The sequence below is a fragment of the Ambystoma mexicanum genome, chromosome 2p (genome assembly GCF_040938575.1).
Source record: "Ambystoma mexicanum isolate Mex_15411 chromosome 2p, UKY_AmexF1_1, whole genome shotgun sequence".
Classification (NCBI taxonomy): Eukaryota; Metazoa; Chordata; class Amphibia; order Caudata; family Ambystomatidae; genus Ambystoma; species Ambystoma mexicanum.
Window position 1 is genome coordinate 541762496 of NC_090923.1, and position 72089 is coordinate 541834584.

The following is a 72089-nucleotide window of genomic DNA, read 5'->3' on the forward strand; positions in this document are numbered from 1 at the left end:
ACTTCTGTCTCGTGGGTCTGGCACCTTGTCAGATCGGCTTGGTCACGTAAGGAGAGACCGTAGTTGGAGCGTAATTCTGCATATTTAGAGTTGTATTTCGTTTCTGTGTGCTTGGCTTTTCTTACAGGTGTGACCTTGGCATCGGCTGGTAGCATACGAGTTGCAACATCGTGGCCTTGGCTATGAGCTCTTGCTTGGACTCGTTCTGCGTGGTCAGCACTTGTATTCTTGCTCATACAGTTTTCATGATGAGGCTCTTGCTTGCGGCCTACTCGGGCCTAGTTCATGGGTGGTGATGCATAATCCATGGTACGGAGGTCGCGGTTTGACATGGCGTCACAAGCAATGTTAGGTCTACATGATGGTGTCATCACAGGGCGAGAGGTGGGAGAAGCGTCAGCAAGCGTATACGCGCGTTCTTCAAGCGTCTTGCGAGTCTGCATTACCATAAAAGGGCCTATGTGAAAAATAACAACGATGCACGTCAGTGGGTGTGTCAGTCACCTACGTCATAGCACTGAATATGTTCTTCGTGTAGGCTGGTGCGTGAGTGACCAGTGTGCATGGTGGCACGTGTGTTCTTGGCAGTTGGCTAGGTCGTTGTGGCATCTCTAACAATGTGGGTGCTTGTGGCTGTTTTCTTAGGCGAGTTCATCCATGCCGCAGGTGTCGGCTTGAGTTGGACAGGCTGGTGGGCATAACCTTATGTTCCTGAACCAGGGTATTTTGTCATCTGGTAGGTAGACAAACTCGTCCCGTGGTGGTGCCTGGGCCACGATCCTCTAGGCCATGGTCGTGATGAGATTGGGGGGAGCTTGTTCTCCCATTCTCCCACTTCAGAGGGAAGTTTGAAAAAGAGTTGGGTGCCATCGGCATAACACTGGAAGTGCAGGGAGAAAGTGGAGATAAGCTGAGCAAGCAAGCAAGATAGATGTTAAAGATCCAGGATGAAAGGGTAGAGCCCTGGGGAGTTGGTGAGTCTTTGTGAGTTGGAGATTTGATCTTGGATATGAATCAGGTTGAAAGATGTAACTATAGGTGGGTGAGACAAGTTCTCATACCTAGATATAACAAGTGAACTTCTACATATCTAAACCCCTTAATGGAACATGAGACAAAAGATAGATCTGAAAGTCCCATATCTATGTACCCTGTAGAGTCTGGTACCAGTGAGTGTTACAGAAAGTCTGTTGTCTTGGACTCAGTTGAGCCGCCTTGCAAAAAGGTTAAGGCTCTTAAACTTGAAGCAAGAGAGGTCCCCTTAGGAGACCCCCCTCAGAGATAAAAGGCATTAATTGCCACTCTGTGGGGCATTTTGGGTGTAAAACCCATAACTTCAAATAGGGACCAAGCCCCTAGGCCCACAGAGCTAGAGGTCACTTCTGTGACCCCACTTATTTTTAACACTGAGGTGAAAGAACCCCTTGAAAACCTACCTACAGTAGAAGTGGGGATCAATCTGTAGAGATAAACTTAATTGTTGCTATCCCATCCCTTATGTGATGTAATGTCATTAAAGATGTCACTGAGGTGAACCCACCTTTCGTTAACCCTAAAGTAATTGGATTATCTGAAAATCCACATACAGCATGCTAACATATGGTTAGCATAGTTAATAAAAATATAAGTGTTTCTATTAAAATGGTACTCTGGTGTAGGACCACATTTCAGGTCCCTGATGTGACTCCACCTTCAGCTGAGGCTAAGGTGACTATATCCCCTGAAACCCGACAGACTGTAGAGGTAGTCCTTGAATCTCAAAACCTGAACTATCACCCCCAACCTGTCGAGGCAATTCAGAGGGCTGGCAAGAACTTAGTTGCTCCTGTCAGAAACCAAGGGTATTACCCAAATTGACCTTTTACAATTGACCTTTTGTCCTAATTGGCCTAATAATAGTGGTCCTAATTGACCTTCTGCACAATTGACCTTTACCTTTATTTTACTTTTTATATATATGTGTGGGGCGGGTTTTGGGTGTTAAATAATATAATGGGATTGGGGGTCGCAGGGGTTTTTGGATTGAGTAGGGGTTTCCAGGGGGTTTCCCCCTGCATATATGTCCTAATTGACCTTCATTTCACCATCAATTGTGAAAAGGTAAATGTTCCCGCAATCAATTGTGAAAAGGTCAATTCAAATACATCCAAACCAAAAGTGGTGTCATACAAGTGACACACAAGCATTTGCAGTTAGCTCTGAAGTGTCTGAACCACTTGAAAACCCACCTACAGTGAAAGTCGTTCATAAAACTCTAAAGCGGGATTCTCCTGAAAATCCACTTACCATGGAGGTGATCCAGAAGATTGACCATGGGTGTTATTGGCCAAACTGAAAGGCAGTGTTTGACCTTGACCTCGAGGTAGAATTACGTTTTCTCCTTTAGTTCAGAGTGCCCATAAGAAAAGCTTCAGGCCTGAAAAACTGAAAAACAAAAAGAGTTATAAGAAACCTACACATAGTTTTCTAACCAGGCATTTGTTACGCTCACCTGGTCTCTGCGGAGGCGTTGGGGCACGGTTGCAGCCTTCCCACGGGTGAGGTTGCTTGAGTCGGACTTCACCCTCTGCACTTATGTGGTGACTGGTGGTAATAGGTGATGCTGTTCGGGACTTCTCCTGCGTGGAGAATATGGGGTGTGAGTATGCCAGCTTGTGCGCCTGATCCCCTTCCAGACTCCTTCTCCCAAACCGTGAACCCGTGGGATGCGCTGTCCCTGGAAAGCTCACCTGTTGATTCGTTTTGGCGAGCACTCCATCCTGCTGCTTCTGGCAGGGGTGCTTGTATGATCTAGATCGAGTTCCTTCACTGGTCACTTGAACGTGGTAGTCCAGTCCTGCTGTGACTAAGCCACTATACTTCAGGTAAGTGTTCCTGTTTGCCTTTTTCTTTCCTCGTCTATTTTTGTTGTAGTGTAAAGTTTGTTGTCTTGTATTGCTGTCCGTTCCACTTTTGATGTTTGCTATGTTGCCGGCCCGGCAGAAGCTGCGGAGCTCGAGGCGACAGCTGGAGGGAAGGAGGAACGAAGCTGCAGCGGTACAGTAGCTGGTAAGTTGTTAACTAGGGGGGGCACAGGGTTCAAATGCGGCACGGCCCTAGGACAGATGTTCTAAGCTTGTCTTTCTTCTTCTTCACACGGTCCGAGTTCGTAGATGCGGAGTGCGGTGCTGCGGCGACGGGATCAAGATCACTGGATGTCAGGAGATGAGTCTGCAGATGAAGTGATGAAGCACCGGTTTCCTGGAGGTGATTATGCAGGAGAATGCCTGGTTTCAAAGGTAGGTAAACTGGTCCAAGCGGCGGTGAGTGCACCGGCCTTAAGGATGGATCAGCTTATATAGCTGAGCTTCTGAAGCCACGCCTACCAGGTGCAGCCTGACTGCCACACCCTGTCACACCCGATGAGTCAGCATATGAAGACCAGGCCTAGGGAGCCACACCCAATGAGTCAGCACATGAAGATGTTCTCTGGAATAAAGGCTTTCAGCTCCTGGAAAGTTCTTTAAAATAAAAGCCGTCCTGCACTGAAATAAAGTAAAAGCACTCCTGCACTCAAATAAAGTGTTCCTGCTCACATCTTTATATGAGCCTGGCACCAAAGGCGCCAGGACTAAGTCCAGCCAGGACCCCTGTGTTTATAGGTCCCAAAGGGACATAAGTGAGTCAAATGCCCCATTGCTCCCATCACTATATGGTGTGGTTTTTGTGTTCTGGTGCCTGTGGCCATGACAGCGTTCTATTAAAAAGCCTGTGACTTCAACTACTCCTACAGGAGAGATGGATATGTGTTCTGAGGGTGCTACAATCTCTGTTTCAGGAGATAACTCTAAACCTGTGGGATCCTCTACAGATAACCCTAGTGTAAGTCCTAATGCTAGCAGGGCAAACTCTTGAGACTTGAATCCTTTACTAGAGACCCAATATTAAATCCTAGTGTTAGGAGGGAGATCCCGAACCAAGGTAAACTAAGGTCTCAGGGGAAGTGGAAGCATGTACCATGCTTTGCCACTCCTACTCCAACTAACATACCTGAGACCCAACCTGCTCCAGAGGGAGAGGTGGTGAGGAATAAAGGAAACCCCTCTAGGCCCATAGGATTTCTTTATAAGAACCCATTTAAAAGTCTATTGCAGGTTTAGGAGCTGAAACCTCTCCTGCAGGACTGTCACCTTAGACCCCTTCTTTTAAAAGAGCAAATTGCCTAGCAATGATTGCAGGTCCTGTACTTTATTAAGGATGAAAAACTTTCTAATGAATCTCAAAAAGATTTACAAAAACATTTCTGACGGACTCTATAGTAGGTTTAACCGACTGTGACATGAGATCCATCCAGGAAAGAATTAGATCCACTTGTCCCTTAGTCTGGGAGGGATGAGTGTTAGATAAGATGTTCATAGTTGTGATAAATCTTCCAGACCTGTGTCAAGCCCAGAACTTTTTCCTTGGACTTGGTTATTATCTTCCTTTGTCCCTCAGTGAAGGGGAATCTTTTTTCCCTCTCACCCAGTCTTCTATTCTTTTCATGGGTGACCTTTTTATGTCTCTCCATAGTGTCTCTCCATAGCGGCATGGCTACCGCCAATGTTGTAATGAGGCCCATAGTGTTTCAGTGTTTCTTTGGACCATATGCTTGCTACATTTCTTTGATGGGCTCACATTGACATGCAGAGACCCTCATTCGCCTGTAGGCCCAATTTTGCCCTCCTGTTCCAATATTGCACTGCTTGCCCCAAATTGACCTGTAGGGCTCCTCACTGGCCTCCGGTGCCCCTCCTGGGCCTGTTGGGCACCTCATTGCCCTGCACCCAACTCTCATATCTCAGCAAACCTCCATATTAGCTGGCAGAACCGCCTTAGTGCTCCTCACACACTCTTATCTACTCCTCTGCCCTTGAGATAACTCCCTGTCCCCCCTTACTGCCATTCTGTCACCCTGAGTATTCCATGTCCGCCCTTACTGTCATGCTGTTGCCCTAACTGCTTGTCATCTCCCCTTACTGACATTCGGCACTCTCTGGCAGTTTCTTGTCCCCTTTACTGGTGCTCCACCCTTCAGTGCATCTGCTACCCCAATCCCTCAACAGTTCTAATCCCATCAATACACCACCATATCACCTGCTACTGGTACCCCAATCCGACAACTGCTGCTGCTAACCTCTCCCTCAGTTGCGTGAGTCACCGTAACCCCATCATCCATTGTAAGGCTTATTCTTAGAGTTTCCACTGCCACCAGACTGATAGGGCCACAATTACGATATTTTGAGTCACAGGTGCAGAATTTAAATAAAGTCTCTGTCTAAAGTGACTTTGGTTCAGAGCAGCTGTCAGGATTGACCAGGTGACCTTTGAACCAGCCATGTAGCAATGAAAAGCTGGTTCTGCAGCTGTCAGGAAGCTGATGCAGCAGGGCGTTTGGCATGGAGCGTTAGGAAAGGGGGTCTGATTAGCCGACCACCCTTTCTGAGAAAGAATTAGCCCATTATTTTATTATTCAATAAAAATAAAAAAGTTTCGATTTTCGCACCATTGCCGGGTGTCAATTTGACACAGAAATGGAATGTGGTTACTCTTTATGTAGTAAATGAATAGGTCTTATTTGTGCTTTGAGTTTTTTAAAATTCTGCTTTTGGTGTTTAATTATATTTATTATTTCATCTACTACTGTTTAGCCGGCAAGTTGTTTTGGTTGTGGTGCTTTCCTGTCCCCACTCCCAATGGGGACTCACATTTTACAGGGGCCTGACTTTCCGGACCGCTGGAGTTGTATTCTCCCGGTGGCACCGGGAAGTCAGGTGCCGGTAAATATTTACAGGGCTGGCGGCAACCCACCGGTAGCACCAGTAGGGTTACCGCCGGACTCGCAATGAGGCCAATATGTATCCAATTGTCAAATGCATTAGGACATCCGAGCATGCATTTTACTACATTTGTTGCTGATTCTGTTATTTTCTCGGTTGTATTTTTAGGCTGTTATGAATTTATATGAATTTTATGCACATTTTATTATGGTTGATATGTTGTTATTTCTCTTTCTTATACTGCACTTTTACTGTATGTTTTCTGAATAAAGGGCCTCACTACGAGTTTGGAGGTAAATCTTCCTCTTTGCTGCCAAAATCGATTACCGTTACTGTCACTCAGTCCACTGCTGTAATTACAATGAGGTTTGGAAATGAGCTGGAGGATTTCCCTCCCGCTTTTTGTCGGTACATTCATCCTCCACCTTACTGACGTAAATCGCAGTCCAGCAATGCGTTAATTTGGCGGATGCCAGATGTTCTCGCTGTGAGAAGTACTGACACCCAGCTGAGCCTCTCATTGGCTGAATAGATGCATGTGACCTACTGTTACAGAAGCTTGCGGTAGTGAATGCATAGGAACATGTTCTATGAATGCATTGAAGCATAAGAACTTGGGAGGAAGTGACTGTTTTCTCTATGGAGATGTAATTTCTTCTGTGTGGGGGGCACGTTTATTGAGCTCAGCCTATCACTTTAGCAGCTCAGGAATCCTTTCACAGCGGGTTACGAACAGAAATGATTAACAGATGTTTAGCTTCCAGTTTTGCAAACGTGGGAGTCATAAGCACCACGTAATTATTAATGGGTCTCATGTCACACAGCACATTCTGAAAGTAAATATGAAAGGTAGGGACTGTGCCAGGCAGGTGTCATGAGAGGCTACGTTTTACAGTCGGAGTGAACGTGAGACAATTTACTATATCACGAAATCCTTAGCTTAACGTGTCAATCACTGCACTTGCACATAGGTCAAGATAACAGAGTGCATAGTTGTAAAACAGTAGAAAATGATGCACAAAGATTTCTCTACGAAAACAAGTCGTGAAAGAGTAAAAGCTGTGATACCTCCTCCCTGGCATCCGGATGTTAGCAGGGAGGTCATGGGTGTGATGTACACGTTGCGCGGGGGGGGGGGGGCTGGGAGGGGGATGAGGAGAGCTAACAAATCATGACTAAACACATTCAGATTGTACTCAACTCTGCCCGTTTCCGGCCATCACCACATTTTATTATCTCCCTATCTTTCCCTCATCATGTGAGGTGGGATCCCTGCTCCCCCGCACTCACGTGACTTAGGCACGTGTGAACACCACATTAGCCAGAAATACCTTTTTTGGCACAGCCCCACTTGACCCAGCACTACTACTTCTCCCGAATAACGCAATGTGGGCTTACAGCGTTTTTTCTGGATATTTTTGGGCTTACTCCACCAAAACCATCTCCGGTTCCGGAAGCACCTCTAAACCTTCCTCTTTGCTTCTGCCTTCTCCTCCCCTCTCCCCTGTTGATTCTACTCTCCCTCTGACCATGCACCTGGCCACCCTCTGTCCTCCGGGCCCAGGTACCTGCTCATCTTGCCACCCTCACACACTGCCTCCAGGCCACCCCCTGCACTGGAGTCTGTATGTGTACCCATACAGCCCTCCCCTTTTCTTCCTGCACTTTCAGATTTACATGGCCTGCTGCCATAAACCCAGCACTTGCCACTTGCTGGCTGCACTCCCATTGTTTGTTGCCTTTTTATTTATTATTTTATTATTATTTTTGTTTTTCCTTCTCGCTCCGCACTCTCCTTTTGCTCCCCCTTCTCCCTCTAACCTGCACTTGCATGTTCTCAATGTCACTGGGCCTAGTAAGATCGTTGTTTTTGTTCTCCACTGTTCCCCTTCCCTTGCCTTGTCGCGCTCTGAAACACTGTGTATGAGCGCAATAGAAATAAAATATCATTATCAATATCAATTACCCAGACTTGCTTTTAAGTGGAAAAGGTCGCTTTAATGTGACGGGCCACAGCTCACAAAACACAAACTTGGCTCCCTGGCCTTACAGACTAACATATACATTTGAACAATTGCCAAACAAATTAATAAATAATTTCAATTCCCAACAAATAAATAAACAATTTTAATTCCTCCGTTCCTGTCCCTTGCTCCCTCCCCTCCCCTTAAATTCCTCTGAACCTTCATTCCCACTTTCTCTCATCTTCTCCCCGAGGCCAAGCCCCTCCTTCAATACCTCTTCCCCCTCTTTGTACCCCTGGGGTAGCCCATTTCTGCAAACAGCACAACGTCCCTCCTTTACTGCGCAAGTACCCCATTGTGCATCCCCCACCCCTCCTCCTAAGGGCCATGTCCCAGCCACCAGAAAAACCTTCCCCTGAGGTGTTATTTCTGTCCCACCCCTTCCCTACCCAACTTCTCCTCTACCTCCAACACTTTACAATATTCTCCACAGCCAACCTTACATCCCTGAGGTAATACATGTTCCCCAATTCCTTGTCCTTTCTACTGCACCTTCCTTCAAAGCCCCCCTCTATACTCTCCTTGGCAATAACTTCGTCCAAACCAACCGCACCTTGGGCCACATCTCCTTTAACCAACTCAGGTCCCTTTTCCATCTTTTTTTAGCAGTGACAGCCACATATCCTTAACTAGATCGTTCTCCCCTGCATGCAAAATGATTGCTGCCGGAACCCCATGACGCTCCCTTAAACCTGCTAGCATAGGCAGCAGTTGGTCCCACCTAAGCCCCACTAACCCTGACCATCTCACTGAAACAATGTTATAGCTACATCCCAATTGGGTCCTGAAAATTCTTTTTGCTGCATCTTTCCCTGCCCATTTAACCATGGGGTGTCCACATATCCGGATCTGCGGCAACTCACGACTCCTCCGTGCCACATCAGAAAAAGAAAAAATGTTTTGAGTCTTCTCTCCACCTACTGCCTTACCCCCTGACCCCTGCACCCTAATCTTTTTCCTTTATTAACTGGCCCTATTACCCATCGCCTCAGATAGACCCATCCTACTACCTTCCGATGCTGTCCCAATCATGTGTTTCAACATCTTCAACTCTCCCCCCCAAAGCCAACAGAGCCCTTCTCATGACCCCCAGAACTTGAACTGCTGTCACCTCAAAACCCATTTTCATGCTGGAAAACCAAACCCTCACTTCTCTTACATGTTTCCCGCCACGATACTCCCGCCCTCACTGGACACAACTCTTTACTACCTCTATCCAGAAGCACGCACAAGCACTTTCCTTTCTGATCCGTCTTTGATTTGCGGAACTTTATGACTACGACTATTTCTGATAAGTGTACATCTTCCCACCATAGACCTCCTTCACCTCTTCTCCCCCCTATCAGTTCCAACACGCTAAATGCCCCCGAAGAACAAAAAAATAAAACAGTTCAAAACCATGTCCGTCTCGCATGATGACCAGCACACGCCCCTGCCCAAAACCTTGGACAACCTCAACAATAGGACCTGAAACTGGTCTCCTGCTATCCTTACCCTTTACTTATTTCTTTATTATTCTTTTTCTTTTGAAACACACCCTCTTGCCCTTATACCCCATGTCCATCCACTCACTTCACCCGACACCACCTGACCACCAGCCCACTGCTGCCACCAACAATTTTGTTCGGAATTCCTGAAACTCCTCTGATGCTCCCCTTGTTATTATTTCTCTTTATTTATTTACTTTCCCTATCCACTAAGAGCCCTAACCTATGTGGTGTGAATGCATTACGTATTCTTGTGGACAATGCCCCATTCTCCTCTATCTATCATATGCTCTCCAATCAAGCACCCCCAACTAATGCCGTAACTAACCTTTTTCTTTCCCATAATCATGAATTCAACCGCAAAGTTTCTCCTCTCCTCTGCCAATCTACGTGATAACTTGTAACCCTAAGCCAAACCCAACCTCATTTTATTTGGCGCCAGCATCTTGAACAGCATCTCATGGCTATCTACTCCCCTGTACCCATCACAACCATACCCAATTGCTCTCCGCTCCTTACCCTCCACCCTTCCTTATTGCTCCCCCACTGCACCGGGGGCCATACCTTCTCCCTCAATGTACCCCTGTGTTCACCCTTGTCAATACACGCTGCCTGCTCTCTGCTACACACCTCACATACTGTCTTCCCCTTTCCCGGTTGCCATATACGCATCTTCTGTCCGTGCCATTTAATTCCCACTGCGCACTGCCCTCTGAGACACCACATCCCTTCCTCTAGGCCATGGTGTCCCCATGTTCACCCTTGCAAATGTTCCATATCATCAATGTTTCAAACCCTGCACCAGGGGCGGTCCGTGCACATCTCTCCATGCAGTTCCATCTCAATGCTGTTCCGCCCACTGCACCAGAGGCCAACCATGCACCCGCGTCCATGCCGTTCAAACCACACACCATGCTACTTCACTTCATCACTGCCCAGTTTATCCCCTTTGCCCTTGTGTGCCGCTCTTCCTCTGCTCCTTCACCTGAGCGCAAATCCTCTGATATAGCCCTTTTGCACCCCACGATTTGTATTCCTTTATTTTTGTAAATTCTTTGCCTTCTTTTCCCACCTCTTATTATTTATTTATTTTTAAAACATCCTCTCCCTGCCTGTGTCGAAAAGTATAACTCCACACTGCTGCAATCTTCGTCTCCTCCCATTCCTCTATCCTTCTCCTTCTCCAAACTTTACCCTTTAAAATGACTTTCTCTCCAACCTTGATCATCCGAGTTCCCCCATTGATCTACACTGACATAGGACACCACGCTTTCTTCCGGTGCACTGAAGCCATTCCCTGACATCCTCTCCGGCCATGATAAATGGTGCATTCTCTTGCTGCCTTCTTAGGCACGACCCTCAAAGGGAGCACCACAAAGTCACCCGGCAAATCCGCAAATGGCCCTACCACTCCCTCCACTGCCACCTCCTTGTGCAGCTTCACTCGCACCACTTCCAAATTCTCCCGAGCAGACTTCAAATTTTCTGCCTACATCTGCATACTCGGACCCTGATAACCCAACTTAAAACCCTTGTGAAAACCTTACCCCAGCATCTTGGCCCCTTCACTATCCGGGTAAAAATGGAGCCACTCTTCCAGAACCACAACTGTAACTGGAGTATAGGCCTATCCCCACAACTCCTCACCCTGCCCCATGCCCCCTCCCTCTGTCACCTGTTTGAATACATTGTGAAACGGGATGCCGTCCCGCACACCGGCTACACTCGTGGCTAAATGTGCACAGCATTCTCGTGCAGCCTTCGTTATTGAATGCCGAGCATGCTGCTGATGGCTGAACCCCTGCCTCCTCCTCCCACCCCCTCCCAGGTGGGGCAACCATGAAAGGGCTGGTAAGGCACGGGTAAACAACGTGCTGTATGTAGTATTGGTGCTGGACCCATAGGCGTCATCCACTGTAGCCATAGGTCCATGTCGATCTCTCCCCATACCACTTGGCTGTCCTCACCCATCCTTGCCCTAAGTTCTAAATTGTATCTCACCCATGCAAATACCCCAAAACTCGTTAATGCTTTTCTTATTACGTCCATGTATTTTAACAACGCAACACACCTCTCGGGGAAAATTTTGCAATAAACACTCGCATATATAATAAATGCTGATGTCCATTTTCAATTGTCACCGGTGACCTTGGTCTTGTGGCCAACAGCCGCTCTTCTTCCTTGGACCCTTCTTTCACTCTCACCTCCCTGTGCAAGAGTTTAAAAACATCTACAAACTCCCCTGCCCATATTTTCTCTTTTGTCGCTACCATCAGATGTGCCCAGTGGCTTTGTAATGCCCATATAAGGCATCTTCTTGGCCTTCTCCGTACTCTCAACTGTCCTCTCCATAGGAACCGCTACCACCCCTTGGGCCACGGGCTCTGCAACCTTGTAGGTTTGCATTTCCACTGAGGAGACACTTCTTCTGCCTGCCCTAACCAATGCTCTTGTGGGCAGCCTCCCCATCTCCCCATCTAACGCGCGGCCCCCAGGCCCCTCACTGTGTGTCCCCCACCGAGTACCGAGCCTGACCCATGCTGCCGACCACTCCTTTTCTTGCTCACCTCTTTCTGCCCGACACTCCTCCTCTCTTTTCTCACTGGGCTCCTGCAGCGGGGACAAAAAACATCAGCAGAGTCTCCAGGCCAATTTTCCTGCCATCCTTTGCACTCCCACTAACCCCAGTCCCAACTTCCGCTTCAAACCTTAGACCGCTCCACACATTTTCCCTCCCCACAACTCTCCTTGCTCCTTATCCCCCAACGCACACCATTCTCCACCTCCAGTTGATCGTCTGCTGTTAAAGAACATTCATGTTGCGAGCATACGTTCGGGACGGGCAGATCATCTTCGGGCGAGCACGGGGTATCCACCCAGCTGATCCTGTGACATCTTCTGGGTGGGGTCACTCCAACCCCTTCCTGCTCCTCTCTTCTCGGGTGAGGGGTTCCCTCCTCCACCCTGCGCTCCGCCGTGCTAGGGACCATACTGCGCCTTCTAGACTGTCCTCTTCCAGCTGCTCTAGGGGCTGCTTTCAAACCCTCTCCTTCCACCTCCTCTGGGACCACGGTGGCCGTGCCATTCCCTCCGCCTACAGCCCTATTTTGCGGGGAGGTCATTCCATACCTTCCCCTTCCTTCCCTATCTAACAGGGATATAGTCCTCCTTCTCCCACCTGCACTCTTCTGCAGGCATTTCCCCCCTCGGCCCCTCTGCACTGTCGCCCCTCTTGGGTCCAAGCCGACGGTAACATCCTCACTTACCCATCCTGTGCCCACCTCTGCTACCGTTCTTCCCCACTAGCAACCTTGCCCGGCTCCTCAACTCCTGGACTGCTACCTGTCCTCCTGACATCTGCTCCCCCACTCCTAGTTGCCCTCCAGGGTATATCCCTCCTGCTCTTTCTGGCCCTTTTGTCCCATACCTCCCCCCTCCCTGCTGACAGGAGGAGAGCCACCACCACGACCAGACAAACGCTACGTCCTACCTGTCGCTTGCTCCCGAACCTTCCCTGCCCCTTATATATCCCCCCAGATAAGCGCTCTATGGGCAGGCCAACTCGCTGGCTTGTGCAGAGCACAAAAACACCCTGGGAGAAACGCTTTCACGTCCCTCCCGGGACCCCCTTTACAACAGATTTAACAACCAAGGGAACATTCTTTTTTGTTGGCTGTCAAGGCTAAAATCATAATACATACTGACACGTCCCAGTGCCTTAATGGTTAAAGGGAAGGTGGGCTTTTGCAGTATTATTACTTCAACAGGAAATTACTCAATGTTTGCATCAACCCATCATGCCTGTAAGGCATCATAGACAAGCACAATATGCAGCCTGTGTTAATGGGATGCAGGGGTATTGTGAAGAGCTGCTGCTGTGAATTTGGCACAATGCTCCCCCATATTGTGCAGACCGCCGTACTCTGGGTCTAATCTAGCTAAAACAAAACTTTTATAAAGAATTGAAAAATAGAGTAAGCCATTTGAGCCAAGTCAAACATGTCACAACCCACCCAGTAGCCATCACTGTAAATTTGCCCACAGTTCAGAGTCACATGAGCAAAGCATTGTGGGTGTGCAAATGAACCTAAATGCAAGTGTTGTGTTTTATGCTTTGCTTCTCTTATCTGTGTGTGTATGCTTTGTCTGAGAATCTGAGTATGGAATGTTATGACTCAAGGTCCCTGGAAGTTCCACAAAGTGTCAGTTGGGACCTGGAGCTTCAGTGAGTGGAGGACTGGTGGATGTCTCCCTACCCATGACCTTAACTTATATGTAAATGTACCTGTGTCCCTGATGTACTTACCTGCTGTATGATAAGAACTGTGAACCCAGTAAAGTTGTGTCTTAATACATAATTCTCTGAGTAATTATTCACACAAAGACACAGCTCATCATTGGCGATGATAATCCTGAAGGACGTACAAGAAACAAAAAGCACGGCGAAGCAGTTAAGAGGTTAGAAAAGTAGCAGTACGAGTGTGACATCCACCTGGAAAAAAGAGGAAGCCGCATCCACCGGTCGCCCCCCCCAGCCCTAAGGTGAGCGCACCCTTTGCCCCGTGCCCACAGTGAGCACATTTAGCCTGGACAGGTTGCAGAGTGTTGTGGGGCAGCGCCCCTTAGACAAAGCTGTTGTGATTCAGTGAAGTAAACGCCCTTCACCATAGCGGACCTGAGGGAGCACATTAAAGAAATGATCGGAGGACTATGGCGCACATGAGAGGGAGCGCAACGAAGGGGTTGGGGTGGTTTACAAATGCAGCTTCATAGTGACAGCGGAAAAGGGTCCAGGGATCATACAGTGACTGTGCAGTCAGTTGATGAGTTGCTCAGTGCATGAAAGAAGTTGCCTAAGCGTATACAGTGAAGAAGTATACTAATGACAGAGCAGTTGTAGACAACCTTACTGTTGTGTATGCATTGGAGTTCAAGCAATTCTGTTGCAAAGTCAGTCAGCAATAACTTGCAGTGGTCACGCTAATGGCTTCGGATGACAGTTGGAGCCAGGAGCTATGTTAAGGTCTAAGCTCCACACAACATTGGTGACGTCACTTAAGCTTCACAGGGTGAGGGTGAAGAGCAAGCGGAGGAGTGAGCCAACGTTCCGAAGCAGTTGGAGCAATCCTATCAGCAGGAACTGGCTGACTGTACACAAAGCCTTCCAAGTAGAGAACCTTGGAACGTTTTAGGGACGTCAGTGTGCAGAGTGTATTCCTTGTGAGGAAGTGCACATTTCTGGTATAATGAGCGTCTTGGGACCTTGCTTTGCTTTTCATCGTATTTGGATGTGGTTGGACTGCAACGCAGCGCAGGCTACTGTAACTTTGCTGAGAGAATCCAGCCGTAACACTAGTGGTGCAGCAATAGTGCTTGCAGAAGGTACTGTTGATGTTTTACTTACTGTTCCAGGAGTCATTTAAAGAGTGATGTTCGAGATGTTGATTGGTTCCGGTACCAACTATGGAGTTTTTAGTTGCAAGGTTCATCATTCCGTTTTTTTGAAGATGTGCTATCAGATTAGTGCTATGAATGAAATGCTGTTGTATAGTGAATGTCACTTGAATGCTTTGTTGTGAAGTATAGTTGTCGATGTAGTGACAGAGTGGGGACAACATTAAGAGAGTGTAACTGTGGTATGATGAAGAGGTTGAGGATCAGATCTCAGGTGACCCTGAATGAAGGTATGTGCTAAATGAGTTTATATTACGTGGCCTCTGTTAGTAAGAGAAATTGGAGTTTATAGGATTTTGCACTGTTTTGTTAATGAATTGTTATTTCCATAGATCAAATCACCATAAAGGACTTTGAAGCTTAAATATTATGGACTCAATCGAAGTGTGTAACTTGTTTGCCAAATTTTAAGGCTCAATTTGCCTCGGTGTGGATATGACATTGCTGTGTGGCAGTGGTTGTGTGCACATTTTGGGGGATTGAGAGTCCCGGTATAGTGGCATGTTTTACTGGAAAAATTAGAAAAATGTGACATTGCTGTGTGGAAGTGGGTGTGTGCACATTTTGGGGGATTGAGAGTCCCGGCATAGTGGCATGTTTTACTGGATAAATTAGAAAAATGTGACATTGCTGTGTGGCAGTGGGTGTGTGCACATTTTGGGGGATTGTGAGTCCCGGCACAGTGGCATGTTTTACTGGAAAAATTAGAAAAATGTGACATTGCTGTGTGGAAGTGGGTGTGTGCACATTTTGGGGGGATTGAGAGTCCCGGTATAGTGGCATGTTTTACAGGAAAAATGAGAAAAATGTGAAGTTGCTAAGTTTTTTTTTGCACTGTTTTTATTAATGAATTGTTATTTCCAAAGGTAAACCAATACAAAGGACTTTGTAAGCTTAATCAAATTGGACTCAATGGAAGTGTATAACTCTTGTTTGCCAAATTGTAATGCTCAAATTGCCTGGGTGATGATTGCTGTGTGGAAGTGGTTGTGTGCATATTGTAGGTGATGGAGATTCCCGGCATGTGTAGTGCCAAATTGTGGGAGATGGAGATTCCCGGCATGTGGAGTGCCAAATTGTGGGGGATGGAGATTCCCGGCATGTGGAGTGCCAAATTGTGGGGGATGGAGATTCCCGGCATGTTGGGTGCCAAATGTGAAAAAGTGACCTGGCTTTAGGCCGCTATTGGGGGTTAGGAAACCTGAATGGTGTCTTCACACATTTGGTTTATGGCGGACGAAAGAGGTTGGTGTTGTGTGTGTGCTTGGTTGATTTTGGTTGTTGTTGGTTGGAGGGCTGGTTCCCTGGTGGTGATGTCTGTAGTAGGCCGGCTACAGATTAGTTGTAGTGGGTGCGTAGCTACGTGTTTAGCTAGCCTAGGGTTCAGTGGGGAGAGAGCAGCTTGGGGCGTTTAGCTTGGAAGCAGAGGCGTTGCTGGGGGGGCTGAGGGGGCTATAGCCCTGGGTCTTTTGGTTGTCGCCTCGGATAGAAGCTCAGGGGCTACAACCAAAAGGCTAGCTAGCCCCGAGTTCCACTAGTCCCGACATTAGCTTAGCCCCTGATCTTTTCCAGACCTAGCAACACCACTGCTTGGAAGTAGGGGTTTTGGAAGGTGAGGCAAAGGCCTGTGTTGAACCGCTTCCATTGGAGTTTTTCCCTTCTGTTCTTTCCTTTGTTTGTAACACGTTTCATAAAGGGGGGATGTGTTGTGTTTTATGCTTTGCTTCTCTTACCTGTGTGTGTATGGTTTGCCTGAGAATCTGAGTATGGTGTCTGTTGGGACCTGGAGCTTGAGTGAGTGGGGGACCGGTGGATGTCTCCTTACCCATGAACGTTACTTATATGTAAATGTACCTGTGTCCCTGATGTACTTACCTGCTGTCTGATAAGAACTGTGAACCCACTAAAGTTGTGTCTTACTACATAAGTTTCGGAGTAATTAATCACACAAAGACACAACTCATCAGCAAGCCTTTAGCTTCAGAAAATTGTATTTGTCTAACAGGGTAGTACTATTTTATATATACATTCTTCAACACAGGAGAGACAGTTCTAAGGGTTACAGACAAATGCATACCAGTTTCACCCTTATTAGGGATCTTCAGTGCAGCATAGTTCGACATCCCTGTGGTTGGAGATTCTGCGCATGTGTAAAAAACAACAGCACATTTATAGTGAGTTAAAAAGGCTTGAAAAAACCTTTCCTTTTTCATAATTAAAACGAGATATGTGTAAATGTTGTGATGCAGTGCACATTTCGTTTGGTTTTATTTTCATAAGATTCACAATTATGCTTGGGATGTACAATTTAGGATCATGTCGGCTTCATTAGAACACGAGGCAGGCAATATCATCATACATTGTCTACACATTGTCAATTACAAATATTCTTGATCGGAACAGAATCATAAAATAAAGTACAAACAAAATAAATGCAGTTATGAAACCGAACACTTGCACATTTGTATTTGTATTTTGTATTTATTTTATTTATATTGCGCACCTTGCCCAGAGGCTTGCGGGCGCATGTTTAGGAGGAAGTTACACGTTACAGAAAAGAGGTTACATGTTGCAGAAGATGTGATACAATAAACCGTTACAGGTGATATTGACATAGCAAGTAACAACATAGTATCAGCCCCCCGTTACAGGAGAAGGGTAAGGACTGTGAGCAGTTACAGGTAGCAGGATAAGTATACATCTGATCCGTTTAAATTACAGCAGAATCACAGGCAGGCGAACCTAAACGCGTTAGGCAAATGTGAGAGCCGGAGTGACAATGAGCAGACAGCCGTGCAGAACAAACACTAGCCGCCGAAGGATGCAGGGGTGGAAGGTGAGGTATCTTGTTCCCGTAGCCAAAGTTTAGCTTTGGCTTTAAATTCGATGCAGTGCGGAATGTTCCTTAGGGCGTTAGGAAGTGAGTTCCAAAGCTTGGCAGCAAGGACCGGAAAACTCGACCCTCCCGCCGAGCGTAGTTTGAAGCTGGGGATGACCAGAGTGTGGATCTGGGCAGATCTCAGGGGTCTGGTGGCCGTGTGTTGCGAGAAGCGTGATACTAAGTAAGCAGGAGCTGCATTGTTCTGAGCCTTGTGTGTGAGCACAAGTGATTTGAGTGATATGCGGTGGGAAATAGGTAGCCATTGAATGTTGCGTCTAAAATGGGATATGTGGTTCCGTCTAGGTATGTTAAGTGCTGCCCTTATGGCGTTGTTTTGCGTGACCTGGAGTTTGTCCAGATTTCTTTGGCTGGTCCCAAGGTAGAGGGCGTTACAGTAGTCAATTTTGGACAGGATGAGGGTTCTCGCCAGGGTCAGGCAATTGTCCGGAGTCAGGAATGGTCTGCAGGCTGTGATCAATTTACAGGTGTAAGATGATGCAGAAACAACTGCATTAGTTTGTCGAATGAGGGACAGTGTGGAGTCGAGGTAAATTCCCAGGGTTTTGGTGACATTGGCCACTTTAATGTCATTCCCGTCAATAATGAAGGATTTATAGTTGGTGTCGAGTTTCGAAAGTTTAGATTGGGAGCCCAGGATGATTAACTCCGTTTTTTCATCGTTGAGACAGAGCCCGTGATTAGCCATCCATGCTTGGATGACGGAGTAGACTGTATTGAGAGATTTTGAGTCGGTTACAAAATCACCCGTGATAGGGATGAGTATCTGGGTGTCATCCGCATAATTAGTGTAAGAGACACCCAGATAGTCAAGGATATCAAAGAGTGGTTTGGTAAACACATTGTAAAGTGTGGGAGATACACAGGATCCTTGGGGAACTCCACAAGGGACGTGGGATGGGTCAGCCGCTGCTAGTGGAGAGAAAACCCTCATGGTTCTGTTTGCAAGGAATGAGCTGATCCAAGAAGTAGCTGCGTCTGAGAAATGGGCGGCAATTTTGAGATGGCGACAGAGGATTTGGTGGTCGACCAAATCAAAGGCTGCTGAAAGATCAAGGAGGAGTAGGAGCGCCATTTTGCCCTTGTCTTTCAGGTCCTCGATTTGGGTTTTTAAATCTAGTAATGCTGTCTCAGTGCCATGCCTGGGACGGAAGCCAGATTGTCTCAACCCTAGTAGATTGTTGCGTTCGAGATACTCCTGGATTTGGAGATAGGCTGCGCGATCGAGGATTTTAAGCAGATAAGGCACGGTGGTGATGGGCCTATAGTTTGAAGGGTTGCTGGGGTCCAGATTGGCTTTTTTAATTAAAGGTATAACCCACGCATCCTTGAGGTTGTCAGGCACGGTACATGATTCAAAGGAGGCATTTATGAAGGAGGTAATAAATGGGGCAAGCTTATGTGCGGCTTCCTTAATGATAACGGCGGGGCAAGCATCACCTTGGCAGTTGGACGGTTTTAGCTTAGTTATAATGTTTTCTACTTCCTTGATAGAAAGGGGAGAGAAGCTGAAAGGTTTAAGATCTTGTTTAGGCGCCTGGGTTTTATGATTCCAAGTGTCGCTAGTTGACTTATCAGTTTCCGAGAGGTGGGTTCTTTTTGCCTTGATTTTAGTTTGGAGAGTGGTTATTTTGTCTAGTAGAGATTTTTGGATATTAGTGCACCATTCAGTGTTCGGGATACACTTATCGAGAGGAGCAATAGGGGACTCAAGTTCCTTGAGTATCTTAAAGAGTTCCTTGGTGTTAGAGCGAGCTTGAGTGATTCTTTTATTGTATGCTTCCTTTTTAGCCGAGAGGATAGCTTCTTTATAGGCAAGGGTGGCAGCCGTAAGGTTGCTTTTGTTGGCTAGGGACGGGACATTTTTCCATAAGACATCAGCTTTTCTTTTTTCTTTGCGTAGGTCACGTAGCTGCGGTGTGAACCAGGAGTTCAAATGGGACCGCGGTTTTTGTTTACGCAGTTTGATGGGGGCGATAGTGTTGAGGGCTTTTAACATAACACGATTATAAGTGTCTACTAACACTGTAGGGTCAGCGCACGACTCAGAAGCCGCGTTCAACAAAGGGAGGATGAGTGGTAGGAGTTTCTCAACGGTGATGTCTTTTTTATTCCGTGTGAGCGTGGGTGGGGCGAGGTTTTGCGAGTCCTCAAGAGGGCTCGTGTTAATGGAGAACGAAATTAAATGGTGGTCAGACCAAGCACAGGGGGATACAGAGATATCATTAAGGGCGCAGTTCAAGTCGGCAACCCAATCAAGAGTACGGCCCTTGATATGGGTGGGCTCCAAGACATGTTGTGTGAAGCCGAAATCAGACAAGATATTTGCTAAATCGGTGGCTTTGGTGTCATTCTTGTCCAGGTAACCCAGGTTGAAGTCACCCATGATCATAATTTGGGAGCTAGGCTTCGCACTGGATGCTAGGAAAGAGGAAATGTCTTCAACAAATGAGGATGTAGGGTCAGGAGGCCTATAAATGAGGTGGATTGTGGCTGTATGATTGGGGGAAATAGGCAGTTTAAGAGAAAGAGATTCAGCTGAGAGTAGCTGAAGGCTATTTGAGGTTCTGATGTTGAGCGCGCTCTTAAATATGACGGCTAGGCCGCCGCCCTTAGTTTGATTAGTATCCCTGTCACATCTGATTATGGAGTAGTTGTCTGGGATGGCTAGTGACAGAGAGGGACCAGAGGCCGCGTGCAGCCAAGTTTCCGTGACTGCAAGTAAGTCCAAGTTTTCTGAGACAATGAGGTCAGCAATATCGAGGGCATGAGCTTGGATAGATCGTGCGTTGATCAGAGCACCTTTGAGTGTAACGTTGTCTTGTTGTTTAGTGGCCGTAGTGGCGTTGTCTTGATGTTTGTCGGGGGTGGGTGTCGAAGGAAGATGTGGTTTGTGAGAGCTGGTGTTGCAGATGTTGTCTGGTACAGGGCTGTTAGTATGGTATGACCAGTGTGTGCATCTAGATGCTAGTTTTTGGTTCCTGATTGATAAGGCACAAGGTAGACTAGGTTGGGTGGCAACAGATGACGTGGCGTAGTGAGACTGTGTGCTGTCGTAGGCGGAATTGTGAGCCAGTGATAAGGTTGAGCGTATAGTGCGGTGGCTAGAGAGTGTGTCTGTGTTAGTGGTTCTAGCGTGTGAATACTGGGGTGCAAGGCGCAGCCGCGAACTAAGCCTCAGGTTTCTAGTGAGAGTCGTGCAAGGGTAGGTATTGATAATATCATGGCAGGTATGACTGAAGGGCTGGTGAGGGACATGAAAGGTAGGTGGGCTGGTTCTGGTATTCAGTCTAGTGTTTCTCTTAGCGGTAGTACAAGGTTGGTTAGGTATTGGACTTGTGGCAAAGTGGCGTATCCAGAGTGCTGGATCGTCCAAGTACGGATTTGCAGGTGTCATGGTGCTGGGCCACGAGGAAGGGGTAGTGGTTACCATATATGAGCTAGAGAATGTGTCTTGATTGGAGTGAGGGTTGGGTTGGCAAGTCCAGTGTCTACTATATGTATACAAAAGGTGGATGAGAGTCGATATGCACCAATGCATGATGGGTGGCGTCGCAAGTACTCAGGGTAACGGGTGTGGTCTGTTAGTGACCTGAGGCACAACACAGGTTGGTTCAATGTGGTCAGAGTGTAGCCATAAGGATCAACACAGTAGTCAATTGGTCTGTGTGCGACTATAAGTCGCGACACAACAATCGAAGTGGTCTGAAGGCGACCATAATGTGAGGCACAAAAGTCAATGAGGTTTGATGGCGACCATAAGGCACAACACAATAGTCAGTGAGGTCTGAGGGCGACCATAAGGCACAACACAATAGTCAATGAGGTCTGAGGGCGACCATAAGGCACAACACAATAGTCAATGAGGTCTGAGGGCGACCATAAGGCAAAACACAATAGTCAATGAGGTCTGAGGGCGACCATAAGGCACAACACAATAGTCAATGAGGTCTGAGGGCGACCATAAGGCACAACACAATAGTCAATGAGGTCTGAGGGCGACCATAAGGCAAAACACAATAGTCAATGAGGTCTGAGGGCGACCATAAGGCACAACACAACACAATAGTCAATGAGGTCTGAGGGCGACCATAAGGCACAACACAACACAATAGTCAATGAGGTCTGAGGGCGACCATAAGGCACAACACAATAGTCAATGAGGTCTGAGGGCGACCATGAGGCACAACACAATAGTCAATGAGGTCTGAGGGCGACCATGAGGCACAACACAATAGTCAATGAGGTCTGAGGGCGACCATGAGGCACAACACAATAGTCAATGAGGTCTGAGGGCGACCATGAGGCACAACACAATAGTCAATGAGGTCTGAGGGCGACCATAGGCACAACACAAGGTCGGAGTGGTCTATAGCGACCAAGGGGAACAATATGGTTAGTGTGGCACAACCATGGTGCATAAATAGATCGGGTATGGACTAATTGCCGATCAAATGACACGATACAGCACAGTGTAGACCGTAACCCTAAGGTACAAAACAAGGGTGCAGTGGAACAGCATCTGGTGGGGTAGCGAACAAGATGTTCAGAGTCATTCGATGATTATGAGCCTAGGGTGGTGGCACAAGCAAGCAGCAAAGGACTTTACAAATAGCAGGTCATGACAGTGTTTCGAGGGAGCTTACTGGTGGGGTTGGCCGTCTGGTAAGGAGGACTCGCCTGGTATAATCTTGGAGCAGAGGAGTTATGGACAGCATGCAGGCGCCTATCGCCTGTTGCGCTCCGTGGATTCAGCTCCGTCAGCTGTGGAGCCTTCTTTCTTGGCCTTACTTCGCAGGCCGGCTCTCGCCTGACGGTGGCTTGTGGTTGGCTAAGAGTAGGCAGCCAATCGGAGTGAGGCAGAGCAGGGAAGTCAGGCAGCCAAGGCGGACAGGGTCAGGCGCGGGGAAGGCACGAAGCGGCGGCCATCTTGTGGTATTGTGACCACGTAAAAACAAAGGTAGAAAGCCGTGTGCCCTTAGAGTAATGAAGTTAAGCAGGATGCAGTCTGATTCCGTTGCTAACTGCAGATATTGCTTAAAGGAGCTCTTAAAGGCTCTCGTGACGGCAGGGCGAGGGGGGAGCTGTGGGCAGCTGATCGTGAGCCTGCAGCTTACCTCCTCGTCGTGTGTGCCGTGATGCTCGGGTGTAGGGGGGCTCAGGATGCATGCGGCGACGCTAGGGAGCTCCTGCTCCGAGGGAGAGGCTCCGTGGATTCAGCTCCGTCAGCTGTGGAGCCTTCTTTCTTGGCCTTACTTCGCAGGCCGGCTCTCGCCTGACGGTGGCTTGTGGTTGGCTAAGAGTAGGCAGCCAATCGGAGTGAGGCAGAGCAGGGAAGTCAGGCAGCCAAGGCGGACAGGGTCAGGCGCGGGGAAGGCACGAAGCGGCGGCCATCTTGTGGTATTGTGACCACGTAAAAACAAAGGTAGAAAGCCGTGTGCCCTTAGAGTAATGAAGTTAAGCAGGATGCAGTCTGATTCCGTTGCTAACTGCAGATATTGCTTAAAGGAGCTCTTAAAGGCTCTCGTGACGGCAGGGCGAGGGGGGAGCTGTGGGCAGCTGATCGTGAGCCTGCAGCTTACCTCCTCGTCGTGTGTGCCGTGATGCTCGGGTGTAGGGGGGCTCAGGATGCATGCGGCGACGCTAGGGAGCTCCTGCTCCGAGGGAGAGGCTCCGTGGATTCAGCTCCGTCAGCTGTGGAGCCTTCTTTCTTGGCCTTACTTCGCAGGCCGGCTCTCGCCTGACGGTGGCTTGTGGTTGGCTAAGAGTAGGCAGCCAATCGGAGTGAGGCAGAGCAGCGAAGTCAGGCAGCCAAGGCGGACAGGGTCAGGCGCGGAGAAGGCACGAAGCGGCGGCCATCTTGTGGTATTGTGACCACGTAAAAACAAAGGTAGAAAGCCGTGTGCCCTTAGAGTAATGAAGTTAAGCAGGATGCAGTCTGATTCCGTTGCTAACTGCAGATATTGCTTAAAGGAGCTCTTAAAGGCTCTCGTGACGGCAGGGCGAGGGGGGAGCTGTGGGCAGCTGATCGTGAGCCTGCAGCTTACCTCCTCGTCGTGTGTGCCGTGATGCTCGGGTGTAGGGGGGCTCAGGATGCATGCGGCGACGCTAGGGAGCTCCTGCTCCGAGGGAGAGGCTCCGTGGATTGTGATACAGAAATGAGAACATACATTTCTAAAGGTAGACGGATCTGATTCTTCAAGTAACAATGTTTATCTTTGGGGGCTTAACCAGGATTCATAGTCCTGTGTTTGTTTAGGCCCCTAAAGATAAACGATTCTTCAAAACAGTTTCACACCATTACTTGGACAACAACAATCTTTCTGAAAATGAATGGGTGAACCGACCCCAAAACACGTGTGAATCCAAGCACACTCAAATGCCGGATTTGACAGAAGCCATTGGTGATTCAGGGTGACTCATGAAGGTGAAATCCTTGTGGGGCTTTGGGTCAGATAAGTCACTCAGGGATTCATTCAAGATTCAAGAACAGATGATATGACAATTTCCAAGGTAGAAAACGAGTTTGGCTATCTACCTGGATTTATTTTTCCTGCAGGACAGTGAGCCAAGGATGATGTAGAGACACTAGAAGGAGAAACCCAGGGCTTCAAGTGGGCCAGGGCTAGCCAGGGGACAGCCCCACCAGTTTCCAATTTGTTTTATCTGTAACGGGGCACGCCCGGGCCTCCCTAAAGTCCCCATTAGCCCCAGATGATGAGGCAGTTAGAGACCAAGGCCTATTTTTCTAAGCCTGAAGCTCTCACTCATATGCATGAGCGTCAGGCTATAGAAAAAAAAATGCATTTTCCTTTCTTAATTGTGGCGCCGGCCCCATGCCGGGCGGGAGCCGGGGCGACAATTGTGGAAGCAAAGGTGGGGCTGTTAGAAACCAGTACCTTTCTTGCTAAAGCTTGAAGTGTATGCTTCAGGCTTTAAGAAAAGGCCCTTGGCCTTGCCTTTTCTTCCATAAGGGTGGCACTGGCCTCCGTCAGGCATCCCTTTAATCTCTTAGTTAAAGTATGTCTTGTAGGGTCTGCACCACCATTAACGAAGAAAAGGGGTGGTGTCGACCCCTGACAGGCATGCCATAAGTTAAGAAATGCAGGGATCAGCAGAGGGTGATGATCGCTGCAAAAGGCTGTCTGGCGGGGGCCGCCTGTATCGACCTAGTATGATAGCAACCTCATCTGTCTCCTCCCTCTTCCCTTACTTGGTTTTTTCCTCCCCCTCCCCACTCCAGCACTATTTGAAATGTTGTCAGGCCTAGTATGGTAGTTGCCTGTCTGTTTCTATTTCCTTCCCACTCTCCCGCTCCCTTCCTTAACTATGTCTTAGCTCTTGCACTATCTGAAATGTCGTCAGGCCGAGTACGATAGTTAATATCACATCCTTACTGTACATGGCTTGTAAGAATGTCATTGTATTATCCCTTGTTCCCTCCCTTGCCTTGAAGCACTTTGAAACAAATTGTGTATAGGCGCTATATAAATAAACTATCATATCATATCATATCATTAGGCCATTAAGCTGGGGCTCATTAAGAGGGCATGACCTGATGGGCTGCAGGCAACCCCCACCATTAGATCACCCGCCCCCCCCACCTCTGATAATCCTTGGCTCGTTTTTCCATGCCACTTAAAGCATTGGAGGAACCTATCTTTGACCCTGCTGGGTCAATGTTACCTTTGAAAATCACATGTTTCTTATTTTGCTTTCGTTTGCTTCTTTTGTCCCCGACTATGTTCTTCTTTGTTCGCACCCTCATAAACCGGCTCACCACTTGTTCTTATCATTATCCTATTGTACAGACACCCTTCTGTGGAATGTTTATGCCATCTTTAAATATATCATTGTAAGTCCTTTCTGATAGAAATTGATATCCCTGTTTTTCAAATATAATCCTTTGATTGTATGGAAACGTTTGATATTTTAGTTAGGGAATCCTTCATTTTTTGTTTTAATTCTTAGAGAAGAGATTTTCTATTTTGTTTGGGGAAACTTTCTTTATAGTTTTTTGTTTTTGTTAGGGAAATACTTATTTGATCTTGTTTATTTTAATTAGAGAAACCTTAATTTGTTCAGTTTGCTTAGTGTAGCCAGTACTGAGCTCTATTATGCACCCTTTTCTGTGTTGTGTATTTTTTTGGGAGACATTTGCTTTTTTGTTTTGTTTTTTAGTTTATGTGACAGTTAATTGGTTAAACCATACTTTTTTCTTGTAAGTGGGAAGTTTTATTCTTGTGTGTGCCTGTTTTAGTTGTGTTTTTTTCAGTAGAAAATATGGCAGCGTTAGCGGAAAAGAATGGCTTTGTTGCAGTTTATTAGGCAGTCACACTCAAATCTGGGAGTTCCTTTCCCCCCCAAGCAAGGTGGCGCACAGTAAAGCGCTTTACGGATTCAATTTTGGTGATGCCTTCAACCAGTCTCGTACCCACCACAACAATTACCCTGTGTCACCAATGGACTAGGAACCAGGTCGGTTTATAGTAAGAATATATATTTATGAAGGTTTTTACCAAAATAGGAGGATAATCACAAACATCAACCGCCAACGTTGTGGTACTACACAATATCACAAAGCACAATGGCACTCTGATTGAAAGACAAGGTCCGGGGAGTGGGAACACAATGGGAAACCTCGTTTTGGCTTTGATTTGAAAAGCAAGGTTTGGGAACGAAGCACAATTGGGAACATTGTTTTGGACTTGTTACTAGAAATGCTATATTAAGGAATGGAATACAGTGGGAAAATGGTTTTCGCAACACAAATGAAAATGATAGCAATGCTTGGTAATTCTGGTTTGGGAATGAAGGGCATCAATGGTGAAATTTGTTTTTAGGCTTTCATTTTAAAGGTACAGTTGACAAAAAGAACTGAAAGGGAAATCATTTTTCAACACACACGAAATGAAAGCAATGCTTTGTAATTTGGATCAGAGAAAAATGGGAACACAGGGGAAATTTCGTTTTGCAACACAAAAATGCAGATGAGATGCAATGCTCTGTAGTTCTGATTTAAAATGACTGGGCATAAATGGGAAATGTCGTTTTGCACCCTCTACATTCACTTGAAAGGTAGTCTTTAGTATTACTTATTTTGGGATTATGGACATCCCCCTTTTGGACCAGAAGTTAAGGGATTCAGAAACAGTTAACCGAATCTTTATGGGCTGTAACGGCTCTAACACACTAAACATGCACTTTGTTCTTTTCAAATTTTAACAACACTCGTCCCGTGATTTTCTATATGGGAATTAATTGATTTATTTTATCAAATGTGCTGAGGATCTACACAGTGTCACCTCTTCCCCACAGTTTAATGGAAAGGATTAAGACAGGTTGTTCCCAACACAATGCAATTTCCACATAGGGGGTGTTTCCTAGGGGGAAGTACATTAAGTGATATTGAAGAAATGTGTAAAAGGGCCTACCCATTTTCACACACCCTTTTACCCACTAGTGGAAAGGGATAAGGGCAGGTAGCTCACACACAATGGATGGCTTTTTGGGAATGGGTCTAATTACATGGGGGCTCTCTGCTCAGGAAACCAGTCAGATTCTTAGGACCATCTCTTGGTAGGCAGCTCACATCAGACCTCTCAAACAGCAAGGTCCTTCCAGGTAGGCCTCTCCCAGATAGGGCTCCCAGGTTTACAGGCAAGGTTTACCCTGATGGCCTTGGTATCTCTCCTTGCCTCTCTGCTAGTTGTTACTTGCAAGAGTTCAGAAGCAGGCTATCTCACAGAATAAGTAAAAAAAACTCTGTTCTGATGCAAACATAACCTCTTATAGGAGTGATGACACTCCAATATGGTCATAATTCCCTCGGTCAGGATTGGCTAGCCAACTCACTTCACCTCCCCCACCACACCTGCTGATACATTTTTTGCGGTTTGCTGCTGTGCCGAAATAGCTAAAAATGGGACCATTTCTATATTAAATCTTAACTTCATGATCTACCCTTTTGCCAAATTTCCCATTTCTCAGGTGTATTAAAATGGCAGATTCATAATATTTCCCATAACTGAGTTTGTGTACATCCCGACTGGATTCCATCCCCTTTAATTTGAACCTGGGGTGGGCTCGATAGGACACACAATGCTCCTTTTATTTAGGACAAACTGTATTCAATGTTTAATTAATGACCGGGCAGGACGTGGCCCCCAGTTTCACATTCAGATTAGCCACAAGCAGTTTCCATTCCCTTTAAAGCATGTGACCAGCCATATGGTTTATCCATGTTTATCTTAATCTTCTCCCTCCTAGGCTTTCAAGCACTGTTTATGGGAAGGCTGGACCCAAAGGTCACTTTTGCAGTACATGTTATCAGTAACTCCCATTATCTATCAATCTACTTCTTTGTGTATCTTAGTATTTAGTTTGGCAGCCAGACCTGTTTCCTGGTGGGCCCAGTCAAAGATCTTGAGTTCAGATTTCCAATGGGTCTTTGTTCAGATCTAATGCACTTTTTATGTGGAGCCTGACCTTAAAGGTAATTTCTGTTAGTCATGTTATCAGAAATTCACCACAAATTCGATCTCTTTCTCTGTATATTTAAGCATTTACTGGTGACCAGTTCTGCATCCAAGGTATTCATCAAACCAAAGGGCCGCGAGGTCAGGATCCAGATACAGTATTCAGTTCAAAGGTCAATGGGTGATTACAGCTTAGAGAGAACAAGCTGCAGTTTACCATTCTGCAAAGCTAGCATCTTCCATTTAACCAACATGTACACGCAACTTTCAATGTTGCACCAGGGCCTGTTGTTCCTAAATACAATCTTTTCATTATACAATATTGGAAAAGCGGTCAATTAAACAATCTCCTGCATACAAAATAGGCCATAGTTAGCACAGGGATTCAGTGTTTGTTTATGAAAGTGAAATAGGCCTTTCTGTTACAAATGTCATTTTAATAGGTTTAAAATCCAGTCTCGTATCACTGGATAAACACAGTTTGCCATTCGACTTTATTTCTAAGTTATAAAGGCATTATTCCTTCTTTTTAGCTTCCAAATGCACACATCTGTCCATGTGTTCTTTAATATAACAGTTAAAATGAGTATCTCTTTGGTATTGTCCATGCATAGGCCATTATTTATCATGGGAAACTGATGTCCCCTTTAATACTCCAAGTAAGCCTTTCTATTTAACTGTCAGTTCATTTGTGAACAGTAAGTGTCTTTCTCCACCTCTGTGTTTGTCCATTTTAGTAGAGTTTAACTAGGCCCATTTCTTTCCATGTCACTTGGCCTTAAGTCAGAAAAAGAAGTGTTTTGGACTGGCCTGCATTTTCCAATGGATAGCACCAGCCAGCTTCACTCTTAAATGCTGGCCTGGCATGGTCTCTTTATTTCTGACGTTCATGGGCTATTTTTTACCCTACAAGATGCTATCCATTGACGAGCACAACATATCTTGATGCAAGTGAGCTTGTGGATGTGGATCTTTCTTGACCATTGAATCTGAAGAGGGCTGCACCCATTTTTGCAACCTGTCTTTTTTGATGAGTTACTAAGGTGATCTGCCTCTGGCCACAATAGATGCTGTTGCTACAGTAATGGTGGTACAGACTGAAGGGAGGTGCATGATGGAGAACTGCTGGAGAAGACTGAGGGATGGCACAACCAGCATGCCAGGAGTCAGGAGGCCCTAGCTCTAATAAGTAATTTTAAGGGTGACAAGAGGAGCTCCCCTGCATCAACCTGATTCGCAGAAGTGTCTTATAATGGCACAATCCCATAGGAAAAGGCTGTGTGAATCAGGCCCTTAATGTTTCAAAATGAAAACAAAGATGCAGAAAAGGTGTCAAACTTTGTACAGTTTGCTTTATTCTAATATATTTGGAGTTAAATATTCAACTGACGGTTTATATTTAAAGATCTTATTTTTCATCTTAATCTTCACTTCATTCTGCGTGACACCTAAAACCAAACATGCGTCTCTCTATGCAACCTCTATCCAACCTATGAGGCATGATTGAAAAGAAACAGCTGTTTCCTCCAAGCTTGACACTGTTCCTTGCATATGCCATACCCCATTTCACAATAGCAAAAACCAAATGGTGCCGGATATCAGTGAAGAAGGTCAATCTAGTGATACTGATTCCGGATTACAAGCACTATGGTCAAATAATACATTTGCCACATTAGTGCAGTGAAGACAAGTGAACAAAACCTTCTAACTCCCAACCGTTCTTGGTCTTGCCTGGGCATGGGATTAATTCAAGGCTTCTCAGAGGATTTTTTGCAGCAGAGGTTAAACAAGGTGGTTTGTTGAGAAAATGTCTGACAGGAATGAAAAATGATATTTTGATACACTGGCACTTTGGTTCACTACCATCACAACCAACTGTGTCAGTGGATCTGAAAACTGCACAACAATTACTCCTTCACCCTCCAATCCCAAACCTGAGTATGTTGATTGCAGTGTCAGGCTCATAAAGATACAGGGACAATTTTTGAACCAGTCACAAAATATCTCCTAGAAGATTTCAGTGTGTGGAGGCAAAAACAGTTGCTCAATTTATATTACAAAATGTTGGCGTCCATGTTACTCTTCCTTGTGGAAACAGTGTAGAATAAATTGCTGTGGTTTGACAATGAGGTCTGGAATAAGTCCTACTTCTTAAGGTACATATTTTAGCAGACAAGGTGAGGTGAGGTGGATATATTAAGCCCCTCTCCAATTTGACTCAGGCCTTCTCGTGTTTGCTGGGATACAATTGTTGTTTTCCGATGAGTTGAGTTTGGATGTCTACATATGTACCCCTTTCTTATAGGTGTGCCACAAACTGTCTGTGTTCAATGCTGTCTATGTGGGAGGTCAGCCAAACACCATTTTATGTGGCAGTTTTGCCAACGTTTTCACCTCGAAATGGGGCCAAGGGAGGATGTCAGTGGGAGTTCAATTCCTCTTCAAGCCGGTGGTGTGTTGTTGTGCCACTCCCTTACAAACTGACACTGTTAATGTCACTGCCTAACTACCGTTTGCCACACTCCTAACACTTGCTCCTTTCCCCCAAATATAGTGGTAGTTAAATTCAAATGCTTTGCTAGCTTGTATGCTACACTATTTTGTTACATTATCACACGTTCATTTAAGGTGCCTGGAGCAATTCAGACTCAAGCAGGCAGTGTCATTGCCTGATCACCAACATTTAAAACATGCATTCTAAAGTAGGGACAACTGAATTCATGTGAAACTCCTGTGATGACGTCCCCTGCCTGACTCTGAGGACTTCTGCTGGGTGACTATGGGTGTGACTACCAAGCTGGGCCATGGGGTATCATGCATAGGATCCCCTGGTAATACCAACTTATTCCCTGTCATTGGGCAGGGGCCAAGCCCATACAGCTTCCTTCATTCATAAAAGTCCACACAAGCGCATGCCAAACCGTGTGGTTGGTCGAATTCCTCACACATGGGCCACGGAGTAGGTGAGCAGAGGCTGTGCATTTTTCTGATCTCTGGATTGGGGTCCTGTGCCAGGCTGTACAAGAAGTTAAAGGGGGGACGGCATCAAAGGGACTCAAAGAACTTATAGTGAGTGCACATTTTGTGTGAAACACACTGTTCTTGAAATTATTGTTTTTTGTTATTGCTTGTGAATTGCTATTGTTTGTGAGTTGATGGAATAGCAGGGGAAAGCTCCTCTAGACATGGAAAGACAAGGTTATACAATATTACATGACTATTAACAAACTGCTGAGGTGAAGCTCCCCTGATGCGGTGAACAACGACATCATAAACTGATGAAAAATGGATGCATTCATTTGGGGAAAACCATATTAAAATGGGGAAAACAGCACTGTTTATAAAGTAATGGTCCTATGAGGAAAAGGATAGGTTATCCCTCAAGCTCTAAAGGTCAAGGTAGCTGGAGGAGGGTTCAGTACCCTTGCCTCAAGGTAAGGATGCAGAGAAAGGACCTACATCATTGTGCAAAGAAATGTGTTTTTTATTGCAGGTTTTGTTAGTAGTTATGTAAATAGAGGTATTGTTAGCACATTGTGCATTTCAAGGGAGGCATGGTATCACAAGTATGACACTGACAGAAAATGTACAATTTGGAAAAACTTTATTAAAGTTTTAATGGGATTGGAGAAACTCCTACTTTGCCCTATAGCTATAATGGGAGTAGTCTCGACCATCAAATCATAAACAAACAGTCCTAGTTGTGTCCGTCAAATCAAAATGGACTAATGCCTGCCCTATACCTAGTACAAAAAGTGTGAAAAGGAATATATGTATATAAAGGAAAGTCATTGTTCAAAAGAATAAGTGTGTCTGAGTCAGCTCACCTCCCCACATTGGACAGCACGGGGTAAGGTAGTCCCTGAAGACAAGACAACACACTCTGGCTCATGCTCTTAATACAAGGTAGTTTAAAATGTGGATCGATGCCTGCCTGGCCTTCGACGTTAAAGTCTTGCTTTTCAATGACATCAAACACAGTTTAATGAAAAGTTCACAGCGGTCCCACTCTGTCGGGCTCAGACCTCTTAGAGCAAACGTTCATGTTGGACCCCTCTGTCGGGATCAGACCTTTCAGAGCAAAAGGTTCACAACACTTGCAGGGGTTCCCTTCATCTAACTTATTATACTTCTGGCCTCCATCAGTCGGGCTTAGACGGTTTCCTGATGTCAAAGACTTTCGAATGTGCACGGTTTTTGCGACAGACCTCTACAGGACCAGTTCAACTTTCCAGCTTTCAACTCACACTCCGATAACTTCAATCACCAAGCTTTTACAGTTCATTCACTTTATCAAGACAACCTTCTACCTATCACATAGTCTTTCGAGTGGGCTACTTGGTTTTGCCGGAGCACTCCATTACTCACTATCACTGACTTTCCAGCTATCGTTACTTCAAAGTTACTTCAAAGTTCATTTGCATGCCTGCCTTTCTTCGTGTCTCATCCACACACGTGCAGAATTCAATTTTGCGATACAATATTGACACTTCACTCTTTCTTTAGAACATAGCGGTCTCTCACATCGCTTGCCAACTTACTGGCTGTGTGCCTTTCTTTCTTGTCTTTTACTTTCTTCCAATTTGCGAGTCAAGATCACTACCACCGACTTGGCCTCGCCTCCCCAACTCTGCTGTTCACCCGGGAGGGTCGCTGGCGTCCTTGGAACACAAAGCAGATTTCTTGTTTGGAATTCAGACTTTTCCACATATCTTTCATGGCCTTTTGGAAGCAAGAACCTCCTGGGGTTGTCTACCGGCTGGTCCTGTCCCTCGATCTGCTGCTCTGATCCAGTAGGTTCGCCTTCGTCCCGGATGTTCTACTCTTACTCATGTTCCACCTTGCTCAGAGTGGGTCTCTATTTTCCACCTTGTATCCATGTGAGGAGAGCTAATTGCTATGAGATGTATGCACTTAGAGTCACGTGCCTGACTATGCCTGACCCAATTAGCAGGACATGTCCAATGTGATGTATAAGAGTCAGTATTGTTACTTTCAGTTGCCCTCTTCCTTGGCCCAGTGTTTGTGTGGAAAGGGGGGAGTTGGGACATCAGGGATCCTATGAAATAGGATGGGTTAGGTGTACAGGAAAGGGGGGAATACCGCGTTTCACCATAGGCTTTCTCACCCCATTCCCTGAAGACCTGAAGACCCCTAAACCAGGTGATCCTCCCACACTGGTCCACCCCCAGGGTCTGGATCCAAAGGCGATGACCGTGCCCTGGCCACCTGAGAGAGATAGCCCCGGGGACTACCAGGTGAGAGACATCATGATTTCCCACAGCATATAGAGGTGTGTTTGGGTAGGGAGTTTTTGGCAAATACAGAAGTGAATGTGTTTACGGTTTTGAAGTTTTGTGACAGTTATGTGAGTAACTAGTTAATTGGTGTGTTGTGAGCTTTGGAAATAAGGCGTCACTGGTCTGGTGTTTAGTTGGAACCTTGTGTTATTGTGGATACTCATTGGAGCATATGTGTAAAGCACTTTTGCAATATAAGGAAAAGGGTTTTAATCATAACAAAGAGTGGGTTCAGAGGACAGCGGGTAAACTGGTTGAAACATGGCCTGAAGATGGCACATATGATAAAAATGTACTAGAACATATGAACATGTGTTTGTTGTCAACGAATATAGAGAAACAGTTGATAAATAGACAGAGCATACTTGATCTATGGAAAATGTTTGTAGAGGAAGAGAATGTCCCCGAGAATGGTAAAGAGGGAATCAGTCAGGTGCACAGATGTCACCTCTAACGAAAGACATAAAGGGAATGATAGGGAAACCCAGGGACACACCAGAGACCCATTTGATTTTAAAAATTGATAATAAGATACACTGACAATTAGAAGCAGTATTACAGAAGGCAGAGAAGGAGCTGGTAAAATCAGCACAGTGGTAAGGGGATGGGCAGTGTCCGTCAATATGCACAGATCAATGGAGGTCGGGACAAAATCTTTTTAAGATTGATAGTAAAGCTACTGAAGAAACTCAGATAACCGCAAGGGAAGAAACACCCAATTTAGGGGAGGCTACACTGGGTCCACATGATATGAACAAGCGCAAACACAGTGTACACTATGACTCAATATATATACCGACAGAAAAATTAAAGGACAATGACAAAATGTGGGAGACAGAGGACACAGAAGAAGTAGCACGAAGGGCTGCAGGCTTAGACCATACGTGGTTGAATGGCACTACCGAAGGGTCAGAAGCGAGGGAAAGCATCACAATGTAAAAAGTGAGGAACACAGTTCCCGATGCTGCAGTAGGGACTGGGAAGAACTCATTATGTACCTTGGCCCTAAATGGATTGGGACAACTTAATGCACACCTTGCCCTCTCTCGTCATGGGAGCTGGCAAGTGCATTTATGTCCCAGAGAAGCACACAGCAGGAATCACTTTAGCTGTAAGGCTGACGAGATATCGAAAATCGCAGGGTATGGGGGGTGACATTGAGCAATACCCCCCACAATGGCACTCCGTTTTAACAACTGTCTAGCACAAATATGGAAAGTTTTAAGAGACACAACATAAATTCTATCTTGAACCACACAGATGTGGCAGTTATAGAGGGAGAGGCTTTGGACAAAAGTGACCTTGCTTTCTATCACGTGTTGTGCAAATGTCTCCCTGCATAGGTTCAAGCTGATTTGAATAAGGTGGTTGGAATTGAAGCAAAGGGATGGCCCGAGATACATGCACACATCATACATTATTGCAGACAGACACAGGAGAAGGATAAGGATAGGGGAGAGCAAACCCAGAGGGCAGAAACAAAGCTAGTGAAGAGAAAATGGGCTATGTTGAGCATGGAAGGGGCAGTGATACCCGAAACCATGGAAGGGCAACCTGAACACAGCCCCATGCAGGGAAGTACAGAAGGTACGATAGATGTTACAGGGGAAATGGGAGGTTTACAAATGGGAATAAGGGGTTTTTAGAGAGCTAGAGGGGGCAGATTTGGGGCAGGAGCCCCAGATTTGGGGGGCACTATTAGTCCCACGGGAGGAGAGGCCATTTCACACGAGAATGCAGAAATAGACCGGCCATGCCCCACCACCCTAATGTCCTGGGGTATCGCCTGAACTTTTACCCACAACCCCAATTCCTGCAGCACTAGTTTGCCCCATATACCCCAGGACCCATGCAGCAACAGCCAGTACAATACCCAGCACCAAATGCACAGCAGCCAGTACAATACCAGGTACCAAATCTTGTCCAATCATATTTGCAGTTGTCACCTGCTCAGCTGCGGGATAAGAGCCCCTTACCACAGGGAATGATAACCCAATACACAGGAGCAAGCATATTTGGGGGCAATCCCACAATAAGAAAGCCCACAGGGAACTCTGATGTGCCCAGTACTATCAGTAACTGTTGACCCATATGAGGAAGCCCAAGTGGGAGTGAAGGTAGGAGATCGAACATTTTTACACAGGGGCTACCAAGTCCTGTATTAGGGAAGGGATATTTCCTTTGTCGGACAAAATAATGGACATGCAGGGATTTTCTGGGGGTATTGTATCTGTCCCTTTCACTGAAGACAACAAGTGTCAGCATCTTTATTGTATTCACGAGACATCCCAGTCAACCCATTGGCAGGGACCTCATGACCAAGCTGAATAGGATGATCTCATTCACAGAAGAGGGTATAGTGTGTTGTACCCCAGGCACATACCATGCTAGGACTGTAGCACTAATACACACTCACACACAGTCACAATGCCCCTGTGGGGCGTACCACTCCATCTAGATGTGTTCCGTTATGGGGTAACAATTGTTTAAGGTTGGGTGCCTGGGATTAAGGACACAATTTGGTGCATACCTGCTGAGTTTCTCTACAGAACAACTGTCCCCCACGACAGGGCACTAGGTGCCATTATCAAGACATATTTGGAATCAGTGATCAAAAAGGCAGACTTTGTAATCCTGTCCAGTGTTGATGAAGAATATCTTGAATGGTGCATACTTCTATATATTGACCCAATACAGCGACTGAGGGATGTGTCCGATGAACGGTACATAATTGTGGAGCATAGAGAAGTGCCCCACACCATGCTCCTTGCCAAGACATTACCACTGCACACGCAGGGAGATTTAGAAAAGGCGCCCAGTGAGTTAAGGACCAGCAGCCCCCACGATGTAGGGCTGTTAAAGGGCATTGGGGTGGTTCACAATAAATTGAAACCAGGTGCATTGTTGGCCTGAGTTAAGTAGTATCCCATATCAAAAGAGGTAGAGGAGGGGAACTATGACACTATTGTGGCTTTATGGTAGCAGGGAATAATACAGCCATCAGAATCACCATGTATCACGGCTATATACCCAGTCAAAAAAGTGAAAGGGTCATCTTGGAAGGTTATTCAGGACCTCCACCTGTTGAATAACATTGTAGAGGCATAATTCTCAGTGGTCCCCAACCCTACCACCACCTTTGTAACATCCCCACAGAAGCCGCTAATTTTGCTGTAGTAGATCTCAAGAATGCATTTTTCTCCATCGCATTGCACCCTGAGTCCCAGCCGCTCACAGCATTTACTCATAGGGGCCACAGATACCCATACACTCATTTGCCACAAGGGTATTGTTAATCCCCTAGTATTTTTAACAGACTATTGCAAATGGACTTAGGAAACCTACAAGTATAGAGCACAGTCATTCAGTGTGTGGATGATGTCCTAGTGTGCAGCCCATCAGAAAAATGATGTAGAAGAGACTCCGACAAACTACTGACTTTATTGCAGGAAAGGGCTTCAAGGTAGCCAAAGAAAAAACTGCAGTATTGCCAGCAAGAGGTTGTGTACCTAGGACAGATCATATCATCGGCAGTGAAAAGAGTAATGCCAGAAAGGACAGCAGCAGTAAACCACACACCACAGCCAACCACAGTGAAACATATTCAACAGTTCTTAGGGTTATGTAACTACTGTCAAGCATGGCTATTTGACTAATCTACTTACACCAAACTTCTACTGCAATGGATTGAAGGGAGCACATAAAGTTAAGGGATCAATTTTCTGGACAGATAGATGATCCAACCATTTCAGGAACTTAAAAATGTGTTCAGTATTGCACCAGTTTTAGCAACACCCAATTACAAAAATGATTCTCCTGTTATCACCTGAGATAGTGTTACAGCAAGTAGAATCCATGGTTCCTTATAATGCAATCCCTGTGGCTGAAATTAGCGAACCGCAAGCATCCCAGAAGGAGAAAGAGTTATGGACAAAGAGAGGGTGTTCATTATACCCCACAGATCTAATATGGAGACAGAGCATTTCAGGGAAACCAGTTATGCCCTAAGCATTACTTACAGTTGCCCTCGAACAGTTCCACTTCCCTGCAAACACCACCAAGCAGTACATTGCAGTGTATTTATAGGAAGAGTGGTTCATTCCAAGCCTTCAAGAACATGTTGATGATTTCATTTCAAATTGCATCACATGCAAAATGTACACCATGGGTCGAACATGCAGGACCCTGAAAGGCACATTGCCCCACCCCTGGAGCCTTTTGGACACTTTCCCATTGACTATGTTGACATGGTTAACAAGTGCAGTAACTTTAATTATCTGATTGTTGTTGTGTGCTCATTCTCCCGATGGCTTGAAGCAGGTTCCTTGGTTCACTCCAATGCCAAATCGGCAGCTAACTGTCTAGTACATTAAGTTTTACCCCGGTGGGGAATATGTGATGTCCTGAGATCAAACAACAGGACTCACTTTTTCAATGAGATGTTTAAAGAGATCTCCCCTTTATTGGGCATAAAGCACAAACTTTTCTCCAACCAGGCCAACGGGAAAGTAGAGTGCTTAAATGGTTTATTGAAACTAAGACTTGCTAAATTATGCGCTACTCTGCACAAGAACTGACTACACTGTCTGCCACTCGGCTTGTTTGCACTAAGAAACCAGCCTGGTCCTGATCATCACCGTACACCGCACGGGATTGTCACTGATACGAGGCTGCCCACAGGGGGGTATTTCAGGGAACTAACAACATTGGTCAGATTTATGTCTTGCCAGATTGGGCCGCACCAAAAAGAGCATGCTTCACCAGTGATCAACTCATTGTAGCAATAGCAAGAATCAGCAGAGCTACAGCCACTACAGCTCTTCCCAGGAAATCATGTTTGGGTCTGGGCATTCGTGTGCAAGTGGAAGGAACCTAAATTCACAGGACTGTACAATGTCATCTATGTCATGTCCACAGCCATCAAAGTTCGTCAGAGAGAAGGCATGGATTGCACATCAGCGATGTCAGGAAGGAGAAGAGTTCCTCCCTCCCCAACAGCAGGGAAATAAAGGGGAGAATAATAAGATTAGTGACATTCCTTTAACCTTTTTAAAAGCAATACGTCCATTTGGGCGGTTGGGCATTGACGATTCTCCACAGCCTTCAAAGACTACTGACAATTTTCTGCCTTAGTTCTTCTGCCTCATGTCTTTATCTTTCTTCATGGTCGAATTTATATGGTTTCTTTCTAGGGGTGAGTCCAATAATGATATTAACATTGAAAATGTACCCGTGAATATTAGTGTTATTAAGACTAGAATTAGGGCTATTTCTAACCGAAATGGTAGATCTAAGGTTGTGCATCACCATGCAGGTGATAACGTGTGGTACTGCCACATGAGGGCAATGGGAAAGGTGAGATTGTGTGGATCTTGTTTTGTTTGTTCATTGATCCCTCATGCAACAGCCACTCCTAGATTGTTTATACCACAAGAAATACCAGCATAGGTAGTATATTGTTGTAAGCAAATACTTACCCAGCACATGTGATAAGGGTTCTCTGTTGGAGCATTTTTTAGTGCACCTGGCCTTATGCATGGTGCGAGGGCTGATTCAGGGGCACACGGTTCAAGTACAGAAGGGTAGAAGTTAGACAACTGCATATGAAGATAACTACATAAAATTTAAAAAGATATCAAACAAATGGAGAGGGGAAAAATGTGGTTGTTTTTATGGTACAACCCATGATCAATATTCTGATGAAGACGGACAGGGGTAGTTTCACTGCAAAAGAAAACCCTGGTTAGAGATAAAAGTCGAAGGGCTGATTAGGTGAAAAGCTTGAGGGATGTTTGGGTTATCAGTAACTTGCGCCTAGATGCCTTTGGGTTTTGTCGCTGCACTGAATCAAAATAAATAAATAAATAATACAGAGTGCAGTACTACAAATAAATGAAACATGTATTGTTGTCAGGGAAAAATATGTCAAAAGATGGGCCTGGCTAGATCAATATAAACCCTTGACAAAGATCATCAAACTTACATGATTCTCCTTGTGTTTCAGAGTCAACAGCAATGGAAGGTGGATTTTGTGTGGAACTGGGTGCTTACTGTTGTACTTATATACCTTCCAACAACACGAACAACGGAACTCTTACCCAGGCAATGCATATAATAGACCATTTTTGCACCACAATGGAGAAAGAGGGTGGGGTGAAGGAAAATGATTGGTTAATGTCAATTCTTTTCATGGGTGCCCTCATGAATGAGTAATATTTTCAAACTGCTGATTCATGCTCTTGTTTTGCTGCTTGTTCTTTTCTGCATTTGTCAACTAATTGTGGGATGCTTCAAGAGGATTGTGCTCAAAACAATGCCCATGATGTCACTCACACTGAAACCTGTCAATAAAACTCCCCTTTGAAAGATGGTCACACACAAACAGAACAACGGACTGTTGAGGATCCTCCTCGCATGGTTAGAATAGAACGTCCAATTGGTCCACCAGGAACAGGTTTTAATCACTCAAATGACCCAAAAATTACATTGAAAAACGAATGTTGATTGCACAGGGGATGGGGATTGCTGTTTCCCACCATGCAGCTGAGAAGAATATGGAAGAAATGTGCATAATGTCAGTAAAATGTGGCTACAGAAAACTCTTTTGACAAGATGAAAGAGGGCCTGGGTGTAGTTAGTAAATTAACTAGAGCGGTGAATGTTAATATGCAATACCCTAAAAGTAAATGGAAATACAGGATGTGAGAATACTAAAAATGTGAGGGTTTCTGCCATTTTAAGGTTGTTATCGTTGCCATGTTGTTTTAGTGTGACTGCCATTTTTTGATCTACTGCCCTCTAGTGAAGTCTTAGGACTGCCAAGTTTGTGGTGGAGTGGCTTGGTAGCACAAATAATGCAAGAAATTACTTCTCTAAAGTGGGACCTGTTACATGGTTTTCTATGAGCATCTCTCTTTCCCAAGCAAGATGAATGTCCTACAAACTCACAGTTTCTGCCCTTGGCCTAGCTGAGTAATGGGGACAGCAACATGTTTCAATGCGGTAGTTGCAAAAACATGTTTCATGATGAGGAAGCTGCAAGGTATGGGAATGTTCTAGGGGCCAAGATGTCTGGTATCATGGGAAAGGATGTTAGTGTTGCCTCAAGCTGCTGATTTCACATTTACTAATTGCCCTATTAGGTCATCTACAGGGGCATGGATTTGGAATGTCATTTGTAATGTATTAACCAATAGAGTCGGTAATGTATGTGAATCTTCAGGTTTGTAAAGGGCCAGTACGAGAATAGGGATTTGCATTTACTTAATGTCTGGAATATATTGCAATTTCGTGAGTTTTGTCTATAAAAACTGTGGCCCGATGTGGGCGGATAGAGAGTTCTCCGCTCTTTTGGTCACTTCAGACTTACTGGCCTCCCAGGCCATAATTGCATGCATTAAGGAGCGGTATTTCTGCAATTTGTGCACCTCATGATTGTTTCCTGGTTTTATTGGAGTCAAACAGCTGCCCAAGGAGAACTCCTACCCTACCACAGCTTAGTGAGTTTAGTGGGTCATGTTCTCTTTGGATATTTACCTATACATCTTTCAAACTCATTATGTCAGGAGTGCATTGGCATACTAGGCCTTTTGGGCAGGCAAAGGGTGGCAGACTGGTTTAATGTGCAGGTTTTCCATTTGTTTCTTTGAAAACCTCTTGTTTCTGCTTCTGCTGTAGTGCTCGAGAATCATTAAATTAACATCATAAGAAGCCTATGTGACATGCCATAGAATTTAGAGTATTCCTAGTATATTTGAGAGATATAGAGTAGAGATTCAATTGAGGGTAAGGAGGTGTGTATTATCACCCTTCTCACCCTGACCTTATTTTCTGGCTGTGACTTTCACCTCCCTATCTCTTCCAGAGTCAACGGTTCTTCTTAAGGGGTTGTTTTTCTGCTCAGAATGTTTTGGGAACACTTGAATTGGTGGTGGAAGGTAATGGCTTTGCTGCTGTTTTTGCCCAGATTGATGGATTCCCCTCACCAAAGACAAGAGGACTACATGTGGGAAGGAACCACATTTTAGTATCTACTCTCTCAGGTTGGACAGCGAGAATGGCGGGGTCCTGGGAAATTACATTTTATTTTTTTGATATCTTTTGTAATAAACAAGAGTGTATGGCACGATACTCACTTCTATTCCCTTAATAGCATTTTGACTCTCCATCATAAAGTAGCAATAATCAATATTTTCCTCTTCAATCCTTCTGTGGGAACTAATCTTCCACTCAGAACCTCTTTCAAATCTTAACTCTGCTGTCACATTTTTAAAACTCTTCACCACCTGTTAAATCCCTTCTCTCTCAAAAAGTCTCTTAATGGTATAATTTGACCACAAATGTCATGACCTACAGAAATGTTTTAAATATATGTCTGGCTTGCATAGAAGCAATACCTTTCTTTACATTACTAAGCATCTTAATTTGGCCTACATTTGTTTTCTTAAGGTATATCCTAGTGTTCTCCCTTTCCTTTTTTGTGTGAACACTGCTGCCAGCTCAAACTTGCTAATTTCTATATATCTAATAAATAAAATACTTTCAAACAAACTGTATCAAATTTTGCCAGGACAGATGCAGTACTAATTGCTGTCTTAACTTATTTGTTAAATGACTCCAATCAAGCAGTCCCACTAAGTCAGTGCCTTGTCTGGAATTGCTCAAGGGAAGCCCTTATTTATATATTTTTATGTCCAGTTCGTGTACTCTGGATGACAACCCTTATATAACACCCCTCTCTTAGAATCCCCCTGACCCCACTGAGCCAAGAAGTAAGTTTGTTTTGCAAATTTAAAAGGTTTATTTGAGAATTAAACAATATATATATATCACACTTTTATGATAAATTAATAATTGATATCACACTTAGACATATGACAGTGAGTGATCAACAATGGATGATGTGATACTAGCACGCTGGTTTAATTACTTAGGAGTAGTATAGAGGATAAGGTAGCTGAGAATGCTTTATATGGTACAAGGAAATGCACGGTGGAAAAGAAGCAACACAGGAATAAACTTGATATGATTTCAGCAAAACATAATATAATCACTTTTCCCCTTTTGGCAATTCACCGCCCCCCCCTCTATGCAATGTAAGGAGGTGGAAGTGACACACACAGTCTTCAGGAATACAATCACAGTACAATCCCAATTCAGGTCCCCCCTAGCAAGCTTAGATCAACAGGGATGATTTTAAACACAGGCAAAGTACTTTAAAGGTGGTATGCAAAGAAGGGAAAATATGCTTAAAATTATTTTAATTCCCTCTAGAGGTTCAGGGTGAGTGATAGCTACTTTAAATTAGTTCAGGATCACTTTAGCAATGCTCTATGAATGATTGTCAGGTTGCAAACGAATTTCAGCAAAGGAAAGCAGGGACAAATATTTTTACACGTGGCTGAAATGAAGCAAAATGTCAAATCGCTGCAATTTAGTCGCGTGCGTCGAGCGCAATTACGGAGGAAGTATAAGGAGCAGCAAGCCGGTTTACAGCTTCAAAATAAAAGTGAAATCTCGCTTTTATCACAAACGGTTCAAGAGATACGGACGATTTTGTGGAGGTAGATTTTCAGAAATGAAATTTTAAAGTTTCAGAATGACAGATGACAGTTTTGCAGCTTTGAATCAAAAGACGGGACACGATTTCTATGATGCAGTTCTCAATAGGTTAAAATAGTTTGAATTAGATTATTTTAAACTAAGAGATTGTTTTTTTACAGTTCTGGCTGAGTACCCACACTATATTTTGGAAGGAATGGGCCTCGTCACAGATCTGGTCATGTTGACTGCGGTTCTCTCACCACGGACGGTCTTTAGTACCGGTTCTCTGGTTACAGCGGTCTGGGTCAGCTCTGTTCTGCTGGTCTGGTCTGGCACTCAGCGCTTCACAAAGGTCTGGTCTCTGGTTCCGGGTACAGCTCTGCTTTCTGGGTGTTTCTGGCACAGGGTTCTAGGCCAGAATCAAACAGCTCAGCCCGGCTGTTTTACTCTGATGTGCCCCTTGGAAGTCTGGGGTAAATCAGTTTGCAAAAGATTTTGAGGCCTGCTGACACATTCTGAAGTCTGAATTCAAAGTTCTGGTCTCTGTCTGGATTTGAATTCTAAGTGCTGGATCTGGTGTATTCTGGCAAAACGCTCCGCAAGAAATCAGCTTGAAGTGGGAAGTGAATGTCCCTACCTGTCCTGCACAGTCTCCTTTTATGTGTTTAGAAAGTGGGAGGGTCGGCGCATCTTCTATGCCCAACCCTCTCAACTTATCGTTGGCCAGTTCCTCCTCTCTCCCTTGATTGGGGGAACTGGGTTGTGAGTCAGAGTGATGAGGTAGGTTTATGGTCAGAGGATCCTCCCCTTGTCAAATTGCACACAAATCTATTTCTGATCCAAATACATATTTATCTATGTACCATTTTTCTAATATTATATGTCCAGTTAACATATTTTCTGTAGCACCAAACCATCCGATCCCTGCCTTTGGAAGATGTCGTGTCCACTTATGACAGAATTCTCCCCTTTTCATCCAGATAACGACCTCTAAACCTTTCCAGATTTTACACAAACGTGCACCAGGGATATGGGTTTCAGATGATAAAGTGTCAGGTTTTTAACATGCATAGATTTGGAGTAACAACCTTTTTTCCGCTACTATCCCCAAGAACATACCCCAGAGTCCTAACACCTCTTAAAATGTGCACAGAAAAATCACAAGAATGATGATGTTATTTATATAATTTTTACAAGTCCGCACTATGAATTATCCATCTTTTCAAAATTATACTCTGGCCCCAAAGGGGTGTGGTTTTCCAAAGCACATGGTGGAATTTCTGGTTTATCCACTTCCCCCAAGCTCAGCTTGCTCACATGCAGTGCCCCTCCCCGTTTCCTTCCAAGAGGAAGCCATTTACGACCCCCCTAATTTAACATTTGCCTGGGCCAAGGACAGTACTTTGTTTAGTTTCCTGCAGTCCCCAGGTGCTCCTCCCCTGATTCAATCAGGGAGGTGTCATCTCCTTTTGATGGGGGCAGCAGAATGCAGCCAGGCCTGGGAAGAGTGGCTGAGCAAGTTTCACTCCTGTCGGGGGTAGTTGCCGGGCAGAATTCACTCTCTTCAAGCCAGGCTTCAGCTAAATGTCACTTTAGTTCCCAGTTTTCTACATTCAAACCAAAATTGCAATTTTTACACATGCAGCTAGAACGCTGATTCTAAGTTCAAAACTGTGGCATTTAACAGTTGGAAACTATGTGCCACTCAACAGTAGGTCACTCATTTATTTTAAACATTTAGATTTTAGTGCCTTTCAGTCCAATTTCACTTCAGCTGCTGACATCCACAGCTCAGCCAGTTTTGTTATAAACATTGTTTTGGGCTCTTTCTCTTTCCAGATTTTGTATGCACACAAGTCTATCTTCTGCCAAATGTCTGCTGGTGTTCATTGAGATTTTTGAATATCTTGCAATGTTTAAAATAGGCATTTTTAGCTTGCACTTCAGAAAAACAAAGGTGATTTCAAAGCGCTTTTGATCTAACAGACACTGCTATTTTTCCTTTGGCACCACCTTTCACCCCTGGCGCTTCCGGTCCATCACGCTTGCACTGGTGGGTGACAGGTTAGGCGACCATTTTGGTGTGCGCAAAACTGCGCGGTTCTCCTGGTTCTGGGATAGAATGATGGGCGGCGACAGCTCAATCCCCACATCTACCCAATCTATTGATTTAGTTTTGTTCTGGGATAGAATGATGGGCGGCGACAGCTCATCCCCACATCTATCCGGTCTATTGATTTAGTTTTGTTCTGGGATAGAATGATGGGCGGCGACAGCTCATCCCCACCTCTACCCGGTCTATTGATTTAGTTTTGTTCTGGGATAGAATGATGGGCGGCGACAGCTCATCCCCACATCTACCCAGTCTATTGATTTAGTTTTGTTCTGGCCTAATAATTCAACATGGGTCAAAACCCTTGACATATTCAAATCTATCATTACAATCCTATCGCCATACAGATTCCATTTCTTTTCCTAAGGTTGAGCAAATACCTTGTCCATTCAGAGATTCAATGCAAAAATGTAGCATATTTTAAAAGCCTAAAGAACGAAAGTGCCTCTGCTCTGTTGCTGGGATTATTTTCCACAACATTTGCCATTGCCAAATGCTCTTTAGGCTCAACACATTATTTAAATTAAATAGTTAATGACCTAAAAAATCTTTGATCGTCTTTCTGAATTTCTATTCTATCACCTTAGCACTGGTCCTTAATGTCCTTCGCATCAAATGACGTCTTCTGCCATGTTCAATCACTTGCCAACTACACAAGTGGATGCATCTACAAAACAGTGAATCCTCTATTACTTATCAAATACTGTTTTGCTTTCTGAAACACCAACATTGCTGACTCAACATCAAATGCCATCCTTTTAAACGAAAATACAATATCCCCTGATAGATATGTATTAAAGCATCTCAATACAGGATGAAGTTTAATTTAAAAGTCAATGATTATAAATATTCCGAGGTCTGCATTCACACTTTCAGGCTCTGGTACATTGGGAAATTTAAATTTTGTTCACCCTTATTTAAAACTTGTAGGTCAATACGGAGTCTAACCTGTCCTTGTGCTTTGTGTACAACTACAAGAGGCATTACTAATTCTGTTGCCTCTTCAGGCGCTTTTCAATTACTAAGTTACTGCTTCCTGCATGCATACTGGAACATTCCTCACCTTCGTAAATACATGTTTAAATGCTTCCCTAGACCTAATATTGTGATGAAAGTGTCCCAAACCTAATTATGTATACACACTTTGGCAAACAATTTAGGCTCCCATGACGTCTCGCCTTTCTTACTTCTCCCACAATACCTACTTGCATCTGGACGTGAAGCAATGTTAAGTTCTCTTTGTTCTTCCGCCCCTGTAAATTACCTCCCTTCTTTGCCAAAAATACACACAAATTTTGTTACTCTGCCATCTAAATTCTTATTGGGTGACTCATTTTGTTACCTTTTTATTTGGTGATTGCTATATTCGCCTGCACAAATATCCGATTTAAGTAATTATACTTCATTTAATTTGAGATATTTGTCCCTGGTCCCTACATCTGTGAGTGTGCAGCCAGCACCAGAACAGCATTTCAAAATCCATGCCATTTACTTTAATCTTAGCAAAAGACTTATCTTCATTTTGACTCCTCCCACCTTAACCACAGAGAAGGCTATTTTAGTTGATGAAGGCATACTTCATGCTTCATACTTCATGCACCTTCACACTTATTTGACATCCAGACCATTTTCAACCGTTTTAGTGAATATATTACTGGTTTCTTTCGAGTTTACCATTGTTTTCCCTTTGACATATTTTAACCATTTTCCTATTTGTTGATCTCTTTCAGAAAACATACTGTAGAAGTGATTTTAATTATTTCAGTAATTTGCATGGAGTGGACATGTCACGTTTGCACTTAGGTGCAAATGCATCCCCTCTGTCCACTAGTAGTCATTTGCACTACGAAGTAAGTAATCATTGCTACGCATTCTTTTTCACTTTGCAGCGCGCATTGAGTAAATAACACCAGCTATTTATGACAGACTCCATAGGAATCCACAGCATTTGCACCAGCATGAAAATGGCATGCTGGCTTAAATGCTGTTGCATTTGTATGGCTGAGAGGATGGCAGAAATAGTCATTCTGATGTGTGCCTCCTCTGTGCCAAATAAATCAATGAAAATGTGGAGTACAGTAAAAATCATGCGTAAATGTTTTATGCATGCATTTTACGCATGATTTTAACTTTACTCCATGACGAGCATGAACCCCACTACCCAACATGTATTGTGTTTTCTTAGCTAAGGCAGGACCTTTGACTAATCTGTTATTTCTCTTCAGCCATATTTCTCCCAAGATGTGCCTGTCTTTGCACCTACATGAACTGATCGCAAATGTGCTCTTTCTTAGCCTTTCCAAAGCAACACCTTCCAGGACGTCTACATAAAGTTGTGAGTTAGTATTTGACAGGTTGTTCACCCATTCCAAAATTATCCCATTCTAAATTGGGATTAAAATGTTGGTCTTGTTATCGGATAAACACACACAATGCCTTCATTTTGTTTTCATCACCATAATGGCGGACCCTTCAAGAAATAGGGAAATGCCAAAGGGCTACCCTGACAGACGCGTGCCACTTCTTTGGATCAATATGGTCCACTTGAATTACTTAGTTCACTCTGCAGCTGGCAGCTATAAACAATGGTCTTTACAAATGCAAATCAGTGGGTAGGGGTGCTAGAAACACTTCTCAAACGGTGCCTAATAGTATGGACAACTTCGGTGCTGGCCAAGCTGCGAGTCCATAGGATATTGGTGTTGCTGCCCTAAAGTCACCTAAAGTCTAAAATACTAATGGAAAATGTTGCCTATGACATTGTCGTGCTAGGTTAGTCTTAAGAAATATCTTGAAGCTAAATTAGTCCAGCAAGAAATATTATATTTTGGAAACTTGTTTTGCAATTCCACGATTTTCTATTATATTCAGCATATCATTTTATTTATGAAAAAAGATCCATAGTGTTGCAGCCAACACGTATTTCAACCCTCCTCAGTCTTTCTCAAGGCCAACAAATAAGTCATTTCTTCTAGAGATCTATAAGATATAGTGGAAAGCCGGTCATACCATTTCATTAGTGTCACTTCCTGTGAATTCCATTTTGAGACAGGAAATTATCCCTCGAATAGTGTAGGGTAACTGTTAAGTGTTCAGCGTATTAATCCATTGGATATTTGATCTATTTCCAATTATGTGAGCGGTGGTTTATTCGGTAGATCTAATTTAGAACATCCAGTTGTCTAACTGTTCATGCAGCTTCTAATAAGGTATCAGTAGTTAGATGGGGATGTAATTACATCCGCCCGTGTTTGGCCCTGCCTCAGCGTTCTGAATCCTCACACGGAACGTCGAGACAAGGTCAAACACATGAGGCAGCACACGGCCATCCCTCCGTAGGACCATATGCAGACTGGAAACTATTCTCCCTTGCAACGAGGGTTTTAAGAAACAGTCCTTTTCATGCTTTGCTCTGGTCCTATGGAACACCATCCCGGCGGCAATCCAAACTTCTCCAAGTTTCCTTCAGTTTAGGAAAGAACTGAACACCCTGCTCTTCCAACAACCCCTTTATTAAACAGAATTCTGGCTATCTTGTGCTCTCAACTCAATCATATATTGTATTTGATCATTATTGTTAAAGTTTTCTTGAAGACTTGCTACATTCTCGCTACCAACGTTTGGCTCTGGAAAGTGATTTTTTGTTCTTAAGCTACTTTTTTCGATTATAAACAATACTATAATAATTGACTTGGTGGGAGCTCTGTTTCTGAATGTAACATTGGAGATAAGAGTTAGCCCAGGGGTTTTTATAACTGATTAGTTTTAAAGATAGATCCAAAGCACTTGACTGATATGCAAATGGCTATTTCTCCTTTGTGAAGGGTGCAGTGAGCTAAAACATGGCTGAAGACCCTCCTGAGTGGAAGAAATTCCATAGAGCAGGGTATTTGACCCATGTTCGTTCTCAGTAGAGGGGCTCCAACGCCCTTGTATAATTTGACCTGTGACAAAGGACAGCAAATATACCAGGAGTTTCAGCGAGAGAGTGACCACCTGCCAGGGTCACAATGCTGGAGACAGTTAAGAACAGTGTAATGATGTCCTGTTCTCCATCATCAGCATCAAACCACACCTGCTCCAATGAACAGCATTTTCTTCCATTCATAATCTCTGCAATGCTCTGCCTCCTCATTGGAAGACATTGAGTCTTCCTCAGTTAGAGCCTATGGTCAGCTCCTGTCAAATGAGAAATTATATTGTGCCTCCTATTACAATGAATATATGTATATTGGCCTACGCCAAGCTGCTTGTAAGTCACTTGCGAAGAAATCCGTGTTGCAAGGTCCTGACCTTAAAATCAATGTAAGCCGCCATTTTAGGTCAATCCGCCATTTTAGGTTTGCTTTGTAAAGTCACCCTGTGAGTTAAAATGGTGGACGATGTCATTCCGAAATACAACATGGCCGTCTTGACCTCTGTGTGCAATTAATATGTAACTTGCCTGCAGGCCACTTGTTGAGGTCGTGAACTGAGACATTGTCCATCGTTGACCTGTGTGTAAAGGATTAATCGCGTCAATGAAACTAATCCGCGAGCATATGTTAAGAACAATGTATTCAAATACTGAACTAAGAACACTTGTTTAACTACATTGTATTAATGTTTGAGAAGACCTGCATGGGAAATCCCAGAATACACAATTGCCGTGTAGGCTTGTTGACGTATGTGTTAAAGGCAAACTAGTTACATGTGGATATGTGAACTCGGCATGAACCCTAGATCAGTAATGTATTAGAGGAATATTAACCAGAAGTAGGGTTGGACATCGTCTTTGCAAATTTGTATAAAAGAGCAACAAATTCTAATGTACAGCGCCTCTCACTGAATACACTGAACCACGCTGGAGTTTGCTGTGTTGCACTGAGGGCCGATAGCTATCTGATTTTGTTTTGTTCTTTGTAACTGATTCAGTATAAATTAAAGATCTTTGTATGTTCCTTTGTAACCCGTGTTCGGTGAATTTCCTTTTGGGGTACTCAAACTCGATATTTTGATTTTGTTTTCACACTCCCACTGGCGAAAGCTTTTCTTTGCAAATAATACAATGCTCTAAGGTAACGTTTTTTAGGTGAACACACCTGTAGGTATTTTCTTAACTGATGCACCTATAACTAGAGTAAGCCTACTTACCCACAGATGCACTCTTAGACAACTGCAATGTTACTCATCATTTTCAGGATATGTCTGTGGCAGTCGGTCACTGACAGGGGGATCTGAGGCCCCCCCCCCAGAGAGAGTGGCCTGATAACCTAACTACATACACCAAGGTAGGTGACCTGGACATACTGTCAAATGCCCAGGTGCTTTTATGAAAACCCCATTAGTGCTGTCCAAGCTGCACTGGGAAATACCCCTGCCTACTTTTGTCAAGTAGTCGCCCATTTCCAAAGCCCACCCGATGAGAATAGTCAAAGGTCCGTAGGTCCATGGTTTCTGCCTCACCAGTTTAAAAGGCAATCCATGGAGCCACACAGAGCAAATCCGATCATAGGCGGTTTACATTCTGCACCCTACCAGGGCCCTCTCACTTGCCCATCCTCAAATTCCCCTTTCTTGTTCTTGGTGCACACTTGTCCTGGAGGACATTTCTTATCCTTGCTTAAAGTGACTTCAGCAAATGGTTCTGGGCACATGGAGTCAGCATGCAAATGTCTTGATTTTTCAGGCACTTCTGGACTTGAATGTAAACCAGTATTTTTTTGGGGACGGCAGACTTCATCCCATGGTTCATGATGCCTATCATTGTGCCTACAAGTGAAACACATTATGATCCTTGGGTACTGCTGTCATGGAAGGGCTCTACCAAGATTCACTTGCACTAGCACGGTCTATATTCTTGTGAGTCACGAGTAGGAGGATTAGTCCGAAGTATTAGAAAGTCATAAGTACTTAAAATGCCAATATTGCAATGTGGTTTCAACTGTGAAGGAACTTTTTGAAGGCAAAACCATTGCCTGTCACAGTTCTTTATGCTTTGTTAAACTACACAAGATGTGTGCTCTTGCCACCATGAAAATAAGCTCAATTTAAAATATGTGGCATTATTTTACTATATAAGGGTTTAGAGAATCAAACAATTATGTAACTAAATGTCCTATGTTGCTCAACATATCTCATGCTCATTTTAATTAGTGTCGTCTTTTTAATCTCTGCTATTAGATGAAGTTTAGCAGGGCTAATTCTCTGCGCGTGTTATCCTACAATTAATGCAAATATATTCATAAATCGACAGAAGGTTTTGTTATCTATATCTGCTGGTTTATCTGTAGGTAAAGAAAGGAAATCACAAATTAACATTGTTTTATGAAGAATGGCTCTCTGTAAGGATGGAAGGTTTGAGACTAAGCTCTTACAATACACCTCTGATCTGATGCCATGTAACCATCAGAGGACTCTGGTACCGTGTACTTATCTGCAATTCCCACCAGTGTCTGATGGCAGAAGTAGCCGCTTGCCTAATAATGAATGCACACATCAAAACTTAAAGACAAAGCATCAGCATATGTGTCTCCTCCTGAACGCTGCCGTGGAACAATTAGACTCTTAAAGTCAAAACAGCAGGACACCTATTCTGCCAGTCACCATTCACTGCTTAGCTTGAACTTCCACCTATTAAACCAAGTTAAAGTGTACTTATTTGAGGACATCACTTTTTTTGTATTGTTATTATATGGTTGGAGCATTTCTTAACAGTTTCATAACATGAAAAGGCAAACATTACAAGTATGTCAAATGCAAAAGACCACACCCATGCCTCAGTTCAAACATAGCCATGAAGACCTGCCTCGTAACCCTGTTTCTGTCCCTGACCACCCAAACACCCCTCCAAAAGGCACAACATCCCAGCAATGACCCCGTCATCTGCTCACTCCCGGGCCCAAGCATAGAAATGCCAGGGGGGGTTTGAAGGTTGTAGCTGGGTATTTACAGTCATATTCCAGTAGAGGCGAACAAATCATTTGAACTTGGTGAAGTTTTCCCTCCCTTGCCCTATGACACCAGCACATACCAAAGCTTAATCCACCATAGGGTCATGTCTGGGCCTTCCAGGGCTTTCCAGCATCGAGCGATGGTGATGCGTGCCAGGCTTTCCAGCAGCAAGCGATGGTGATGCGTGCCGCCAGAAGCAGATGCGCCAATAATTTGGCATGAGCCCCGGTTTTTGGGTATATGTCCTCCACCGGGGTCCCCAGCAGTAGGGTTTTAGGTCGAATCAGGAGTTTACTCCCCGTAATGGCTTCTATGGTTCCCACAATGGCCTCCCAAAATGAACAAACCTGTTGGCTGCTCCACCACATGTGGAAATATGAACATTGTGCCCTTTGAGGCCTGGAAGTGGTGTATCTGTCTCGGGGGATAGTACCATCGGAACAGTAGTTTTAAGGCACATTCATTGTTCGTTACACACCTGGATGATGTGTCAGTTCTTGCACAGATGTCTAGCCATTCGGTATCATCCAGTTGGTGTCCTTGATCCGTTTCCCACCAGGACATAATAACGTCTGTTCTGCAGGGGGTTAACCGATCATCCCTCAACAGTTTGTATAGTCTCGAGATTCCACCCGTGCCCGCCCCCTGCCAGATTGCTAGTTCGAGCGAGCTTAAACTATGCGTGTCTTTTTGTTTTGTTTTGGGATGTGTGATCCAGTGATGCACCTGAGAGTAAGAGAACCTATCTGCCTCTGATAGGTGGTATTCCCTTTTGCAATGCTCAAATGTGCGGGAATGACCCCCCCTCAAATAGTTGTGCCCCCTTCTTCCAGCTTCTGAAAGCCCCCAAGGGCATACCTGGCATAAAAGCGGGGTTTCCGAAGACGGGGGAGAGTGGCCTATACCCCTAGGAATCTCCTTTCCTTTTAATGCCCAGTCCCAGAGTTTCAGGGTAAGCCTAGTTGATGAGAGTAGGAATGGCCCTTGTTTTCGCGATGTGTGGGGAATAAACGGTAAGAAACGGAGGTGGAGAGAGCATTGAGATTACTCAATCTCCATCCATATTGGTGTTGGAGCCTCAGACGACCATGCCAGTATGTGTGTGAGTTGAGCTGCCGCTGTGTATTTCTGTAGGATCGGAACCCCTAAGCCCCCCAGATGTGAACCTCCCATCATCACTTTCTTGGGGATTCTAAATTTTTTGCCCCACCATATAAATCTAAGGACTTTACTTTGGAGCTGGTCTAATGCTCTTTTTGGGATAACCACTGGGAGGGATGCACAGCCGTAGAGTAGGCGAGGGAGGAGGTTCATCTTTACGACTATAATACGAACCATGAAAGATATCTCTTGATTTGCACATCCGTCTAAGTCCTTCTAAAGCAGTTTAAAGAGGTTGGGGGATTGGCAATTGGCCATATAGAGGTCAGCTGGAGCGGCTGTGAGCTGGTCCCCAAGTATTCAAAAGCCCTAGTGTCCCAGTGGATCGGGCATATAGTCTGAAGAGATGTAATGTCTTGCGGTGTCAATCCCACCCCCAGGGCCACTGACTTCCCATAGTTTATTTCGAAACCTGGAACATCACCAAAGGCTTTAAGTTTTTGTAAGGCTGCTTGGAGAGATGGCCTTATGTCAGAGATTGTGAAAAGCACATCATCCGCATAGAGAGAAACCTTATGGGAAGTATCGTGGGTCCGGTCCCCACTACCTGGATCGAGCTATTCCTTTGTATGTGTTGGGACAATGGTTCCATAATGAGGGCAAACAGGAGGGGAGAGAGGAGGAATCCTTGTGGCGTGCCACATATTAGGGGAATCGGTAGCTAGCGCATCTGGTTAACCTGTAGTAAAGTATTTGGGGAGAAATAGTTGGGAGTTAACATTCTCCTAAATTGGGGTCCAACATCGAATGCCTCCAGGGATAAGTGTAAGAAGGACTAATCTACCTTATCAATGGCTTTGGTTGCATCTAGAGCTAAAAGGTCAATTTTCCTATTTCTCAACTTAGTAGCTTCAATAAGGTTTAGTGCCTGTCTAATGTCCCCTGTCTTTCTTCCGATGATGAACCCCTTTTGATTGCCATTGATTAGCGTAGGAAGGAGGGGGGCTAGGCGATTTGCTAATACCTTTAAAATAAATATTTGCATCAATGTTCAGGAGAGATATTGGCTTGTAAGAGGCACATTGTTTGGGGTCTTTGGCAAGCTTCAACAGCAAAATCGTGGTCGAGGCCCGCATGGAGGGAGTCATACTACCCACTTCACTAGAAGAGTTGAAGAGAGCCGTGAGGGGAGGGAAGCAGCTGTGCACTAAAAAGCGTATAAAATGTGGACGAGAACCCATCCAGGCCTAGGGCCCTACTTCCTCTGGTGGATATGGGCCTCTAATGCCTCCATCTCTTCCCGGGTTAGGCACAGTAGGGCCGCTTCTGCAATATATTTCCTTTGTGCTGAGGCCGACCTCCCAGGATTTAGCATAGTTTCTACAAAGTGCGTTTGTGCCAAATGAAGTTTATCTCGTTCCCCATAGCCAGTCACCCCATAATGGTCTTTGGGGGCTTATGATAAAGTTCAGTTTTTTGGCCTGTGCCAGTTTCCTAGCTAAGAGTTGGTTGGCTTTATTGCTTTTCGCATAATAACCCTGTTTAACTGCTGTTAAGGAGCATGCTGTCTCCTCGGGCTAAAGGGCTTGCAGGTTATTCCAGGCAATATGCAGGGCGTAGTGAGCCTTAGCGGACCAACCCTGTTTATATTTACTTTCAATCTCTGTGATTTCTTGTTCTAGAATTGCTCTAGCCTGTTTCTTTCTTCTGTGGTAAGCTGCAGTGTGAGAAATCAGTATGCCCCTAATGACTGCCTTCATGGCATCCCATGTAATAGATGCGGATGTGAGTTCTGTAGAGTTCTCTTGAAAGTAATTTCTAATTGCCTTTGTTACCTCATCCCGTAGGGCCAAATCATTCAAAATCGGATTGTCCAATCACCATAATGGTCTGGGCCCCGGAGCCGGATTCCATGCCCTAATTTGTAAATGTACTGGGGCGTGGTCTGAGAAAACCTTTGGAGCAATGTCCACCTCATTCGGGAAAGAATTTAGCTGAGGGGAGGCCAAGATTAAGTCTATTCGGGAATAGGAGTGGTGAACCTGTGAAAAGAAGGTGAAGTCCCTTTCATCTGGGTGCAGGACCCTCCAAGTATCTACCACCCCCAGTGATCTAAACAAGTGAAGAATACCTGAAATCCATCGGGGTTGGAGTATTAGTTCTATCTTTATCTGGGTCAAGGACTCTGTTAAAATCACCCCCAATAATGGTTTGGCCCTCCAGAAAGGGGAGAAGAGAAGTTTCCAGACCCTCACAGAAGAGCTCTTGGCCCTCATTCGGGCCATAGACCGATACCAAGGAGTAGAGCTGGCCAAAGAGAATATCCTTTATTCCAAGGAATCAGCCTCCTGTGTCTTTAATCGAATCTAGCTTCTCAAACTGGATGCCCCTTGCCATAAGAATTGCTGATCCCCCTCTTTTAAAGCCTCCTGAAGCCAAAAACTGTCTTGGAAAGTCTCTGCTTCGAAGGTGGGTGAAGTCCTCCGGGAGAAGATGGGTCTCCTGTAGGAATGCCACTGATCCCTCCAAATCTTTCAGACACTTTAAAATGGATTTTCGTTTCATGGGAAAGTTCAGACCTCTGACAATCAGTGAAACAAAAGACAACATTTCGTGGGGAGACTCTGGATTTACCTCTGCCTCTGAGGAAGGGGGGGAGGCGGAGGGAGTCAGGTGGGTGTTGGCTGCCATCCCAAACTTGTAGTTTCCTGTGAACGAGCTCCAACCGAACATTTAAGAATATGACCCAACAGAAACTTAAAACTAAAAGAAATGAGTCAAAACCATGGACTCCAAACTGTCCAAGTGCCGAGAACTGTCAGTAAAATACCCCAAGGAATTTTAGATGTCATTCGCCTTGAGGTTAGGCTTGGACTGAGTGAAGACCATCTCGCCATCTTGTTTTTTGTTCTTCAAGGTTTTTAGATGGCATAGTCTCAAGTGTCTAGGTGTTGAGGTCAAGTACCACCCGGCTCCTGCTTCTCAGATGGTGTGTGAGGGTAGTTTGTTTAGATTTTGACCCTTTTGGACTTTGGACCATGCCGGCCACCTTGCCTTCGGTGCAGCGTCTTCTGTGTCCGTGAGAGTGTCCCGCTGGGAACTGCCCCTTTCTTTTAGTGAGGACACCTTCAGGATTTCTTCTGCATCTTCCAGGCATGAGATCGACCGAGCGACCCCCTTATATGAGAATTGCACAGTTGTGGGGAATAACCAGCGATACCTGATTTTCTGGTCCCGACGGAAGAGAGTCAAGGCCGATGAAACCTCCGTTTTTTCATAGTGGCAGACGCCAGGTCTTCAAAGATCTGTAGCGGAGAACCTTGAAATTACAGTTCATCCTGGGAACGGCCCACCGGCAGGATCTACTGTTTTTTAGTGTGGAAATGGACCCTGGTGATGACATCCGGTGGGTTTTCTGAGTCAAAACTCCTACCGCTGCGCAATCTGTGAGTGCGGTCGAGCTGCAGTTGCGGATTCTCCAGGTGTGGGAGGAGGGATTAAAACAAATCCCATACATATTCAGGCAGGTTTCGGTCTTGGACTGATGACGGAATTCCTCTGATCTGGAGGTTAGTTCTCTGGGCCCTATTTTCTAGGTCCTCATACTCCAGAATCTCATTTTGGTTCGACAGGGTTCAAATCTTTTGGTGGACTTCCAGCAAGGAGGCCACCTGCTCCTGGGTTTGCACCTCCATGTCTCCCAGTCTCTGCTCCAATTCCGTCACTCTTTGGTCTGTGTGTTCAATTTTAGAAGTCAGCTCCGTCATACAGCTGCGGAATTCTACATTTCTTTTTAAAGCATACTGTTGAGTGGGTGGGTGGAGGAGGCATAAAATAGCCTCTTCTCACCACAGTTCTTAAGTGGATGCTTTCAGACTTAAAGGAGAGCGTTAACTGCATGTAACATTGAAGCTGCACTAGAACTGCCTCATTATAATGCGTAAAGAAGTAATATGCAACCAACATAAAGCATTTTGTCCCTCCCCACCGCCTCTGAAGTTAGCGCCATTCCAAAAATTTGAAGTGGCAGCTCCCCCAAAATGTAGGTTTTGGTACGCATCTGTCCGTGCATATTCTGCCTCAGTTGTGCTGGGGCTGGAGCTCTGGGGCTTATGAATCCTGCTCGCTCCTTTCCCATTTCCCCTGCTTGTGTCCCCCTTATGGCATGTTGGCCTTCCCTGATCAGCATGAGCGTAAGATATTTGAACCAGCTCCCTACCTATTTAAGCTTTATTTTCGTGTCCTTTTTCCCGCTCCTTCCGTTTGCTGTTTTCTTTCTTCCTGCACCGTCCACACCTCCTCCTCTCCCCGCTCAGGATCGCTGCTGCGCCGACATCTTTCCCGAATCTCCTATGCCGGTAATTTCTACTCCTAAACTTCCCCGAGGGTACTACTCAACCAGGAGGCATTAAAATGACACATCACTGCAAGCCAGGAACCGCACCCGTCTGGACCTTTTTAGGCCGGCGACAAAGCTCTGTTCATTGCAGAGGCTGGAACTGGGTACCTCTTCCGAAAACCTAGATGCATTTATTTTTTTGAGCATACTAGCATCTGTGAGCACGCTCTAAGGTGCAGGCAAAACAAATAGCCCCTCTCTGCAGTGTGTGAGCCACTCCAATTTGGATGGTGCACAGCCTTTCGCCTCTAGGCTGCTATGGTGCACGTTATATGCACAGCGCCACCTCCTGATCAGCTTGCACTCAACATACGGTGACTACAGGACATTTCCGGAGCAGTTTCAGCATTTGCTTCTATTGGCCCTCTGCACGGCCTCCTCCAACACTTTATATGTGGCGAACCAAGAGATGTTAAATGCTTTAGCCTTGGAGTTTCTCAGCTCCTGCAAATTACATCTCCGTGCAGATTGCATCTCTGTGCAGATTGGGAAAGGGCAAAGAAAATGGAGGCCTACCTCAGTCCTCTTTCAGATCACCCTTCGGTTCTAAAAAAAGTCACACAGACGCGTGAGAGGAACTCATTATAGCACACAGCACATGGATAAAAAATCAAGCCAAGCAAACAGAAAAAACAAGCCCCAGCTAGTGCTTCGGCCATTTCATCATCAAGCATTGGCAAGCTGCCATGCCAACGCCATAAACTCCTACCAAAGTCCCCTCCTCCTTTATCTTTGAAAGTAGCAATGATTTTGGCGATATTTGTGACTTATGCCACAAAGCGTCAAAACCAAAAATAGAATATTTAATATAGTTAGCCCCCTCAGGGCTGGCATTTCAGTTACTCCACTGCAACAGTTCTGAGAACCTCTGCCTCTTGAAGTGACCCAACAAGTTAAGAGCAGACCATTGTAGTGACAACTGCAAGCAACAATCTTAGGGCCCAATTCATGGAAATATTTGCGCCGAAAATAGGGTATTTGCGGGCTAAACTGCGTGCGAAATCCCGTTCGTCTTTTCATGGAATTGAATGCGCCAGATATTCCTTGGGCTTGCATGGATTTCGTGCAGGCTTGGCATGTCTCTTAAGCGGCCGAGTGCCTTGAGCGAGACTCCACCCAGAATGTGGGCAAGGCCTGCACAGAGGGTGGAGTAGGGGGCAGAACTCAGAAAATTAGGACGAACAAGGGAAAAAATGGGCGTTTTGAGGGACGGGCCACAGGCAGTCTATAGCATGCCTACAAATGTGCACAGCAAAACGTATTCATGGATGTTGTAGCTGTGCAACCTCTCGCTTGCGAAATGCCCACGCAAATTCTTCGATCTCTCCACAACTCGAAGACAGGCTTAAGTACACTTGCGCATAGGATTTGCAGCATGCAGTTGAGTTTTTATGTCGGATTTGGGGGTGCATGCATGCAGATGGGGTTCCAATCGAACTTAGGGGGGCACGTACACTGCGTAGTGGGGTGCTGGGCCTGTTTACGGGGGTTTGCACGCAGATATTCTGAGTTATACCTGACTTCCGAAGTGTCATACGCATGTTGTCTGGGTGCTGGCAACAGTTACAGGGGACCCTGCGCAGGGTCCCCGGGATGCAGGCCTGCTTGCGGGGCACACATTTATTATTCTGCATGAGGGCTCATGCACCGTCGTTCTCAGCACTCTGCAAATGTGGGAGAAATGCACACTTTTCCATAAGTGATTTCAACCCGGCACTCCACCTAAATCGATGCCTAGCATGTGATGCACAGCTGGAACCCTTAATTTTTTATTTATGTCTGTAAGTTATTTTATTTCTCTCTCTTTCTCTCTTTGAATCCCCCCCGGTCAGAATTGAACCAGGAAGCAGGCTGTTTTGCAAAGTTAAAAATATTTATTTTATGGATTTCACAATATATATATATATATATATATCACTATTTTAATGGTTGTACAATGATCTCAATCGGGTGATGTCGCAATGCATCTCTTTAATCACACAGAGTAATGATAGGAAAAATAATGCAGCATAGAATAATACTTTGTGTGGATTCAATAAAAATGCAATGTGATTACACTTTCCCCCAGCACACTACTGATTCACCCCCAATATGTAATATAAAGATATGGAGGAGAGAAATAGGTTTTAGGAATACAGAATTCAACAAAATAGTATCAATCCCAAATTCCCTCCAGCAAACACAGAGAAAAACAGGAATGATTGCAAACTTGTCAAAATGGTTATGAATTTGGCTTTGAGTGGAATGGTAAAAACACTGAAAATGTATTTAATTCACTAAAATGGTTTCAATACTAGTGGGAGCCGCTTTGTATGGTTTCAAACAAACACAGCCAATGATTATTGAGTAACTAGCAAGTTGAAAACTTAATTCTGAGGTCAGATGCAATGAACAGCTACTTCTCATGTGATGGATTTGAGCCAAGCAAACAAGCAAAAAATGTGTGGCAAACTTTTCCATGCATGGTAAGCGCGATTATGGAACAACTATAAGGACATGGGATGCGGTTTGGAAAGCTGAGGATGTTAGCTTCAAGTAGACACTTAAATTTCGTTTCTAGCATACACGGTGAAGAAGTTATGTAGGTTTTTGTGGAGGTCGTTTTTTTCCCGAAAGAGTCAAAATTTGCAAAAGAAAGATGCGCTTTTTAAAATGACAAACAAGATTTCTTTACACTAGGGTTAGACTATGAAGCTGCAAACTACACGACAGCGCAGCCACCAGCCCAGGATATCACTGGTTGATTTGGCCTGCCGAGACACTCGCCTATCTTCAGAAAATATATTAGCACAAAGAAGATTTTTAACACTACTATTACAAAGGACTAGAGGGTAAGAGAAAGAGTTCAGAAAAGACAAAAGATTCTTAACAATGCAGTTCTGGATAGAATAGAAGATGGGTTTGGATAGGATGACTTATGGATAATACATATGCCAGTGACAATCCTATGCTATGGATACTTACTACCAATATTTGGAATGGACCCGTCAGGGATCTGGTCAAAGATTTCTGGACTGGAATTCTGCTAGCACACCGGACTGGACTCAAGGCGCACTGGTTCTGCAATCAGCAAGGCACTCTGGACACTGCACAGCGGGATTGGACTGGATCTCACAGGTTCTGGTCCTGGTTCGTAGCTATCTGGTCACAGCTAGCTTTAATGGTTTGGATCTTGGGATTCTGGCAATAGTTTTGAGCAAGAAAGCAGCACAGCACAGCCAGGCTTTTCTTTTTGTGTTCCTCTTAGAGGTTTGAGGTAAAATCTGGTTTCTGGATTTTAAAAGGCCAAGCGGAGAATAGTTCAGCTTTGGAAATGGGCCTTTCTGCTTTCAAAGTTTTGGAGTCTGGAGTCTGGAGTCTGGAATCTGGAATATGGATTTCTCTTGCAAAGTGCTCCGCCAGCAATCCGTTGGTGGGTGAATGTGTGTGTGTCTAGGTCCTAAGCTATCCCTATTTATGTATTTTCTAAAGGGGTGGGTATGCTGAAGTATACTAGGCACACCCCTAGGTATTCTCCTGGTAAGGGTCTTTCCTCTCCCCTGATTTGAGAAGAAAACAGGGTGTCATCATGACGCTGTATTTTATGATCCAGGGAGAACCTCCCCTTTGTTTCTGTCCAGAAAATCTATTTTTCATACAAGACATATTTACAATTTTACAAACTTCCTAGCAAAAGCATATTTATATCCCATATTTGGTGGAGCAAGTATTCATCCGAGCCCTTATTCATCCGAGCCCTGTCACTGTGAGAGCTTGGGTCTAGATTTGGCAATTTCTTTCACTTTTGATCTGGTACCCAATGTCGAATTTATCCCCAATTTTACACATATGTGCGCATGATATCTGGGCATAATCATATGAAGTTTCGTGTTTCTGGCATCACCACAATTGCTACAAAACCACAAATTCTGTAGTCATGTCCCTGAACATAGCGTACTTTTAAAACGTGACCAGAAATTTCACATTAACAATATTTTTACAATTTCGCACAATTCTGTGTCAGTCCTTTTCAAAAATATACTTTTCGGGGTTTTCAGAATATACAACACTGTCTATCCCGCCCCCAAAGTTTTGGTGGGTCAAGAGCAATCCCTGCCTCTTTCCTCTAGCAGGGGTTTCTGTTGACACTTGCATCTGCATATTCTTTTCAGCCAAGGGAGTTCTTTGTCTCTCCCAGGAGCATCAGAGCAAAATCCCCTCCCCTCTTCATTAACACCTGACTGGGAGTTCCTGGGCTTTGATGAGAAGCAGGAGAGATGCCTTTTGTTGGGGCAACTGTGGAATTTGCTTTGAAGTTCTTTGGCTGGCATCAGATTTACTTTAAAGTCAATTGTTACATTTTTCTTAGTTGAAAAATAAACTTATAATTTTAAAACAGGCAAACAAATCTCTAATTCCAGTCTTTTAAAACATAAAGATTAAATAGTTGCAACCTATATTGCTTTTGATGGCAAGTCACTTAAATCCAACCATTTGATTTTAACTGCACAAGTTTAAGCTTCCAGTGTAATTAAATGACAGCTATCACACAGGCGGCCGACGGTACTGCTCCCATATTTTCCAGATTTTCACAGACAAGCACACTTTTTAATGTGGATATTCTTATGATGGATTCTGCTTCTCCTGACATTGTGTGCTTATGTGGATTCCTTAAATAGGTGATGGGTAACACCCAGCAAGGATGTTGGATATGTTCTGATGTTTTGAACCATTATTTTGCAATTTCAGCAGCCAAGGAAAAAAGGATTTCAGAGCACCTTTGGGTTTCCTTGCAGTAAAGCACTGCCTTTCATGAAGTTTCCATTTGCATTTTATGAAGTTTCCATTTGCACTCTGTGGGCAGCCCAATGACAGGTGTCAGCAGTGTGGTCTCCTGTTCCACCACTGACACAGGCAATGTAGTTTGGCAGCCAACTTTCTGGTTTCACAGTGCAATTTTCATAGGTTTAGCGCGCATAGGGTTTTTTGCGGCCATTTTGCTGGTTCCGGTGCCACAAGCACACAGTGATGTCGCAGGGCAGAGCTAGTGGGTCAGTACATCCCATGACCGCCTGTCAAGGTGAAGTCGCAAGCTTGGGATGATCCGTTTCTTTTCTTTCTGGTCCAAATGGCAAAATTCATTGCTTCTCCGATCAGTGGTGGACCGACCGGTTCTCCTCGCCAATTCCTGATGTGAGTATGGAGCGATACCCCGGGTGTTATGCTCACCTGGTATCCACAGGGACACCACCCAGCCGGGTTACTCGCTGGTATGCTTCTCAGCTTTGCCCTGATGTGGTCTGCGGGGAAGGTTCTGCCTGAAAATACAGGAGGACTGTGTTCAAAACTGACCGACTGGGGTAAGTATCCTCCCTCCACCCCCGTATGATGTCAGTCCCTCTGGCGCCCTCTCCTCACCTTGTGGTAGAATTAGGCGTGCTCTCCATCCTGACTTCTTTGCAGGGGCGCGTTGTCTTTCATGGGCGAGTGCGGTCCAGTTACTTCACTGACGCCGGCCCGTTTGATATTGTTCAGGTAGGTTTTATTGCTGTTCTTTAGTTTTGTTGCTATCCTGCATGCCTTTCTTTGTTTAAAATGTCTCTTTTTTCTCCCTTAGGTATGTGGAGCTTCAGCGCGGTGAACTGGCTTGGTTGAGCCCCGCTGGTAAATGAGAAACTGCATTAAGAGCGCTATGACGCGGTAAGTAAGCGCTATGCGCAGCGCTGCAAAGTCTTGCCTTTGCTAACCTGTGTTTTCCTTCCTTGTAGGTCTCAGTGTGTTCTTCAGCGCAAGTGGACTGTCTGGAGTGGTGCCAGCCGAGAGGCTACCAGCCAGGTAAGCCTTTTGAGCAGTTTGTAATTTGTAAATGCCTCTATCTTCCTCTTTCAGGTCGTTCTGTCAGGGAGGCGTGCAGATTCGAGGAAGCTGTTCTCAGTAGCTGCAAGTATTTAAAGATGAAGACTGGAGGTAAGCTGCTGCTGGTAATGATGTTCCTTTTGTCTCCTTGTAGGTTCTGCTTCTCAGAGGTTCGAGGGAATAGCTGGACACGGTGAGCATCACGTTGCAAGCTGCAAAGTAACGCAAAGCAGGTTGTCTTGCTCGGGTGTGGTTTAAATAGCCCCAACAAAATAGTCCAGGTAAAGTAGTCCCTAGTCTACCACACCTAAAACACTAGACCGCATAGCTTGGTCCAAGCTATGTGGATGCCTCCATGTTGGCTGACAATACAATAAAGTAGTTCCCAAGCACATTGTTTTTCATGGTGTATGAGCCTGGCACCATACGCGCCAGACTGGCCCCATGAAGGCTTTTGAAGAGGATGCCAGGCTCTAGAGGCCCGAGTCCTGACTCCGCCTCGCCAATGGGTTTGCCAGAGGGGGTTTTGGGTGAGGGTCGTGACACCGGGCCCCTTGGATCTTTCCTTCCAGTCCTGGCTAGTTCTCCTTGGTTTTAGTCTCCATGGTTTCCAATTCTAGGATGATAAAGCAAAGCATATTTGTAGACATTTCCCCACCACTATTTATGTAGTGGGGCAGATACATACATTTTTGACATATACGCACAATTTTTTTGATTTGCAATTTATTGATTATACAGATGGAATCATTTTTTATAGTGGGAATTCTAGGGAGCTTGAGTGACCCCATCTGGGGTTCCAGAAGACTCCTCTAGTTGCTGCAGAGTGTGCCTAGGATGGCAACACTTCAATTGGTTGATATGGACCCACTTATCTTCCCCCTCTGCCAAACTGCCTTCGGGTATGCAGATTTTGTAGGTGACTGGTGAGATTCTGTCTACAATTTCAAAAGGACCCCTCCATCTAGGCAAAAATGTACACTGTTTGGCCTGGTTCCTTTGGAAATTGTATAAGCAGACCCGGTCTCCTACATTGTATTCTTTTCTGGTAGTCTTTAAGTCATAGTGGGTCTTCATGCTGTCGGCTGATATTTCTAGATTTCGCTGAGCATAGGCAAAAGCATGTTGAAGGTGTTTTCTTAGATTTTCAACATATTCATGAGTTGTGGAGGCATTGATCAATGTCTGCTCTTGAGTTCTATAGAGCAGATGCTAGGGAAGACCATCCTGCGTCCAGTCATCAGCTCAAACAGTGACATTTTAGTTGCAGATGAAGGGGTAGATCTGATGGCCATTAGGACAAGGGGTAATCGAATATCCCACCTTGGCCCAGAATCTGCCACAAACTTTTTTAATATGCTTACAATTGTTCTGTTGTATCTCTCGACTGCACCCCTAGAGGCTAGCTATGTAGCTTCCGTTTGACCCCAAGTATCTCCCACATCTTGTCATTACTTTGCTGTTGAAATGGCTACTTCTGTCTGACTCAATCCTTTGGGGTAGTCCAAAACGCGAAAAGATGTGGTTGATCATCAGGGCAGCTGCTGTTTCTGCCTTGCAGTTTGGGGCCGGGAGACATTCCACCCATTTAGTAAACAAGCATGTTACTGTCAACATGTACTTGTTCCCCCTAGAGGAGCGAATCACGGGCCCAATGAAATCTACTTGCAAATCTGATCATGGCAGTGTCATCCCCCTCTTTTGGAGAGGCGCACGGTGTGTGAGGGATGTTGGCTGAAACTGTGCACACACAAAACACCCCTTCAAGTATTGGTCGAGGTCCTGCCCCATGTGTGGCCAGTAGGCAACCTCTCTTAAGATTTCAAGTGTTGTATGAAACCCCCTATGACCGGCTGTGGCCGCAACATGGGCGTGACTTAACATCAGGCTTCGGAATGAGTTAGGAACCACCCACTGATCATGGCCAGCTAGGGATTTCCTCAGCAACAAACCATCATGGATTTGGAACATTTTTGGACATTTCATCAACATTCTGAGGTCCTCTTCCCAATGTAATTGGTATCCGTCAGGGGAAAGTTCTCAGGGTTCTCTATGTGTTGATAAAACGTACCAATTATTGGATCCCCTTTCTGAGCCGTAATCAAATCAGCATCTGGGGTCTCCTTACTCCATTGTGCAGTTGAGAGGTCATTGTGAGCATTTGTCTGGGACCTAGTAATAGCAGTGACCTGGATTTCCCCCAATAGAGACTTGATCTCTATTAGATCCCCTTGGATGGCCCCGGTTTTGGTGAGCTGATCAGCTGAGTCATTTCCAGTTTTGTCTGGTCCCTCTACTTTGGAATGACCCTTGATCTTTTTCCAGTAGATGGTCATCCCATTCGAGGTGACCAGATCATCAATATTTTGAATTAACTTCCCATGTTTCAAGGGTTTGTTATTAGCACATAACATGCCTCTGGTTTTCCAGGTAACCAGGTGCTCCACGAACCCGTTCCGTATATAATCCGAATCTGTGATTATGACCAGTTTGTGGAGTTGATGTTGGACAGGAGTGAGGATGGCTTGATGCACAGCCATCAACTCTGCCACTTGACTACTTCGGGGACCAATCTTGTACCCAACGGAGGGTTCTGGGATCTCATTCACCCATGCATTCCCTTCGCCGGCCCCAAGTTCTTTTTCCCTGTTGTTGTCAACATGGTAGGAGCATCCATCCACATAGAAAGTGGGCATTCCCTCACACTTGTCTTCTTCAAAGACTTTGTGTGGGGAATTGAGGTATGCCTCCATGTTGTCCTTGATTTTTAGACTCTCGTCCTCGAGACAGTTTTCTCTGGCACAATCATGCAAGTCAGCCAGACATTGCGCGAGGGGACTCTTCTTGTTTTGGCCATATCTGACTTCCACAGAAAAGCCTTGCATTGAAAGAATCCAGGAAGTAATTCGGGAATTACTCACATTTACGGCCCGGATTCTGTCACTTTGGAGATATTGCAGAGGCTGGTGTGGAGTCTCCACTATGATGTGTTACCCCTGGATGAACGGGCAGTAATTCTTCAATGCCCACAACGTTGCCAGGAGTGCCTTCTCACAATCGTTGAATTTTTCCTCCACAGAGGATAAAGTTTTGCTTGAATAGGAGATTACTTTATTGACCTTGTCATGCTTTTGGTATAATACTGCAGTCAAGTATGTATTAGAGAACCCTGTCTCCAAGAAGAACTCCTTCTTTCTGACAGTTTAAGCTAGGCAAGACACTTGTGAGAGGCTTCTTTTGAGTTGTCTTACTGCCTCAGCTTGTTCTGGACCCCATTCCCACCTGACCCCCCCTTCAAAAGATGAATCAGGGGTCTGGTGATCTCTGCGTAGCCCCCAATGAACTTTCTACTGCAATTAGTCAGTCCAAAGAGGCTCCTTAGTTTTCGCAGAGTCGTGGGGTCTGTTAGTTTCTGGAGTGCTTCCACTTTCTTTTCCTGGGGACAGAGACCCTGAGGAGTAATCTCGTGCCTCAAGAAATTGGCACGTGTTCTACACCACTGTGCCTTTTGAAAGGAAAGTTTTGCTCCGGCTGCTTTCAACTGTGTCAGAACATAACGGATCCCTGCTATGTGTTCCTCCACAGTTGAGCTTTTGATGAGAACATCATCTACATAGGCCAGGTTACCCCTCCCACCCAGGTCGGGCATGGCCTTGTGTAGGAAAATGTTGAACTCATTGCCGGAGTTGATGTATCCAAAGGGTCCATGTGTACTGTTGGCCCCCAAAGGTAAAGGCCAGCTTGTATTGGTCCTCCCGACTGACAGGTACAGTCCAGTATCCATTGGTCAGGTCCATTGCAGTGAATACCTGTGACCCCTGGATCTGGGCCAGCCCTTGGTCAATGTAGGGAAGAGGCCATCGGGAAGTATGGACCCATTTGTTGAGCTCCCTAAGGTCGGCGCAGAGTCTCCACTGGCCGTTTGGCTTCAATATCCCCAGCACCGGATTATTGAAGGTGCTGTGGACTGGACGGATTATCCCACGGGACTCAAGGTTCTTAATTATTTCAGTAAGGGACTCCATTGATGCGAGAGGCAAGCAATATTGCTTAACAAACACTGGAGTCATGCCAGGGTCCGTGGGAATTGTTGTTGTGTGGATGTCGGTGCGACCACAGTCATATGAGTCCACCGCAAAGAGATCTTGAAAATCCAAGAAAACTTGTTTAAACTTTTGCTTCTGCTCCAGGGTCTCACAGGCATCAGCTAGGTTGACTCTCTCTTCAACCATCTGCTTGAAGCCTGGAAAGACTTCTGGTTTTGATATCTCAGTGGCCTCCTCCAGCTGGGTGGAGAAGTCCCTGGTCAGAGTGCTGATTTGGACTGGTGGCTTCAGGTGGGAAAGGCAGCCCTCATGGACCTGGAAAATCACCTCATCCCTCCTGAAGTCACAAGTCACATCTTCCTTGCCATAAGGGCAGGAAGTGTACACCAGGAAATTCCCCCCATCCCGGGTAAAGATCCTGTCTGGTGTTGTGTTGTCATCACTGTCACTGTCAAAACAGTCCTTGGGGATTGGTCCTAACAGTTCATTGCCTAAATCAATGGAAAGATGTCGGTCATCAACCGCCATTCCAATAATGGTGCCTGCGGCTAGAGTGATACTCTTTAAGTCACTGTTATCCACCTCTATTGGAATGGTGTCATGTTCTATATTGACTAGTGGTGTTGGGTTTACCCCCAACCCTTGCTGTTGGAGAGAAGCATTTAGATGAATATAAGCATCAGGGTTTTTCAATTTCACTTCCAGGGAGAATTGTCGGGTCCTTTCTGGGATGGTGACTTCCTCTCCAATCTGAATTTCAACTGCATAAGGCTGCAGTTGAGCTGACCTAAATGCTTTCTCTGGATCATCAAAGCCCATGGGATTATCCACTTATTGGGACCAAGCTTTGAAGTTTATTAGGTCCAAATTAATGGCAAAGCGATTGAGAATATCACCGCCTAAGTAAAAGGCGGCAGTGACGTCTCGCACAACCCAACAATTAAGAACTATGCTCTTGTTGCCTATGGAGATTTTGAGCATACACCTGCTTGGCAGGAGATGTTTGGAGTTGGGTACTTCCAGATCCATTTCCCATTTGTCTATCAGTCTAAATGTGGCTGGATCTTTTGGGAGTTGTCGGAACATGGCTTTGCTGATGAAGCTCTTACCATTGTTCACACACACTTGGGCGAGAACAGAGTCCTTCCCTTCATTTAACTGAACAGGGGTGAACAACTGTTCTCCAATTTGCTGAATATCAGCCAGGCTCTGAGCTGATTTCTCATCTTTCTGGACTATAGGAGTGGGAATGTCTGATTGTGGATTTGTAAAGAATTTCAGAGTGTTTCCTTCCAGTGTGGAATGCCATCTTAGACTGGAAGGAAGGTTGATTTTCAGAAATAGAGAGGACCCCCCATTACCAGTCTGTTGTCCTACTGCTATTAATATCACGTCTGGAATTTGGTTGTTCTGGAAGTGAAATTTTACTTGGTCAGATTTTTGTTCAACCATGTGGCATGTGCAGTTTAAACTAACATGGTTGAAACTCTGTTTCAATTTTATTGGTCGGCTAGTCTGTGTCCAGAGGACCTTGTTTATGCAATCTATTAGGGGTGTCAACCTTCGCAAGAGATCATTCCCTAGTAAACAAGGGGTGCCCTCTGGAGTCACAACTATGACCAGATGCTTTACCTTGTGTCACACAATTTTAATGTCCAAATCCGCAGTCCCCTCGACGGGAATTTCCTTCCCGTCAAAGTTCTGAAGTTGTCCAGGAAGAGAGGTGAGAGGAATTTGGTAATTCGCCCCCCTTCCTGAATTCAGTTCATCAAAGGCCTTTTTGGACAGAAGGGTAGCTTGGGATCCAGTCTCCACCAGTGCCAAAATTGTACCCTGCCCCTGTATTTGTACCAGGGCCTAGTATCTTCCCTCCTTTTCCGCAAGGGGGCACAGATAATGTACATTTTTGGACAACTGGTGGGCTAGTTTTTATGTTCTGGACATTGAGAGAGAAGAGATTTGGGCAGAATTCTGTGGAAAGTCTTGGGAATCTGAAAGAAAAAGGTGGCAGCTAGAGATGGGTGAAGTTTTGAGTTCCCCTGGTTCTGGTTCTTGGCCGCCCCCCCTTTTTGGAGGCAGTCACCAGGATGGGTTTGAACCAGGGGATTTTCATGCTGTTGGTTCTGGGGTTGGATGATGGGCGGCGCTAGCTCAGTCCCCACATCTACATAGTCTGGATTTGAATACTTTGGGACCCATTTTTCTTTGGGAGGAGTTCCCCCATCTCTGAAGGAGAAGATCCTTTTCCCAGGATCCTCTGAGGACCCCTCTGCTTCAAATTGGAGGATCTGTACCTCCACAAAATGGGTCTGTTTGGATCCTTTGTTTCTCCTACCACCCCTCTGCTCCTTGGGTGGCAGACTTTCAGGGGCAGGAGATTGTGTTTCTGGTTCCTGGGTTTCCAGGGGCTTTTTACAAGTGGGGAAGGAAGCTTCCTCCAAGGCTTCACACCCCTCTTCCCCTTGTGCCTCCTCCGTGGGAACCGGTGGGTTGTCGGGGTGCTGCCCCATCATTGTTCTGGAGCACCAGGTCCAGAGTTTGAAGCATTATGTGCCGGCATGCCCATCTGAGGGTTCTGCTGAGCCCTCAGCATGCGGCCCAGTTCCTGTGTCATATTTTGGACCTGGCGCTCTAGCTGTGAAACCCACTCAGGCTGATACAGGGTTCTGTTTTCTCCCCTGGGCTGATCCCGTGAAGGGTAGCTATCCCTTCTCTGGTAATACCCCGGGTTGGGAAGATTTGGGTACCCCTCCACCCTTGGCCTCCCTTCTCCCGGATTAGGTTGTCTGGGCTCAGTAAATTGGGGAAAGAAGGATGGATGATTTTGGGGTTGAACATTTTGTGGATATCTGGGGAAAAAGTTCTGCCTAAGATTTGGGGAATTTCTGCTCTCCTGGGGGAAGTTAGGAGGGAAGTTCCCAGTGGTGGGTGCTTGGTTGGGTCCCCCCACCCCCTTGGGCAGGAGGAGTCCACATATAACCCAGGATGGGTCTATTCCCCTTGCAGCGGCGGCTGATGTAGTCAAGGGAGTTAGGGGTCCCATTTGTGAGGTTGCCTCCCTGGCTCCCTGACTGTGATTGGCCTGAGGGCCTTCTGGGCTTGGGGTTGCTTTGATTCTGGGCAGGCAGGTTTTTAGGCCCCCCCATCTCCAAATCTAAAATGGGAGCAGCAGGGGTGTTGGTTGGTTTGAGGCTTTTTGGATTCTTTTTGTTTTCCACAGGCTTTTGCATCTCATAAATGCGTGTGGCTTGTTCGATGACCCAGTCTAGTGATGTTTTCTCATGAAAGTCTCTCACTAGCTGGGTCATGATGTACTTGGGGAGAGCGTGGAAGAAAGTATTCACAAATTCTTTGCTGTCAGTGCGCACCCTTCTGGTGGTCTGTGCAAAGGCACACTTTAATTCTTGAACAAATTCTTCATCTTCATCTTCCCCACATTGCAAGTTGTAGGCTGCCTTGCGAGCCTCCTGAGGATTCCTGTGCACAGAAAAATGTTTCAAGATGGCCGCCCTTTAGGTGGACCATCTAGAATGATTTTGGTCTTCCAGCTCCGCAAAGAAGCTGGAGTACTCTGGAGAGAAGGTCCATTTCACATATTGAATACAGCTTTTGCTATTCTTCAAACGGAAAGTTTCCATCATCTGTTCAAAGAGCTCTAGGTGCTGCAAACTGAATACTTCACATTCTTATGATAGGGCATGATGACGCACCTTATCGCTTTGATTTGCTTTAGGGGATCCTTGAGCAAGGCCCTTCTGACCTTGTTTGCTTTTTTGGTCTGGGTGACCCTGGTCCACTCCTCCTCTGACTCAGAGGCACTGCTATCAGAGGTGTCCGACTGGTCTTCTAGGCTATCCTGGATTCTGCAAGCCCAGGAATGGCTGGCATAATGTGGGGGCCTAGTTTCCTGTGTCCTGGTGCGCTCAGAGGAGTCTTCTGATTCCTCCTTACTCCCAGGATTTGATGTGTACCCCCCGCCCCACTGTCCTAGCCGGGCAGAGGTTTTCAGGATGCCCTTAGTGGGCCTACTCTCATGGAGTTCCCCACTGAATTTTACAGTACTTGGGAACCCATACCCAGATGCCCGCCCATCCATTCCTGGGAGGTGCTGATCTGTGAGCCCCATATTCCTCATTGGATTGAAGTCTGTCATCCCTGTTGCCCTTGGTTCATGCGCGCCAGTGGACATGGGGATGCCAGAGTCCAGGGATTGGAAGAGATGAAGGCCTCTGGTACTAGGGTTCCTGAGGTTATACTCAGGTGTTTCCCTTTCCCAGCGGACCTCATCTCTCTCAGCCCCTGCTCTCTGTTGCCATGCAAGAACTTGAGCTTTCTGTTCCTCTATCAAGGCCTTGCTAGTTTCTATCAATTGCTCTTGCATAGCTACTGGTCTGTGGAGCCTGTCATTTTTCTCACAGAGAGCCTCATTGTCTCTCTGTGCTTCCTGTGTCAATTTAGAGTACTGGGTCAGTTTTTGCTGCAGGAGGGTTACCTCCTGAATCCTGTCCATACTGGCCTGGTCTTTCCTTGCTAGAGCATCTTCCACCCTCCTGGTGTGCTCTAACAAGTTTTCTTGTTCTTTTTGGAGGTCACCCAGTCCCTGAAGGGCCAGGTGTTTTTCTTCTATCTTCTCTTTTAAATAACAGTCTTCCTGGCCTAAGGTGTCCCTTTCCTGAGCC